At 34.5% G+C, this 72,089-nt stretch overlaps 1 protein-coding gene across 1 annotated transcript; it reads right to left on the minus strand.

Moving 5' to 3' along the window:
* Positions 1-3,299: 3,299 nt before the first annotated feature.
* LOC145285010 (uncharacterized) lies at positions 3,300-46,682 on the minus strand. Its single transcript, XM_080134095.1, has 3 exons — positions 46,085-46,682; positions 17,237-17,410; positions 3,300-3,453 (listed from the first exon to the last, which is right to left on the minus strand). The coding sequence occupies exons 1-3, from the start codon at positions 46,359-46,361 to the stop codon at positions 3,443-3,445; spliced, it is 462 nt and encodes a 153-aa protein (XP_079990221.1). The 5' UTR covers positions 46,362-46,682; the 3' UTR covers positions 3,300-3,442.
* Between the last annotated feature and the right edge of the window lie 25,407 nt (positions 46,683-72,089).

Below are 72,089 nucleotides of genomic sequence, written 5' to 3' on the forward strand. Positions count from 1 at the left end.
ATGAATCTTGCTTTCCTGCCTGTTGGAAAACTGCTTCTGTAGTGCCAGTTTTCAAGAATTCTGGCGAAAGAACTGACCCAGTAAATTATCGCCCCATTAGCCTCCTCCCACTTTTCGCCAAAATATTTGTGACCATAATTATCCAAGTTCTAGTCCATCACCTTACAGATGCTAAACTTCTGACTGACCAACAATATGGATTAAGGCAAGCCCGTTCCACAGCAGACATCCTAACTGTAATCTCAGAACGTATATACCAGTCACTGGACAAAGCGGGGGAGGGTAGAGCGGTAGCTCTAAATATATCTAAGGCTTTTGACAGGGTATTACATGAGGGTCTTCTGAAGAAAATCAGGTCATACGGCATCACTGGTAGAATACTTAACATAATTAGATCCTTCTTAGATAAGAGATACATCCATGTTGTCATTGACGGTCATACATCTAAACAATATGATATGAATGCGGGAGTGCCTCAGGGGTCTATCGTTGGACCTCTATTATTCCTAATATTCATAAATGACCTCCCTGACAAAATTGTCTGTGAGATGGGTATCTATGCTGATGACACCACACTCTATAACAGACACGACAGGATAACAAATGAACACATATCTAAAGAAATGGCAGAAACACTAGAGGAAGACCTCCGATCCGTAGTGGAATGGAGACAAAAATGGATGGTCACATTCAATGCTGCCAAGACTAAACTTGTTTCCTTCAATAATTACAAGAAACCTTCCCTACCGCCAATAGCAATGGCCAATGACGCTTTATCTGAATGTACATCTTTTAAACTCCTCGGCTTAACGTTCACAATTGGAACAATTACATTGAGAACATTGCTAGGACCGCTGCGAAGGTGTGTTCTCTTTACCGTGCTAGAAAGCTATGAACGCCTGAAAGTATCCTATATCTCTCTAAAGCCACCATTCACCCATGTATGGAGTATTGTGCTCATATTTGGGCTGGTGCATCTGCCACTAGTCTCTCGCTCCTAGACAAGGTTCAAAATAGAGTCACCAATCTGATAGGTCCTGAAACTATCAGCTAAACTTCAGCCTCTGTCATATCGACGAAATGTTGCATCCCTCTGACTGTTCTACAAGTACTTTAATAGTGAATGCTCTGACGAACTGCAAGCACTTGTGCCCCTTCGGCGTAAATACCCCCGACAAAGCCGACAAACAGCAAAATCCCACCCCTTCACAATAGAGATCCCTAGATGCAAGAGAGCCTTATACTCCAGCAGTTTCTTCCCCAGAACAGCTAGACTTTGAAATTCCCTTCCGGGTCCCTGCTTTCCCAACTGTACTGATATGCAGAATTTCAAGTGTAACGTGAACCGACATCTTACTGCCCAACTTCCTACACAGTACCCCTGATGCTTATGTCCCTGATAGTAGCCCGCTACAACAAAATGGCAATGTACCTTGTTTGGGGTAAAAATGTAATAAAAAAAATATAATTAAAAAAAACAAAAAATCATACCTGGTCGATATCTTTAAAACCTAAAACAATATCTCACTCCCAGGCTTTTTTTCTTTCTTCAAACGAAACCGGTTTTTCCTTTAGTCTTCAATATATCCAGTGTCTCCCGATTGGCTGGTACGAAAATCCTTCAAAATACCTTCTCCCCTTTTATGTAAGATTATAGTATTTTACAGCTAGCATTAGAAGGCAATACGTAGGAGAATCGAATGAAGAGTTATTATTTCTCACTCACACACGCAGTCTCTCTCTTTCTCTTTCTTTTTCTCTTTCTTTCTCTCTCTCTCCTCTCTCTCTCTCTCTCTTGTAGTAGTAGTAGTAGTAGTAGTAGTAGTAGTGTAGTCGTGTGAAGCGGTCTGTCCTTCTCTTTCGTTCTTATCGCTTTGATGTCTTAATGATCTCTATTGTAGTTTTTATTACACATGACTAGAATATCACCCGCTGTTGCCCGGTATTAAACGTAACGTTAAATTCCATAAAAAATGAAGTACAAATATGGAAAGAAACTGAGATATGTGCGTGCGAGTACTATGTTTTTTCTCAACAGTTCACTTCTTGTAAGTAAAAAAAAATACCCGCGCTAATATTCGAAACCAAACCTAAGTACGATATCTATTAGACCAGCTTGACACAATCTTTAAAAGGTGTTTTTAAACTTCGTAAAACAGTATACAAACAGAAAAAAATCCGATGGCCCACAAATACCATTTTTTTTTCACTTTTGACCTCTTAGCAGCCCTTTTTCCAGATAAAAGCAGATTAAAAATTTTCTACGTGTCTGGATACTCTGCCAAATTTCCAGTCTGTAGATCAAGAATTCATTGAAATTCGTACCATTCAGCAATATTTTTCCCCATCTTTCAGCTGAAAATCATTTCAGTCGTATTAGCCCGTTATCGTCGAGTGGCTTTTGGCCTTCGTTAGTTCAATAGTAAAAATAGGTGTTTATGCAGAATACAGACCGCATTATCGTTGACATATACCGACCAGGTTACATAAACCGCCGGAAAGTTCCGGAACGCGTAGCTAATGAAATCGCAGCAGACGACAATAGACAAACAATGTTTGTTTAATTTTATGGTATTATTTTCATTAAACTGTTAAGTGAAAATACAGAATATAAAAAAGCCCATCCTCCTCATGTGAAGAATGGGTTTCTACGTAATAACGTTATTATTTTACCAGTTGCTAAAGTGCACAAGTACCGTTTTTCATTGAAATTACTATATGATAACTGCTCTCGATATGATAAGTATTAATATAAGATATAGCCTTAATTTTTAACTGTTTGCTATCGTTTTAAATATTGACAATCGTCTTCGGTAAAAAAAAAATAAAAATGAAAAAAAACACGAAGTTGTTGTTCAGCATCTTAAAAATTGGTCAGCGATTTCGGTAATAAAAAATTACACAAACTTTTAATTTGGTACCTTCTAGCGGTTTACGTAACCTGCCTTAATATACCGACGATTACACGGTCGCTTATCTGCATAAGTAAGTAAAGTAAACATATTACCGGGCAACGCCGGATACGGACAGGTAGTTATTGATATTTGCCATCGTATCCATTACCAGTTGCGCCTGCACTCACTTTCATTATAGTCTGTGTCTATTTCTCCATGCGATATCATTTACATATCAGCTCGACTGTTCTTTCTTGCAAATTACAAAAACAGGGCAAGCGTTTCGCATCAGAATTTCTACCGATAACAAAATTTTGCCAAACATTTGGAAATAAAAAAAACACTGAAGATTTTTAACAAGATCATGAAATGCTTAGAAATGAAGAAAAAAAAAAAGAATCGGTCCATGGATTACAAAATTGTTTATTTATGTCATCAATTATGAAGTTATCCATTGAAACTCATGCCAGCTTGAAACTCAAGCAAATATTTCTACGGATTCCTCGTCGCAATGTGACCTTGAAATCAATGGCTGCAATTATGTTCGTCTAACTCTTCACTGAAATAGAAACAAAAACAGAAAATACTTAGAGACTCGAAAATGAAAACGTTAAATATTCTGGCAACAAACAAAAAAAATATCATTCGTGATTATCTCCCCTTCGTTTGTGAAAAACATAAGTTAACAGAAACTTTTTTTTCCAACATAACAAACGAGGGATACTTTTCTTTTTCTAAGTAAAATGATGTCAAATTTATTAAATAACAATTACATTTTTTTCGGGAAATAGTAGAAATTTTCATTTTATTTCCGTAATGAAAATAACTACAAATGTTCTATATGATATCGAATATTATTTTTATTCCAAACTTCTATTAACCAACAAAGTTTAGGTAAAATGCATTGTATATTCTGTTATCAGTCGATGTTATATAATAAATATTTTATCCAAAAAATTCAATTAAAAAATAGTCACCAATGTTAGATAAGATCCAATGTTATTTTTTTATAGAAAATCGCTCCAGCTAATGCATGAAGGCACTTGATGTAAGGTGCAAAATAATACTACATCAAGGTCAAAAACTTGTTAACGATAAGCGTTAGATGGAATAGATTCTGGTCTAGAAAGCGGCAATTCTTCCCTCTTAGTCAGAAACATCGCTCTTAGAATGTGAGGACTAAATGAGAAAATAAGGGAAGCGAGAGTTAGGTAGCTGCTGAACGTAAATCCAAGATCCACTTTCTATTATTCTTATGCTACAATTATCTTGAATAATCTTAGCCCAAATGCTGCTATTGAATCGTTTATAAAATTCACAATCCAATATGATTTAGCTATGCATGTCCCTTCAATAAATTTTCACTAGCAAGCAAAAGAGTGCGTTATTTTGTCTTCCTTTCCAATATAATTAAAATTAGTATCATTTATGACAGCTAAATTTGCTGATAAATCGGCATTAGAAAATATATTAATCGGCCGATTAATATATAATCGACCGATTATCAAAGGTGGATTAATCGGTAATCGGCCAATTAGATAATCGGTACATCCTTAGTAGCAAGATAGTTGTTCACAGTACATTTAAATGTCTATGTGTTCATACAGTCAAGGAAGAAGGAAAGAAATTCCAAAGGCAAGCGGTGTAAGAAAAGAAGCTGTTTGAGTAAACGTGAAACGTAAAGTGAAGGGGTTGGATTTTGCTATTGATCGGGAATATTTTCATTGAAAGGGTACAAATGTCGTAAGTTCATTAGAGCATATTCCATCGGAGTACTTATAAAATAAGTACAGGGATGCCACATTGTCGCCATTAAAGAGAAGCTAAAGTTTGGTAGACAAGACCTATTAGGTTAGAGACTCTTTTTTATGTACCCTGTCGAAGTGGAAGAGACTAATGGTTGGTGCACTAATCGATATGTACATTTTATTGCTCCTGGAATGTGAGAACTAAAGGACAAAATAAGGGAAGCGAGAGTTAGGGAGCTGCTGAAAGTAAAGCCAAGATCCATTTTCTACTCTTCTTATGCTGTAATTATATTGGATATTGCTGCTATTCAATCGTTTATAAAATTCACAATCCAATCACATTTAATAAAATAAATCGTTCAGTAATAAATGTCCAAAGATATTTGTTTGTTGTTTCCCTCTTCGGTAGAAGGTGTGACTTGAATAGGATTTATACTCACCGGGCCTTACCTCCCTCTTACCAGATTTTTATCTCAAAGGTAATGTTTATCAAAACAATCGCAGGAAGGGACAAAGGCGTTCACAGTTCAAATTATTGCAATGATAAGAGAGTAGTATTTCAACCATAGACTGAAGTTTATTTATATTAAACATGGTTTCATTTCAAGAATGATTGCGAATTTTATTATCGGGTCCATGAGCGGCACTTATGGAGTTAATCTTGATTATCATTTTTCAAAAGCTTGAATATTATTATTGAAAGAAAAATCATTATAAAGCTAAATTTTAGCGAGTGTACGGTATTATTAGGTTGTCCCAAAAGTTCGTAAACACTTGCAAAAATTGAAACTTTACGCGCCATGTAATAATAAAAAAAAAAAAATGAATCCTCAAAATAAAGACCATCATTTTCCAAGACTTTCTGCTATTGATCTGCAAGTTTTCGGTTCTGGTCAAAGTACCATTCAACCGGCTTCGAATTAAAGAATTCTTGACACGCTTCCTCAGACGAGTTATATCGACAGCCCATCAAACAGAGTCGCATTGAGCAAAAAAAAAACCGTAATCTTATGGAGCACAGTCAGGAATGTAGGCTGGATATGGCAGAAACTTAACGCCGTCCAGCTCTCCAAGCCAGTCTTTGGTCTTTCTGGCGGTGTGTGGCGGGGCATTGTCCTACTGCATCAAAGCGCGCTTTCGGTTGATCAGAGTCAATTTTTCGTAGACCTGCTTCAGTTGCTTACACTAACGTTCGGCATTGATGGCATGACCATTCGGAACAAACTCAAAATTCACGATTCCAAGTTCCACCAAATGTACAAATGACTTTATTGCTGAATTGATCTTGTATTGGAACCGACGGTGTCTCTTACCTTTTCTGAACCCATCGCTTATCCCGATTGTGCTGGACCAGATAAATCCATTTCTTGTCCAATGTCATAATGCGCTTTCAAAAACGCTCGTCCAATGGATTGCAGAACAATTGAAGGCAATTTCAACTCGTCTGTTGGAGTATGTCCTGGTGAGTTCGTGCGGATCTTCGTGCGGCTTTTTGTGAGCAAAAGTAAGTTGTTCGAGTGTCGGTGACTTGTTGATTTTCAAACTCGAAGCTCATCAGGCAATTTTCGAGCGCTCTATGAAGGTGTAATATCCGATCTGTTTAGCAAGTCTCCATCATTCAATTTTAACGGCCGTTCTGAAAGAGGTTTATCTTCAAGACTCGTACCACTTTGAGATCGCCGCATATGCAATTGTTCCTTCACCTTCGGCAGCACAATTTTTCCCGTGGCTTTCCTGGTTGAAAGATCTCGCTTCCAGCAGTAACAAATCAAAACTCGCAGCTCAGTTTTATCAATTGTCATCGTGAATAGTAAGACGAAGATCACTAGAACAATGTAAACGCAAAAAAAAAATTAATTGTACGAAAATTCAATTTTTCGCACGTGTTTACGAACTTTTGGGACAACGTAATATTAACAAGAAAATATTTTATTTATTTTTTTATGAACCATAATGTTATTAAAAATGTTCCATTATTTTATAACCAAATGTACCGCAAATTAATAAAACCTTAATTACAACATACTGTTTTATAAAATAAGTTAAATAATTTTAATACAAATTTTGAATAACGGTGAAAAAAAATCCATAATAAAGAGTTTTTATCAAACGCAAGAGAGTTTTTTTCTAGTTTTCGAAATTTTTATGTGTTTTTATTTATTTTAGATTTTGTATCGTTGCCGTGTGAAAAAAAAATTCAAAATGGCTGATGTTTCTTACATTGATGTTTCTTAGATTGGTGGACATTTCGACTGATTAATGGAAGGTGTCAGTTTTATTCGTATTTAAATCTCGATTTTCCTGTTGTTAAACATACGACATCGAACCTTCACATAAAGTAAAAAAAAAAAGTCAGACATTTTGAATTTTTGACAAGCTTCAGAAGCAATGATAAAAAATCTAAAGACAAAACACTTTAAAAAGTTCCAAAACTCCAAACTATGAAAATCTTGAAGATTAAATTTTCTTGCTCTTATTTGTAATCGATTTTGTTGTTATTTTTGTTGTTGTTTTCGCCTCTATTTGTCTTGTTAACTATACTTCACAATCGCAATTTTTATAACTCAAATTTGTAAATTACACTTATAAGCATAAAACCGTAAATGATTATTAACAATATTTAGAAATGATTAAAAGTAAATGAATGTAATTGAATGACAAATTTTGCATTCTAGAAGGAAATATACTGTTTTAAAGAACAATTGTGAACAAAATTCAGAAAAAAATATGAAAGAACAATTTTTGTTCAGAATATTTCTTTTATTTCGTTGTTTTCTTTTTATATTTCGCTTTTGTAGATATTTTGAAAGGATAAGAACATTTTGAGAATTAAGTTTATGGAATTAATAAGGAATTTTTACCTTCTATTTTTGCACGAATATTTCTTAATTAAACAAAATATGAATTATTATTATTATTATTATTATTATTATTATTATTATTATTATTATTATTATTATTATTATTATTATTTATGTTCACAAGATTGATGTTGTATCTCCGAAGTTGAGCTGCAATAGTGGACCTAACCCATTGGTCTTGGGTATTGCAGCTACTCTAATTTCTCTATTTTATGTCCAACACTTTCCGAAAGATTCTGGCTGTTCCAAGTAAACAAGTATTTGTAACATTTCTGCTGTTTTTCCCAAATTCAACTTTTTATCCATTTGTCAAAGTCTTTCGTCACCGATCCGAATGCCCCAACTACAAAAGGGACTACCTTTCAATTTCCGAATCCTATCAATCTCAGATTTCAATTCGGAATAATTAGGTCACTTTTCCACTTTCCTCTTCCCGTTGGAATCCTCGATCCTTCCATTCTCCATGACACTCACTTATAGTTTGTGTTGACATGCGCATACAAAAAAGGGGACAGAAAGGTGGGGCACAGGGGGATTAACTTGCAATTATACAGTTTCAGTTTTCATGATTCCATGTGATGTACATTTGCGTTTTATATCCGTAGTATTTTCTATATGCCCAGCTCATTATTAATTTTATTATTATTATTATTATTATTATTATTATTATTATTATTATTATTATTTTTATTATTATTATTAGTATTAGTATTAGTATTATTATTAGTATTATTATTATTATTATAACAACAACAACAACAATAATAATGGTAATAATAACAACAACAATAATAATGGTAATAATAATAATAATGATGATAATAATAATAATAATAATAAAAACAACAACAACAACAACAATAATAATAATAACAATAATAATAATAATAATAATAATAATAATAAGGATGCGAAGAAGAAGTAATAGGAATCTGAGCGTAGCATGGATCGATTATGGAAAGGCTTATGACATGGTTCCTCATTCATGGATACGTGAAACACTATTCATGATGAAGGTTGCTGAGAATGTGGTAGGACTTTTGGAGACAAGTATGGCTCAATGGAAAACGGTGCTGACAGCAAACAGAGAAGAGATGGGGCAGGTTGGCATTAATATTTCAAGGAGATTCGTTATCGCCACTTCTTTTTATAATGATGATGATGCCACTGAGCATCCTCTTGAAGAGAGAAAAGCTGGGGTATAACTTTGGATCTGGTGACAGACGCCTCAACCCTCTACTAGTTATGAATGATTTGAAAATATTCGGTGGAAATGGAAAGACTGGTAGAACTTGTGGGGACATACTCAGAAGACATTGGGATGGAGTTTGGGATTAGTAAATGTGCGGTGCTGGTGATGAAAAGAGGAGTAAAGGCTCATTCGAATGGAATAGTGTTGCCAAATGGAGAGATCATGAAAGAAAGAGAAGATATAGGATATAAGTATTTGGGAGTGTTGGAGGGTGTAGGAATTATGAACAGAGAAATGAAGGAAGAAGTCAGGAAGGAGTATCTTAGAAGAGTGAAAAGTCGAAACTGTATGGAGGAAACCTAATAAAAGCAGTGAATGCATGAGCAATCAGTGTTTTGAGATACAGTGCGGGAATTTTAGAATGATCTGACAAGGATTTGCATGCCATGGCTTTCAAAACAAGAAAAGTTTTAGCAATGTTTGGTATATTTCACATTCGAAGTAGCGTAGCAAGGCTAAATCAAAAGAGGAAAGAAGGTGGGAGAGGATTGAAAAGTGTAAAAGATTGTGTTAGAACCAAGGAGATGTCGTTGAAGGAGCATGTGGTTAGAAGTGAGGAGTGGATGCTTAAGGTTGTGGCCAATGAAGTGGAGGTATGTGAGACCAATGCTGATTATGTGAAACGTCTGGATAGAGAAAGGTCAGAAGAACTGGCAAGGAAGAAAATGCATGGAAGGTTCTTCAATGATATAGCAGAAGTGGCTAATGAGATATCATGGCAATGGCTTAGAGCTGGGTATCTGGCTAAGAGTACTGAAGCTTTTGTTTGTGCACCACAAGAGCAGGCATTAGGAACACGATTGTTAAAAAAAAGTGGGTCTAGGAGAGAAAGTTGCTGCAGAATGCCGGATTTGTGGTAAGACCTTAGAGTCAATTGCGCACCTTGCAGCAGGGTGTAGTGGACTGGCCCAGAGAGAGTACCGCAAAAGACACGATCGCATGGGACTCCGGATATATTGGGAGGTGTGTAAGAGGGTTGGGGTGAAGTGTGCTGGAAAATGGTTTGAGGAGGTGCCTGATGAAGTGAGAACAAGTGAGGATGGAAAGATAGAGGTATCGTGGGACAAAAGTGTCATAACGACCAAGCAATTGGAGCATAATCGTCCGGAGTTGGTCGTCATTGACAAGGTCTCAAAAAAACTAGCAGATTGTGGACTTCTCAGTACCCTGGGACAGGAATGTGAGAGAGAAGGAGAATTAGAAGTGGAGCAATTATGCTCCACTGGCCTTGGAGATAAGGCGTATACACAGAGTTAAAACACAAATAATCCCGGTCGTAGTTGGTACACTAGGAGTAGTATCAAGTCGTCTGGAAGGACAATTAAAAAAGCTACAAATCCCCGATGTTTTATGCGGCCTTCAAACCTCTGCAATTATAGGTACCACCAACATCCTTAGGAAAACCTTCCATCTTTTAAGCTCCTGGTTTGAAGCCGGGATTAAGAGAAATCCTCTGGAAATGAATCCCATCTCTTTCCAGAGAGACGTTCATAAACGAAATCAGAATCAAAGCTGCTTTCAGGAACGCCAACAACCACTGTAAAAGAGTAATAAGACATGCAAGATAGCTATATGCCCAGTCTGTTAAATCCAAAGTAGCTGATCAGAAGTGTGCGTTCTATCCCAACCATTATAAATAGACCTGAGGTCATCTCGACAGCAGGCCAAACTATTTGCCAAGAACTTTGCAGCTAATTCTACCCTATGCGATGAAGGCCATCAACTCCCCATATTTCCTCCTATAACACAGAACACGCTAGGCAACATACGAATATATGTGCATGGGGTCGCCAAGCTAATCAAGAACCTTGATTCCAGTAAAGCAACTGGTCCTGACGGCATCCCAATTATAGTGTTAAAAAAGCTTCAACCAGAACTTGCTCCCATAATTACGAAACTGCTTAAACGTTGCCTTAAGGAAAAGTGCTTCCCAACACTCTGGAAAACCTCATCAGTATGCCCTGTATTTAAGAATTAAGCTTCCTTTCTAGGGCAATTGCTCTTGACATATCAAAGGCCTTCGACAAGGTATGGCATAAAGGCCTACTTCACAATATTTCCAGCTACGATATAACTGGAAATTTTTTCTCTATCATTAAGTCATTTCTCTCTGATAGGCTCATAAGAGTAGTAGTCGATGGACAAAAATCAGAGGCCCGCAGTATTAATGCTGGAGTCACTCAAGTCCATCCTGGGCCCAACTCTCTTCCTGATCTACATCAATGATCTTACAAAACACATACTTAAATCATTCGTTGACATCTATGCTGATGACACGACCATCTACGGCAACACATCAAAGGCTGTAAATGACAAAGTTCTGTCTGATTCTCTCTCCTCTGATCTCGAGGGCGTGGTTCAGTGGGAGAAGACGTGGCTGGTTACCTTTAATGCATCTAAAACCAAACTCCTATCTTTACATCATCAACGCTCTGATCCCCATCTGGCATCAATTGAAATGGATGGCTCTCGTTTAGGAGAAGCCCCATGTTTTGACAAGCTTCTGGGCTTGACCTTTACTCCTGATCTGAAATGGAACACGTACATCAAGTCTGTTTCCAAGGTCGCTGGGAAGATGGTGGGATCGTTCTACCGCTCCAGAAGATATCTCACTACTGATGCAATTCTGTAGCCAAGTACGTTCAAGGATGGAATACTGCTGCCACATCTGGGCAGGAGCTGCTAAAAACAGCCTATCCTGCCTTGACAGAGTACAAAATAGGCTTCGTGGCTTAGTGGGGGGATGCCCTTTTCTCTACCCTGCAACCTCTCTCCCACAGAAGAGACGTTGCGAGTCTATCTTTGTTTTATCGTTATTTCCATGGCAGGTGCTCGTCTGAACTCCAATCTCTAGTCCCCCCTCGCCAATTTTTTACGAAAAATACCCGTCTAGCTGAATCCACTGTCAAAAGTTTCCCCCACTCTTTATCTGTGCCTTAATCAAAACGTAGATTCCATGAACAAAGCTTCTTTCTTAGAACTGCGCACCTGTGGAACTCTGTTCCGTCTGCCTGCTTCCCACCTGACTACAACCTGGATGTCTTCAAGTCCAACGTAAACAAATTCCTGATGAACGTCCCCCTTAAGTAGACACTTTATTAAATCTCCACAGTAACGTACTGTACTTGTAGTAACCCTTATCCCTGAGTGGCTTCCGGGCCTTGATAAGTGGTGACCACCTTGTAAAAAAAAATCAGAATTATTATTATTATTATTAGGAATATACCAATCCTCGATGTTTTAGGCGGCCTTCAGACTTCTGTTATTGTAGGTACCACCAACATCCTTAGGAAAACCCCTTTATCTTTGAAGCCCCTAGTTTGGAGCCGGGATTGAGGGAAATCCTAAGAAAATGAATTCCATCCCTTTCCAGGGAGACGTTGATAACCGAAATCGGAATTATTATTATTATTATTATTATTATTATTATTATTATTATTATTATTATTAATTCACAAGGAGCTTTCACACAGGTCATAAAGGATCTCTCCTTGAAAACAGCCTGTGGTGTTTCCTGGAAACTGAGTGACAACAAGTCTCTCCAGATTTGCCAGTACTCTTCACCTCTTTCGATAACATTTGCAAATGAATTTGCGTTATCGCAGCAGTCGCTTACCATTGATTTCTCGCTGACAGTGGCCATTGTTTTTCACTGGAAGTTGAATGGCAATAAGCCTCCCCAAGGTCTTAGTTCTCTTCGTACTTATACAATGGAGGTCTGGTCAGCGCTCTCTCCTCGGTCTTTCTATCCTCCTTGACTGTTCTTGACTATTTTGCTTCAATCTTTGGGTGGGGCGAAATGGGGGATGAAGAAGATATAGAGAACTTATAGATATGCAGTTTCAATATTTTTAGTGTAACGCTTCTTCATGTTTTTCCTCTGCAGCAGTGTGTCTGGCTCGCGTGTGTGGCTTATGTGTATTAGTCTCCGAATTCAAGGGTTTTCCTTAATATTTCAGTTGTTTTCATTATTGTTATTCGTTGTATTTTTCCAGCCATTCCTCTCATTCCAATTTCTGCCATTCTTTTCTTTTAAGATTTTCAGAAATGTTCCTAGTGCTCCTACTATTATAGGTATTAACTTGATTTTCTTCAACATCCATATCCCTTTTAGCTTTCTGGCTAGCTCTGTGTATTTGCTCCCTTTCTCCTTTTCTTTGATATTCACCCTGTGGTCAGTTGGAACAGCAAAGTCTACGATTTGACAGGACTTTCCTTCTTGTTAATTATTATTATTATTATTATTATTATTATTATTATTATTATTATTATTATTATTATTATTATTCATTAGTCCCGAGCTACGGGAGAGTCTACAATAATTGATTTTTGTTTCCCCTTGGCGCGATCAAAACCTTGTTCTGGGTGAAGGTAGGTTTTACGGAGCACAGTATGCAGGCGTCTGCCTATTTCATCATTATCTTTCGTCTCGATCACTTCCCGCCGACTTTTAATTTCGCGACGCTGTTGTCGTCCGCCCACATCACATGGCCAAATAATCTGGGCCACTCTTCCCTCATACTGCTCTCGATAGAAGCAATGCCGTAGTGCCTTTGGATGTCGGCATTACAGATGTGGTCGAACAGTGTAAGTTCGACAAGATACACCTTGCGGAAGTGGGAGGTTCCGTTAGCCGAAATAATATCAATAATTAGTCCTAATCTCAAAACAGCTGAAACAGAATCCAAGCATTGATACTGTATTAGTCATAAAAACGTCATGTGTAAAAAACATATTTTAAAAAAAGTCCTTTTTAAGGTTTGAAATGAGAAAGTAACTAAAAAGTGGACGCTATAACACGCGTGTCAAACAAATGTCCTTTCTCACGCACTAGGCCGCTCACTTCTCTACTATAAAAATTGCTCGACTGAGCTTCAATCTTTAGTTCTTTCTTTTAAGACATTCACGGCAAGAACTCATTTTTTCGACCACAATAAAGAAAGACTTTCTCCCAGCATGTGCCTAGTTTAGCAGAATTTTCCATTGACATTGCTTTTTGATATGACTTCTCGTCTGTGGATAACTTTATCGCGGAACTACTTCGTTGTTGTATACGACTTGGTTTTCAAATGCAATGTCATCGAATTCTTGGTAGAAACGCTCCAGAAGTAATCAAATACAGTGCATTCCATTGTCGATGTTAATACTCTCATAATGTACCTCATACTTCCTTGAACAATCATTAACCTTTATCTTCGAGTGGCGCTTAGCGTTGCTAAGTGGTGACCCAATTGTTACAAAAAATAAAAATTATCAGTCTCGACTTGTACCATAGAAAATAGATGTGAATAGTTAAGGAGAGTGGAAAGATCGAGAATAGAAAGCACTAATCAGACCTCCACAGGAAAAATGCAGAGAGTACGGGGACCTTTGGGAATGCTTATTGCCACTGAAATCCTAGTAAAGACTAATGATCGTTGCCAACGAAAAATCAATGGTAAGCTGCTACTGCGATAACGTAAAGTCATTTTCAAAGGTTTTCAAAACAGGTGGAGAGTGCTGGAAATCTGGGGAGATGTGTTATTACCCAGATTTCAAGGAACACTACCGGTTACTATCAGTGAGTAATTTCTGATGACCACCTGTGGTGGTGGTAATAATAATAATAATAATAATAATAATAATAATAATAATAATAATAATGAAAACAGCTTGAATATTAAGGAAATCCCTTGAATACGGAGACTAACACATACGAACCACTGCGCAGACCAGACAAACTGCTGCAGAGACAAAACATGAAGCGCTACATGAAACCAAGAAAATTGAAGCTGCATATCTGTAAGTTCTCTAACCCCATCCCCATCGCTCCATTACCACATCACTACCCCCTGCCCTCGCCCCCCCCCAAAGAGTGAGACCGAATAGCCAAGTAGTCAAGGAGGAAGAAAAGACCGAGGAGTGAGCACTGACCAGACCTCCACTGTATAAGTGCGAAGAGAACTGGGATCTTGGGGAGGCTTATTGCGATTCAAATTCTAGTAAAGATCAATGACACGCTGCCAATGAGAAATCAATGGCAAGCAGCTGTTGCGATAATGCAAATTTATTTGCAAATGTTATCGAAAGAGATGGAGTTTACTGGAAAATCAGGGCAGACTTGTTGTCGCCCAGCTTCAAGGGAACACCACACGCTGTATTCAATGAGATCTTTGTGAAAGCTCCTTGTGAGCCAATAATAATATTAATAATTCTGATTTCGTTTATGAACGTCTCTCTGGAAAGCGATGGAATTCATTTCTAGAGGATTTTCCCCAATCCCGGCTTCAAACCAGGGGCTTAAAAGATCAAGTGTTTTCCTAAGGATGTTAATGGTTCTTACAATAGCAGAGGTCTGAACGCTGCCTAAAACATCGGGGATTTGTAGTTTTTTTTAATTGTCCTTCCAGACGACTTGATACTACTCCTAGTGTACCAACTACGACCGGGATTATTTATGTTTTAACCCCGTGTATACGCCTAATCTCCAAGGCCAATGGAGCATAATTGCTCCACTTCTAATTCTCCTTCTCTCTCACATTCCTGTCCCAGGGTACTGAGAAGTCTACAATCTACTAGATTTTAGACTTTGTCAATGACAACCAAATCCGAACGATTATGTTCCAATTGCTTCGTCGTGATGGCACTTTTGTTCCACCATACCTCTACCTTGCCATCCTCACTTGTTCTCACTTCCTCGGGCACCTCCTCAAACCATTTTCCAGCACACTTCACCCCAACCCTCTTACACACTTCCCAATATATCCGGAGTCCCATGCGATCGTGTCTTTTGCGGTACTCTCTCTCTCTCTCTCTCTCTCTCTCTCTCTCTCTCTCTCTCTCTCTCTCTCTCTCTCTCTCTCTCTCTCTGGGCCAGTTCACTACACCCTGCTGCAAGGTGCGCAATTGACTCTGAGGTCTTACCACAAATCCGGCATTCTGCAGCAACTTCCTCTCCTAGACCCACTTTTTTTTAACAATCGTGTTCCTAATGCCTGCTCTTGTGGTGCACAAATAAAAGCTTCAATACTTTTAACCAGATACCCAGCTCTAAAACATTGCCATGATCTTTCATCAGTCACTTCTGCTACATCATGGAAGAACCTTCCATGCATTTTCTTCCTTGCCAGTTCTTCTGACCTTTCTCTATCCAGACGTTTCACATAATCAGCCTTGGTCTCACATACCTCCACTTCATTGGCCACAACCATAAACATCCACTTCTCACTTCGAACCACATGCTCCTTCAACGACATCTCCTTGGTTCTAACATAATCTTTTACACTTTTCAATCCTCTCCCACCGTCTTTCCTCTGTTGATACAGCCTTGCTACGCTACTTTGAATGTGAAATATACCAAACATTGCTAAAACTTTTCTTGTTTTGATATCAACGCCATGCAAATCCTTTTCAGACCATTCTAAAATTCCCGCACTGTATCTCAAAACAGTGATTGCCCATGCATTCACTGCTTTTATTAGGTTTCCTCCATACAATTTCGACTTTGCAATTAGTTTCACTCTTCTAAGATTCCTGACTTTTTCCTTCATTTCTCTGTTCATGATACCTACACCCTCCAACACTCCCAAATACTTATACCCTGTATCTTCTATTTCTTTCATGATTTCTCCATTTGGCAGCACTTTTCCATTCGAATGAGCCTTTACTCCTCTTTTCATCACCAGCACCGCACATTTACTAATCCCAAACTCCATCTCAATGTCTTCTGAGTATGTCCCCACAAGTTCTACCAGTCTCTCCATTTCTTTTTCATTTCTACCGAATATTTTCAAATCATCTATAAACAGTGGATGGTTGAGGCGTCTGTCACCAGATCCAAAGTTATACCCCAGCTTTTCTCTCTTCAAGAGGATGCTCAGTGTCATTATTATCATTACAAAAAGAAGTGGCGATAACGAATATAATAATAATAATAATAATAATAATAATAATAACAAGAATAATAATAATAATAATAATAATAACAATAATGAAAAATTAAATAATTTTGCCTCAGCTATATAATCCATAGGCAAAATAACCAAATAAATGACATATACAAGCAGGCGATACATTTAGTACTCGTGCAGATTGGCTCAGTAGTGCAGCTTCAGACTATGAGGTCCTGATTTCGAATCTTGCTGGCTTCAGCCACGCTGATGAGTCGCGTAACGAAGAACATCCATGGATAATAATATTTTTTGTAAATATATCTGTCGCTCCCCATCTGAGGGCATCATATAAGTAGGAGAAAATTATTTTCAATTAGAATTAAGGTTATGCGTTTTATTCAAAAGTATTGCAGGCAAAATAAACAAATGAATGACATCTATAAAAAGGGTTTACATTTAGTAATAGCTAGGATTAGCTCAGTGACAAAGCTTCAGGCTCTAAACTTTAACGTCCTCATTGTAATAATATGGATATATGTGATTGATAAATACATATAAAGTGAACAAATCTTCTACGTTTGTTATACGTTTATGCTACGTGTTCGCATACCTTGACAGTCGACACGGTCTTTTTGCACGCATCGTTGTTCTTTGAAATGAAAATAAAGGCTGGTTTGGCAGGGCATTGATGGGCTTGACGTCATATTAAAGCAAGGGATATAACGAGAACAATCGTTCGGGTCGACATTCAATCCGTCCGGGTTCGGCTTGCACAAAGGATCGTCTGCAAAATAGTAAAGAAAAGCATTCCGTGGTTATTTTCATGTTTATTTACTCTGTGTATAGAATGGTTTTGTACGGGGCTATAGACTGTAAAATGGAGCGTGTTTTTTTTTGTTTGTTTTTTTGTTGTTTTGTTTTTGTTTTGTTTTTTTTTGTTTTTTTATTTTTTCAAATTTTAAATTGTATTTCTTTTTATGTGAAAACAAACAAAAAAAGATTGGGTTATCTTTTATTTTATTTTTTTTGTTGTTTGTTTGCTTATTTTAAAAGATACAATTTTCAAAAAAAAAATGGGGAAAAACCTGTTTCATTTTACAACTGAGAGCTTCACAGAAAATATTTGTAAACACAGAGTGACTAAGCTTGAAGGTAACCCATTCCATAAGTTTGGGATTAAAAATCACATCCAGAATTTTTTTTAAAAAAAGCGAGAACTCCCCCCTGAAATTTTTCTAAATAAGATAAATAATAGATTTATTAATCTATTAAATACTAGCAGGGGGTACCGTACCTTGGCAGTCATAAAATACGCTTAATATATTTTAATTTATGAAGATTTCGTATTTATTATTACAGCGCCCCAAAAATGTTCAAAAATAGCTACTCTTCAGACGGAAAAATGCACTAAGTATACATATATGAATAAACTCATAATCTCTATTTTAACAGATCAAGCAATTGAGCCTTCTTCTCTATCACTCATATTTACTTTTTATTTTTTTCGATAGCCTTCGAATTTAGTAATCGCCCTATTTTCGTATTTATACATTTTAAATGATATTTCAAACAATTACCGGAAGAAAATAAATTATTTTTAATATCTCGACTATAATATAAAAAAAAACTCTGTGTGCGTGGGACGGGGGGTCTGTGTGTGTGTGTGTGTGTGTGTGTGTGTGTGTGTGTGTGTGTGTGTGTGTGTGTGTGTGTGTGTGTGTGTGTGTGTCGGTGTGTGTGTGTGTGTGTGTGTGTCGGTGTGTGTGTGTCGGTGTGTGTGTGTGTGTGTGTGTGTCGGTGTGTGTCTGGGTGTGTGTCTGGGTGTGTGTAAGTCCATTGCCTATAGACTCCAAAATCGCTAGGCCGATTTTATGAAATTTCACACGAAAGTACTTTATGTGCCTGGTAGTGTTCTTAGACAGGTTTTATATCGGAATGTTTTCGATAAGTATCGATAATAGAAATAATCCGATGAAAGAAAGAACAGGCGATTTGAACAAATGTTAACACCTTACACAGCCTAACATCAGAAGTGCATTTGAGAAGTTTTATTATCACACAAACTGAAAGGCCCGACATATAAAACCAACAGTAGGTTCTTTGATATGACAGGTGTGCGTTCGAAATGAATGTTTCTGTTAAAGCACAATCTCACCATGATACTTGATTTTTTTTCATTTTGAACTTAAATTCAAGTCTCATTCAATATTTAAAATATGTATTTCTCATGACATAGCATTTGTATTATTCGGATTTCCTCTTCGAGGAAAACAGGAAATCCGCTCAAGGCGAATACCACACAAAATTGAAAAATAGAAGTATCAGAATTAACTCATATATATATATATATATATATATATATATATATATATATATATATATATATATATATATATATATATATATATATATATATATATAGTATACTCTTTTCCAGCGTTGCCGGGAAATTCAACTAATGGTGATAAAGAGACTTGAAGCCAAAAAAATAGAATTTTACGAATTAATTCATCAAAATGGGTGAGTTTTATAAAACAATTCAAATAGGAACTTTATTTAAAAGTATAAAATTGAATTGTGTTTTAATCAACAAATGCTGAAGCGGCACATCAAACAGATATCCGAGCGAGGAAAATTAGAGAGAAAACTGGTTCGTTAAAACGTTAACTCAGATTAAGTGCTTTATGCCAAATTGATGGTTTAATAGGATTAAACTTATGCTGTATTAAATACTAATCAGTATAAATTTCTACTAATTCCTTACTGTGAATCAAACGAGCGGCATAATACTTGATTTGCTACACCTTATTGTAACAAAGGCCCATTCAAAATTTCGGCCTGATAGCCCCAGTAGTTTTTCGAGAAAAAATAAAGAGAGTAAATGTGTTATTTTAGTGATTAATCTGTATTAATCCCTAGTTGTGCACGGATGTCATAATACTTAGTTCTCTGCATCATATCATAACAAAGATCCATGCAAAATTTTAATTAGATCGGCTAAGTAATTTCTGAAAAATCTAGAGTAAATGTAGTATTATGATGACTATACCATTTTTATACCTATTCATCCCTAACTGTGCACCAGACGGATACAATAATACTTCTTTTTCTGCGTCATATCATAATTAAAGTCCATGCAAAATTTCAGCTAGATCGGCTCGGTAGTTTCCGAGAAAAAGTAGAACAAACGAATAGATATACAGACCAAGAGAAATATATAGATGAATGAAAGTTCTAAAAACGGTTCAAATCACTGAGCCACCATAGAATAAATAAAGGTCCGAAGTGAGATAACAAATAACCCCATACTGAAAAGGCATCGAAATGTCCTCCACCTATCTCCCCAATTTATAACCCATATTCAATGTTTCACTATTTGAACAGTAAGTTGCTATTAACTCATGATGGCTAAGCAAAATAGATTACAAACAGTTCACAATGAATCTACATTGTTTGCTTCTCTTCCAATTCACAATTACAGTGATCGAAAAATCCCTTAACTCTTTCACGGTTATTTGGCTTCTGTAAAGATTTGTGTAGATCCCACATCATTGCCAAGCCTTTCAAAAACATCCACTCACAAGAAGCTAACCAAATGCACTTGTTGACGCTTTTTAATGTTTCCAATGAACTTGTTATTGAACAGATTCATTATAACCGAGTTGAATATGTCGGTTCGGATATTTCTATTGCATTCTTTCTTTCAGTGTGTCAAGAGAATTGGAAATAAGAAAAAACGAGACTTGTTAATATTTGCTTATTTTTGTAGCCGAGTTTGTCCGTAAAGAAAAGAAATGAACCTATCATTTTCAATTAATCCATTCCATCAAATCAGTGTTAAATTATTTTTATTGCTTCCATTTCGTGGTGATTTTATTTACAATATGTAGCCAATATTAATAGGATCTACGTTATATTTTACAGATCTTAGCTTATATTTAAAAGATCTACTTGATATTAAAAAGATCTTACTTCATATTTAAACGATCCACCTCGAGTTCAAATAATCTTATCTTAAATGATCTTAAATGATCTAGTTTTGGGATAAAAATCCTACCACTTATCAAAATGATCTACCTCGGGTTCAATGGGTCTTATTTTATTTTTAAATGATTTACTTCAGGTTAAATGGATCTAACCTCATATTTAATCAGCCTATTTCGATCTTACCTTATATTAAAATGACCTGCTTTGGAATGAAACAATCTTACCTCATATTAAAACTATCTACCTCGGGATTGGTGAGTCTTATGATTATTTAAAACAAAGTTTGTTTTAAATAATCTACATTGAGTTAAAAGGATTTTATCTCATATTTAAACGATATATCTCGAGTTCAAAGGATCTTACCTTATATTTAAACAATCTACATTGGGATCCAAATGTCATATCTCATATTTAAATGATCTATCTCAGTTTCAATAGGTCTTACCTTATATTAAAATGATCTACAGTGTCGGCAAAAGGAAAGTCCGCACTTGTAATTTTTTCAAAAACTGCAAATTTAAGCTAAATTTAATGTAACTGTTTAAACAAACTATACCTCATTTGATTCATATATATATATATATATATATATATATATATATATATATATATATATATATATATAATTCCAGGCTATATATTTTTATTTTTCAGGGGTAAATCAACCAATGAACTTTTAGCTAGATTAATGCAAGAGTGCTAAATGCAGAACTAGAGCAAGATAAACTTTTTATTTGTTTTACATACACACTTATATTCTTATATAAAACAAATTATATATATATATATATATATATATATATATATATATATATATATATATATATATATATATATTAGTGATGGAACGATTCTAATATTTTTCCCGATTCCGGTACTTTATAAATCTCTAAATATTTAACTCTAGATTTGTTATTTTTCTCCGATTACTGTAAAAAAAAAAAAGAAAAACACATGATAAATGTTCAGATCTTTTCCTAGACGTAAAAATACACTTTTGCTTTTGTGGGGGGGGTCTATAAATTTTAGTTTTACTGGTGGTTTAAAATCAATAAATATTTATTATTTTATCATTACTACCAACCGCGGAAGATTTTCTTTTAAACAAAATCAAATGAGAAAGTCAATTAAAAGAATGGTCTTGACACCGGAAAATACTACCAAATTTTTCCGATTCCGACATTGATTCATATATATATCTTCTGTAATGGATATACAAATAAGCACATACATATATATGCCTTCGTTTCATACCCTCTAGCACACACACGCATATATATATATGCATATATATACATATAACTACTTCATTTACTCACACAAATTTAATATACGAAAGTATAGATTTATGCGTAAACTTTAAGTATTTACTTAAAAAGTGCTCAATACGTAGGTAGAGCTAGTTAGTAATTTATAAAATATATATGGCGATTAAGCTTAATCGCCATATATATTTTATAAATTACTATATATATATATATATATATATATATATATATATATATATATATATATATATATATATATAATATAAAGCTGAATGTCTCTCTCTCTGTGTCTGGTCACGAATAGGCTGCTATATGGTTGACTATTTTAAAAAACTGATAGAAGATATATCGAGACACAGGAATGGGTATGTTTGATCTGGCAGAACGGTGGTTCATTAAAATTGTGGGGTCTGCGATCGCGCCTGGTCCACAAAGTATGGAAATAAAAAATTTAAAAATTAAAAAAAAAACGTTTATAAGTGTTTTTGATATAGATTTCGATAAGAATACTTTGATAAGTATGTTTTAATTTAAATAGGGATGGTATAATAAAATTTTTGGGTCTGCGTTCGCGCCTGGCCTCCATAGAATGGAAATAGGGACAAACTTTAATAAAGACTTTTCATATCTATCTGCGTAAGTATACTTTGGTAATTATGTTTCAGTTTGAAGAAATATGGTATAATAAAATTGTGGGGTGTTCGTCCGCACCTAACCTCCATAGAATGGAAATATGTCACAAAGTTTAACAAGGTTTTTTAATATAGATCCACAGAATATTGTGATAAGTGTTTCAGTGTGAACAGGTATGGCATAATAAATTATGGGGTTTATCTATTTTATTTTTACTTTCAACATATTTTGCTTTGGTTTTGATACTCCCAAATTCGAAGCTATCTCTTTACAACCCTTCCTTTTCATAACCTATCATACTTTCATAAATCAGAGTCCATTTTCTGTAGGCTGTTTTTGAACCCAGTAAACGACGAGTACTTTTGCTAGTATATATATATATATATATATATATATATATATATATATATATATATATATGTTGGATATTTATCGTATCCTTTTTCTCCTTTTTCCCATTTCTTGCTGTCCCGATATCTTTGAATTCCTACAAACTGTCTAAAAATAATTAAATGACTTTTTTATCCAAATATGATAAGTTTCATGTTATTTGTTTCCTGAGATGCATTAACCTGCAAAATTGATTCTTCTACCTTCTCATGAGAAGAATTGCTTTTTGAAAACTCCATGGAACAAGGTTTTTCTTGTCTGAATTGTACTCTTTGTCGAATAATTAAAATTTTGTATACCTTTCTTACAGATTTGTAAAGGTCTTTTTGAAAATAGGAATACATGTTCAATAACAAAATTTTGTATTTATATATATATATATATATATATATATATATATATATATATATATATGCAGAAATATATATATACATATATATATATATATATATATATAGATATATATATATATATATATATATATATATATATACACATATATCTTCGTTGATTTAATTCTTTTTATCCCCTTTTTCATACGTTTTTCCCCCTTCATTCGGTTCAAATAATTTTTAACTACATACTGGTTTTGGAGATTAGATTTTCAGACTTTGTAGTATTTCTTATAAATTAAACGTCAAAAAAAAAGTCCTCAATTTCAATAATTAAAATTATTAAAATCCTACATACATTGACAGAGTTATTGTGTAGGGAAATGTACACACACAGACAGACACACAGATACACAGACACGTTCACTTTTATATATATATATATATATATATATATACATATATATATATATATATATATATATATATATATATATATATATATATATATATATATATAAGTAAATTTTTGGTACAACAAAATGGAAGGAGAAATTTCAGAGGAAACATAATTCAATTTAAATACCAAAAAACAAGAAAGCCTGTGTAGACAAAAGATTCTGAAACATCAGTTGGAGATATTCATTGATTTAAAACCACCTGAACAGTGAGAATTTTTTTTTTTTTTTTCTTCACTGTTCTTCCAACTGAAACCAAAATTCCCCTCTTCCCTCATTCGTTTTCTTAGTTTTTAATTTATCATTCTGACGTTTCCTCTTAGAGGGTCAGACGATAAGGCCTTAAGGAAATTTTAATTTCACCTGCCCATTTCTTGTTTTTTGGTATTTAAATTAAATTATGTTTCCTCTGAAATATATATATATATATATATATATATATATATATATATATATATATATATATATATATATATATATATATATATATATTAACAAACAGAGTAAAAAGTGGCTTCGTAACTGGGTTTGATATTTCGGATACACTGATGATTGTGTAAACATGAAACACTAGGTATAAGACAATAATTATTATTTAATAATAATTATCAAGCCACTTTAAGAATACTTAAGGATGGGCACGGTCTGGTAACTTCCTGTTGTTCGAATACTATCGATTGTTTAATATCTGCGGCCAAATTGTGCGTTTATAAATTAGTAATTTCCTTCATACTCGTGGTAATTTTTTGCTGGCCCGGAAGTAAAGATTTAGCAAATGGAGTCAAAGATGGCTTCGTGGGTTCGAATCCCTTACCGGCAGAAATTTTCGCCTCCTGCACTGATGGTTGCGTAAATATGAGAAACTTGTGTGTGTGTGTGTGTGTGTGTGTGTGTGTGTGTGTGTGTGTGTGTGTGTGTGTGTGTGTGTGTGGTTTTTGTGTCTAAACCCCATAAAACGTTTAGTTTCCTCCTTCGCAGTAACTAGCAAATACATGGAAATGTTAAAATTTTTAACGTGACTATCTGATTATTTTACTGACAGCTTTTTATCTGATGAGAAGTATTAGCATCCTTTGAAACTCCGCGGATCACCTAGCACACCAGCTTTGAAGTATTCAGCTGAATAATACAAACTATTTGTAAACGTCTTCTTTACAGCTCTGTTCTTAATATTAGTTATATATACATATATATATATATATATATATATATATATATATATATATATATATATATATATGGTATGTATATATATATATATATTCGTTTGTGTCTGAAATCATTGATAAACTGAAAAGCAAGCAAGTATAAAATCATCTATTAAGTGAATGTACTTCTATAAATAGTGTATAGGTTTGTGATGTGTTTTTACTAATTCTTTTTAATCCCTTTGCCTTTTTGTATCCCGCTTTCGTCTTCTACTTAATCTTCTGCCCGAACTCTCCTTTATTTCTCTTACATATTGTGTGTGTGTGTGTGTGTGTTTATTTTAGGGAATGGTTGTCACATGACTTCTGGGCGAATCCAGGTCTTTATCTCGATCAAATACGCAGATGACCTTTTCAATTAAAGATGTAAAAAAAAAAAACTTTGCTTCGTTCGAATTGTTTACTCTAGTGTCGTTCTACGTAAAAAGCTGCGCTCTTTATCACAAACTGGTTTCACAGAGAGAGTCCTTTCCTTAAGAGTTGAAATGTAAGATATTTGAAAGGTGACTTAGTCTATTATATAAAGGGAACTCATATTTTTGTCTCTCTGTGTGTCCATCTAATTCTGGTTCTAGTAAACAAACACTAAGATTACTTTTTCTGATTCTTTAGCTGATGATTGGTTATTCGTATTGTTTCGATTCTTAGAACTACTGTTCTCATCTTGGGTGTTATTTTCCAAGGACCCGTGACACAGTGATTAGAGTACTTGAAAAAATCAACTACAAAAGTGATATTCTCCTGAAGGTTGTAAGTGCAATTCTCAGTGTGGCTGAATGAAAACTACAATTGCGAATTACTTACGACTTTTATCCAGTCGTGTCTGACGGAACAAGGATATGCTAACCCCTGAAGTAAATAAAGGCTTCCGTTTGAAATTTCGCCCAAATTCCCGAGTTCGACAGAAACATTCATGAGTTCACTAAAGATACACCTGGAGAAAGTCGGATGTTACATTAACCGAAACATCTGAAAATGACACTCAGGATGAGAACAATAGTCGGGAGAATCCAAATAATGCGAATACACTAGTATTATTTCGCATGGGCTTAGTACGAACTAAAATAATATATGGAGGGTAGAAAAAAAATGATTTTTCATCTTCACTGTTTTCAGTATGTTGTACTTTTTTTCTTCTTTCTTGCTATGTTGTAAAGTTGGGGAAAGAACAGTCAGTTGGTAAAGATCCGCGCGTTGTCTCTCAGCGGTTGTATTTTGAAATATTGAGGATGGAGTTTGGCTCCGAAATATATTTAAATCATAAATTTCAAACCAGTAAAATATTTGTTTATTTTCCTAATATTGCGTTGTTATTTGCCTTTTAAGCGCACCTGGCGTGTATACTATTTTTCAAATCAAATCAACGCTTCTATAACGGAACTCACATCCTGGACGTTAATCTCGTGTAGCCAACGCACGTTCCGGCATTTCAAAATACAACCGCTGATAGACAACGCGCGAGTCTTTACCAACTGTTCTTTCTCCAATTTTACAACATAGCAAGAAAGAAGGAAAAAGTTCGCCTCCGAAATATATTTAAATTATAAATTTAAAGCAAGTAAAATATTTGTTTATGTTTCTAATATTGCGTTGCTATTTGCCTTTCGAGCGCACCTGATGCATATTCTATTTTTCACACACACACATACACACACACACACACATACATATATATATATATATATATATATATATATATATATATATATATATATACATATAATTATTACCATAGTAATTTTTAAATGCTCACAGACACTAATGTTTCATCCTTTCGGGAATCATTAGTGGCAGGGCGTTACGATTACAGCCATCTCTGACTCCATTAGTAAGAAACACACCACACGGCCAACGTTAACGGCGAGAAATTAAGTTGAAAAATTTTATTATTAAATGTCGTGACATCCGTCCAGCGTCATCTGATAATTATAACATCATGATCTACGCATATATATATATATATATATATATATATATATATATATATATATATAAGATAAAGATGCATATAAGATAAAGATGCTAGCTCTTTCAGCATGACGCACATCTCCTTTTAGATCTCAATTTGGTAAAGTTAATTACTATGTAAATGTCTTTTAATGTTTTACTTCGTTAGCTGCAGATGAGCAGGCCAATTCTCATTCCCGAAAAAAAGGGGCACAATAAATATCGAAATATCAGACCAGAAACGTTTGATTATACTTGATATGTTTTGCTATATTTATTTCGAATTTACTTTAATGGAAAACAACGAAAATTAGCGATTAGTAAAAACGTTTTATTTTATATATTTTTAAATGATACTTGGAGATGAGGGCAACTAATGGGTAACCCAGATTTAAGGCACAGCTTGTAAAGGGAGGTTTAGGCAGTTGACAAAAGGTTGACGAAAAGATTTAATATTTGACGTGCCACTGGTTTTGGAGAAGCAGAAAAACCATTAGGGTGACTTACTTTTGTTGTTTCAATTTGAGAGGTGTAAATCGTAAAAATAGAAGGTCAATATCTTATTCAGGTGTGCCATCTAGGAGGCTAATTACGATTTACCTGCACCCGTATTCATAACTTTGCTTAGCAACGCCATAGACACTATAGAACACGATGATCAAAGAAATTCGATTGGGGAACCTGCTGATTCTGATTTTCTTATATATAAGCACTCAACTGTCCAATCAAATATAAGCACTCAACTGTCCAATCAAATATAAGCACTCAACTGTCCAATCAAATATAGGCACTCAACTGTCCAATCAAAATTACGGAATACAAGCATGAAGAATGATGACCGTTTTGGGGCAGCTCTAAATCGAGTTTATAATGTGTACTTTTACATAACGGTAACAAATACGCACGTATTCCCATTGGACATTCTACAAAGATGAATCAAGAATACCAAAATGTGAAACAAGTTGCCCGAAACTATACATACATTCCATGAGCAAAGGTTCTTTTCCTGGGACTGCTCGCCTGTAGAGCACAATATTGCGCGACTGCTTTCCACTTTACTGTAACATCACTATTTTCAAGTCTAACGTGAACAGTTCCTGTAGAGCCGTCCTGTTAAATAAGCAAACACTACCCAAGTTCCACCATTAGCGATAATCACGGTGTTGTCTCACAGACCACGTGACACTCATTAACCCTTGTCTTTGAGTGGCCTTAGGGTCTTGATAAGTAGTGACCCCACTGTTCAGTAAAATGTTTGTGGGATCTGTGTTGCTGAGAGCACTAATGAATAATTTGTGAACATTTGAAAATGGTAACCTTTCGATTGAAACAAGTCAAGTTATACAAAATATTTTTGCTTGTGTCCGAGGGCAAGGATAAATTATAACATTGGATGAGGAAATTTCGGATTGTAATTAGTTAATAAATTATTTGGTTAATAGATTTTTTTTAAATTTACCTTGATCAATAATCTTAAGATCAAATAAAATAGTTGAAAGACGGTCTATATTGTTAAGGTTTAAGTTATCTCCTTTCATGTTTCAATTACATATTCACAAGCAAATGACGCTGCAATTCAGAAAACCATGAAAGTCGCAGATTGAAAGTCCTAAACTTAAGTTTCCCCGCCCCCTTTTAGGCTCATCAGGAGAACGCCTCCAAACTCAAGATCCGAAACCCGATTCATTTTTATGTGAGATGAATACCCTGCCACCTGAACTACCTACAAGTCTAGTGACTAACACAGATGAATCAAACCACGATGAAGTCCGACTGTGGAATATACCTACTTCTTCTCAACAATGGAGGGGAGTAGTCTAATTTAATTAATTGGAATTATTATTGAGATGAGTTTGTATTATTTATCCATTTATTTATTTAACCACCTGACGAAGGCCAGGAGAATATTTGGCCGAAACGTCGTTAAACAACAACTGGAAGATGAGAATAATAGTCCGCAATAAAAAAAATGGATAAATAAGGAGTGTAGTCATCCAACTATTAAGAACCAAAGCTGATGTCTCACAAGTAGAATTTTTCACTCGCAAGGAGTATGTCATTCAACAAGCTAACCAAGCGATCAAATTATTTTTTTTAATGGAAGGTGATAAATAATTATTTCCACAGTTTAACAACGATGTAACTCACTTCGTTTGATTATGGATATAATTATATATCATCTCATATATCTCTATATCTCTATCTATATCTTTATCTATATATATACACATACATATACACATACATATATATATATATATATATATATATATATATATATATATATATATATACACACAGAGTGAGAGATTAGGCGTTTATTAATCTCTTCCTCGTTTCTTTATTGCTGGGTTTTTTTTATTTAATTCTACCGGTTCAGACATGAATTTATATGAATATGCATATTATTGCGAACGTTAGCAAAGCGTATTTTTTCGTCATTGTTTAGGGAAGGTGTATACTGGTTGATAATAGGTTGTGAGACTAACACAAAAATGTGTTTTGTGTTTGTTTTTTGTTTGTTTGTTTGTTTGGCAATCTCCAACCAGATCACTCCCAAAATAAAGATGACGGAAATGAACACGACTGATGTAAATATGGAGTGGAAGTCGCTAAGCATGAAACGAAATACGTAACCATATAAAAATATTCAATTTTTGCATTTCTATTAATATTTTTTCTCAATAATACAAGAAGTGTTAAAACAAGAAAAATAATTAAAGAAATGTAAAAAAAAAGTTGAGTTTTTTTATTTCATGACAATGACAAGTGTTACAATTTTTAAAAAAATAGCTTTATTAAAAGAAATATAAAAACAAGTTTATTATTTTTGTGTTATTGTTTCGTGATAAAACACGAAGTATTTAAAACTAAAATAATATTTGGAAATAAAATATTTCTATATGGTTTTGTATTTCGTTTCACGCTACATGATTTCCACTCCGCATTTGCATCAACCGGATCCATTTCCGCCATCTTTATTTTGGGAGCGCGCTTGTTAAAGATTGCCGTTTTGTTATCATACGTTTGTTAGTTACGATCAGACATAAAAACTTACTAAGGCACAGTGAAACACCCACTTAACTTCCATACTGACAATTATATAAAATGTTTAATAGGGGACAAAAACAAATTCCCTATCCGTATTATTTAAGTAAATGGTTTTCTCGAAATTCGATCCGGTTTTCCTGTAGATTGTATTCAAACGGCGGCAAAAGTCTCACTTCAATGAACTACGTCCATCTGCTTTTAATCCTAATTTCCCATGAGACGATTATACGGCTATTGTCTTCAAAATATGTATGCCTGCTAGCTTAACTGTCTGATTTTTCTATGTCGAACAGTACGTAGGTTTCGTTCGTTTCACTGGCATCTAATGATTTACAGCTGCATTTCCCAACCTTAGTTTACTTGTGGCTCCCTTCAATCCAGTGTGAATTCTTTAAAGTCACTTTATGTCAAATAGTTTTCTTATCGCCTATCTCTCAACTTAATAGTCAAGTTGTGTTGATAGTACTATGGTATCTAAACACCGTGATGTTTAATCAAATAATTTATTTTATTATTCGGACTAGAGTTTTCCTTTTTTTCTTTTTTAGTGTTATTCCCACAACGTTTAGGTCGAAATAAATTTCGATCTTCTTCATTCTACCCCCGTAGATTAAAGGATTTTGTTTGAAATTCCGTAAAGATTCCCGAGTTCAACGGAAAGATTCTCGAGACAAGACAAACCAAAAATGTTACATAGGCGTAAGCGTTGTGAAAATAACACTCAAGATGAGAACAGTAGCACGAATAATCTAAAAAATACGAATTATTAATCAACATCTAAAAAATTCAGAATCATAACAATGGACTTGTTTTAGTTAATTTAATCTCACGGCTTCCCTTTAGAAAGCTGCACACACAAAGTCATGGGAATTGAATAATATTATTATTTGGATCATTCGGGCTACTATTCTCATCTTGAGTGCATTATCACAAAGCTCCAGCCAATAATACCTTCGATCTTCTTCATGCATCCCCCGTATATTAGATAAAGATTTCTTTCGAAATTTTATGCAGATTCTCAAGTTCGACAAAAATATTCCTGAGTTTTACAAAATACACCTGAAGAAGATCGGAAGTTACATGGAATAATATTATTTGTTTCGGAACTTTTTTGGATGAGGATTGGTTATTCGTATTATTTGGATTCAATAGACTACTGTTCTCATCTTTAGTATTATTTGCACAATGTTTTAATCGATGTAACATGGCGGGAGTAGCATGAAGAGGGTCAAAGGTTATTTCGGCTAGAGCTTTGTGATACGACAGTAGCTGTCAGCTGTTCGCTGAAAAAATCAATTGTAAAAGTGATATTCTTCTGAAGGTTGAAGGTTTAATTCTCAGTCGCGGCGACTAAAAAATAAAATTGTGAATTATTTAGGACCTCTTTTCAATCGTGGCTGACGGAACAAGAGCACGCTACCCCGTGAAGTAAATAAAGGGTTCAGTTCGAAATTCTGCCCAAATTCCCGAGTTTGATAGAAGTATTCCCGTGTTTGTTAAGATACACCATAAGAAGATCGTGAGTCACATCGACCGAAATGTGAAAATGGCAATCAAGATGAGAACAGTAGTCCGAAGAATCCAAATAATACGAATAAAATTATTAGGATAAAATATCTTATTTGAATAAACTCGTTTACTTACCCAAAGAGCATACACTCTCTGTTAAATCTGATGGCAAAAATTATGCTTCGCTTGGGTTCGCGCTAATATTTATAGTCATATAAAATAATGTTCCAATTAATGAAGTTAAAAGACAAAACAAGAAAAAAAAGAAAAATCTCGATCTGGAATGTTTAAAACAAAACGTATTAAATGATATAGACAGAAAATAGAAGAAAGAAAGAAACTGTCTATTTATAAAAAATATGACGAACGATTTCTATCCGAATTAATTTTAAACTGAATAGTTCGTCTGACTTGCTATATATTTGCCCTTTTTCCTAAACACTTCAAATGTTTTTTTCTAGCATTTTTTTAATCGCTAACTTGCCTAGCGGGATGGATACATCTATATAGTTATGTACACGTCTTTATTATAGGGTGGAGAAAGAAATATGTATGAAAAAATAAGTAAGTTACGATTTCATGCAATGATTACAGAAAATTAACAATTACAAAAATGGACAGAAAACTGAAAGACATGTTGCTGAAAAACTGTTATAATTTTTAAAAAAATGTTTTAATTTGAAGAAATTCCAACCACAAAATAAATAATTTGCATAGATCAGACGAAAATAATACGATAAAAAAATTAAATATTAACATTTAACTTAATAATAATTGTAATATTTTCATTTTAAATGTCAATTAATCTGTTAGATCCCTTTCTCTTTCTGCGTCTCGAAAAATCAGTTTTCTCTATCGCTCTAAACACCGTCTCACGCCCGAGGCTATTATTATTCTCTATCTCTACAAATCTACTAGCAGACCATGTATCCCTTGTTGATTAGTTGAAGAAACCTATCTTGAATTTCATTGATCTTAAACTTTCTCCTTTCACTGCAACCTCTCTTTCACAGACATTATGTTGATAGTCTCAGTCTTTTCTACAAATACTATTTTGGTATGTGTTCCCCAGAATCATCTAATCTATTTCCTGCTTCCTGTGTTTGACACGTTCGTCTAGAGATCTTCATCAATTCGCTATTTTAATACCTCATTGTAATACAGCTTCCTATTTCAGTAGTTTCTTTCCAAAGACTGCAAGGTTGTGGAACTCTCTTCCTGCTCACTGTTTCCCTTCTATCTAGAGCCTTTGTCTTTTCAAAACTAAGGTCAATAGGTATCTCCTGTCTTTGCAATAATTAGCTTTCGTTCTTGTTAGCTCCTTACATCAAGTGGTTTCATGCCTTGTCTCGAGCGATTTCCATTATATACACAGATATCTCATGCTTCTGTTCAGTCTAGAAAGACAAAGGATACCCCTTAGGGGTAGTAGCGTGTGTAATTGTGAGACAAGAGTTTCGCAATCCCCAACCACACCTCTCCTGAATCGCCACTGTTTGAGTTTAGTGGCAAGGAGAAGACCACGACGACTGGAAACAATGCCGAGATAAGCGGAGAGCACATACAGCACCTGAAAGTCCCAAATTGTCACCCATTTAGTACTGACCAGGTTCAACGTTGCTTACAACATACAATAACAAATAAAAGCAAACCTATTCTTATTTGCTATCTCTACAAATCTACTATCAGACTATGTATGGAGTACAGTTGTCATATTTATCTGTCCAATTTGAGGGGTTTTTATTAGTTGTAGAAACGTATCTGTAATTTGATTGGTCCAACCTTTCTTCTTTTATGCCTCCTCTCTCACACACACATAGGTGATGTTGCTAGTCTCAGTTTTTCCTATAAATACTATTACTGAAAGTGTTCTTCAGAAGTGTGAGACCTATTCCCTGCTTCATTTGTTCTAGCTCGTTTGCCTCGTTAGTCTAGTGGTCTCTATCAATTCGCTGTTTTGACACGTCATTGTAATACGCTTCTTATTCCAGTAGCTTCTTTCCAAGAACTGCAGGCTTGTGGAAATCTTTTACTGTTAACTGTTTCCCTGTCTATAGTATTTGTCTTTTCGACACTAAGATCTGTAAGCATCTTCTGTCATTACAATAATCATATGTTGTTCTTGTCAGCTCCTTAAATTTCTGGAGCGATTTCCATGAAAAATAAATTACAAAATAATCCATTCGTATTATTTGGATTCATCGGATTACTGTTCTCATCTTGAGTATTATTTTCATAACGTTCTGGTCGATATAACCTCCGACCGTCTTCAGGTATATCTTGTGAAACTCGGGAATGTTTCTGTCGAACTCGGGAATTTGGACAAAATTTCAAACGGAACCCTTCATTCACTTCACGGGAGTAGCATGCTCTTGTTCCGTGAGCCATGACTGGATAGAGGGCCTAAATGATTCGCAATTGTATTTTTCGGTCGCTAACACTGAAACTTCAATCTCCAGGAGAATATCACTGTTTACAATTGATTTTTCCAAGTACACTAACCACTGCGCCACGAGTTCTTGCGGACAATTCTAGTACGGATTTTAGGAGCCTTAAACGTTTTTTTTTTATTTCTAATTGTAAATAACACTATTTATTACTAATTATTACTATATATTAACGTAACGATGAGAACAGTAATCCAATGAATAAATAAATAATACGAATAACCAATCCTCATCTAAAAAAATTCAGAAACGTCAAAATGATCCATATTTCGATATTAACGTTTCTGCGGTCTCCTCGTGATATCTCATTTTTCATATTTGCCATGATGGCCTCTCAAGTTATCTTATGATTTCCAAGGTTTTCTTTTTTCTTTTCTTTTTTTTCACATTGAGAATCCTCATTTTAAAGATTCTTATTTATTCGCGGATCTCGACACAAAAACAGTTCCTTTAATATTTTATCATTTGAAAATAGAAACATAGTATTTCGTATTTATTAACCTGATGGGAGACAAAGCCGTACGGTAGAAACGAAATGAGAGACTAACGTTAAGTTAATTTCTTTTACACAGAGTATTGTCAGTTGTTAAATAAATTAAATATCGGTTTGTTTAGTTTTCACGTTCATTAGTCATATAGTAATACTGGATGAATATATTGCTTTATTTATCTGTTTATCTATCTATGTATCTATATCTACTTATCTATCCATCTATTTATATCTTTATCTCTCTCTCTCTCTCTCTCTCTATATATATATATATATATATATATATATATATATATAAAAGTGAAAGTGTCTGTGTATCTGTCTGTGTATCTGTCTGTGTATCTGTGTGTCTGTCTGTGTGTGTACATTTCCCTACGCAATAACTCTGTCAATTTTAAGTCTACAGACTCTAAATTTGATATACAGGGTACTGAGATTTGGAAATGTCGATGTGATCGGTTTTCGGCCAGAAATTTGGCGATTAAGGGGTCAAAGTTCAACTATTTGATATTTGAGAACTCTACCAAACTCCTCCGACAATTTTTGGTCTGTCTAAACACTCGAAATTTTAGATATAGGTCCCTTGGACATGGATCTAACTTAATAACTTGATTTGAGCCCAAAACAATAAATTTTAAGGGGTCATAATAGTTTTGAAAAATTGACCGCTTTTTTTTCTTTTTTTTTTTTGCTCAACATAGACCTCCAAATACCCGGCCAACGCCGGACACTCATGCTAGTATATATATATATATATATATATATATATATATATATATATATATATATATATATATACAGAGAATATTCCGCGTTTCATCCACGCTAGGATATATATAGACATTATATAGGCATACGTCTGACGAATCCTAGCGTGGATGAAACGCAGAATATTCTGTGTAGCTTAATTGTCATATATATTTTTATAACCTACTATATATATATATATATATATATATATATATATATATATATATATATATATATATATATATATATATATATATATATTCGTTAAAGATACCACGTTAATAGGGATAGGTATACAAGTATTTACTAATTTTTGGAAAGTTTTTTTCTTTTATTAGTAACAACATTGCGTACAATTGTTTTAGCCCCCAGAAAATGAAATACTGTTTTTCTAACGCGCTGATGAAGCCCAAGTTTGAGCAAATTATAATTTGATGAACAGTTATATTCTTATATGACAACACCGGGGACTGAAACAATTGCACGCAAAGCCTAAGTTAAATATATTTAAAGGTGCTGTGCGCGGAGTATTGCAGATATATGATAAACTCAATAGGTGTAGTTACCAAAGTCTACATTAATAGAAAAGCTGAAAGATTAATAATTGTGAAATTATTAATCAAGTTTTCTGACCTAGTTTCTGTGTGCGCGAAACAAACTCCTGTGTAAATATTTGGTCTACGGACTTGAACATTGGTATTTGAACCTGTAGAACAAATTCGATTTGGTTTATAGCCAGGAAAAAATAGCTGCTAAGGGGTCAAAATTGAACAATTTGAACTCTGCACGCGTAAGTCGACTTAATTTGTATCCTACACGCATGGGCAAATATAGATTTACATGTATAACTGCGTTCATTTTTTAAGTTTGATACCGCTAGAAAAATAAATGTTTTGCTTTATATTCTAGCTGATGGCAACCAATTTATTTTTTTTTTTAATTTTTGAAGCAACTACTTTATATTAGGTACAATATAATATTCAACAGAGAATTGGTTATGTATTTATAAATACGAAATCTTCATAAATTTACATATATTTACGCGTATTTTACGACCGGGCAACGCTGAGCGGTCTGCTAGTATCAGTATAAATGTATTACTCATATATTCCAAAATGCCGAGAATGTAGTAGAAGGTAAGCGTTTATAGTTAATGAAAGTATTACATCTGTAGTACCTCGATATTTTAAGCCCTTGAAAATCGATAATATAATCGATGATATAAGCGACTATTATTGAATAATTGTTTTATTGGCTCTTAGTGTTTGTTTATTATGATTCTGCTAATCTATTAGTCGTGTAATCGTGAATGTAAGACAAATTAGTTTGACTGGACATTCCGAACGCTTCTGAGATGAAAAAAATATATGCGAAATAATTGGTCTAAATCAATGTCGAATCAGATTTTTATATGACGTTTTTTTTATAAAAAGCTGTACTCGTTATATAATTATTTTATATATAAGTTGCGAGCATTTAGAGACTCTGCGCTAGTGTTATATAGGCAGGTGTATGAATACGTTCTATAACGACGTACATTTTTTTTAATGCAATTTTCACTCCAAACAAGGCACAGTGCCACTTTGAAGTAGGGGACTACTATCGGGGACATAAGTTGCAGGGGTATTATGAAGAGAGGTGAGTAGCAAGATGCCTGTTCACATTACACTTGAACTTCTGCATGTCAGTACAGTTAGGAAAGCAGAATACCTGAAGGGAGTTCCAAAGTCTAGCAGTTTGGGGAAGAAACTATTGAAGTAAAAGGCTTTCTTACACCTAGGGATCTCTACTGTAAATGAGTGGAATTTGGCTGCTTGTCGGGTTTGTCGGGTGCTTGTAGTTCGCCATAGCATGTTGAATAGTCGGGCTTTATATTTTATCTTTATATTCATGTACGTGTAAATGCGTGTGTGTATATATGTTGTATCATTTAGTTGATCGTCTAGTGTGTATATTTTAACAGTTATGCAACAGTTCTTACAGGAACCGATTGACGTGGACGTATCGAAACAGTTGTAGACACGCAGTTCTTTTTAACAGATGTAAATAACACAACACATACCTGAATTATTTACGAACATTTATTTTCATGATTCAGCTGACATCTTAAAAGATTACAACGTCTTTACATCTTGACTGCCTGAGAAAACACCACTCCTTGCGTCATGCAGAGACCAACCTCCCCTTTTATGTCCAGCTAACGACTGACTAAAATCTCCCCAAATCTAAATCTCATCACGTGTCTCAAACCAACAACTGGTGTAACCTCAATCTAGTTATTTGTTTATGCACACAAAAATCATGTTTACATCTATTTTCTATTTTCACATTCCTTTGTAGCGATATTACCATTTCAGCTGTCAATCAAATTGTTTATATTACTAATCATTATAATCGATCCAGCGACCCGCTGTCGCTCGAATCAATTAATAATAATAATAATAATAATAATGATAATAATAATAATAATAATAAGAGCAACAACAATAATGTTTTCACTCTTGGCCCCGCCTGCCACAGTTAACACAGATACTACGCTATGATCACAGCCAAAGGGTCACAACATTACAATTTTACTAAATAGACATTGTTTTTAGTTGACCCAAACGAATGCTTTAACAAATGTAACAGTTTATGACGTCTACAAAAGAATTAAGAGTAGAATGAAAAGTGATTGTAACCCAACGGATTACGGATAGGTCTACCACAACGCCAAGTAAATCTGAGTAAAATGACTGCAAATATTTGATTTCGCAAAACACTGAGAATTATTGGCAATTCTTTTAAGACTCGTAATTTGGTAAATTTTATTTTTCACGATACAAGCATAATCAGCTCATTATATACCTAACGATAAAAGAAAGAGACGTTAATTATTTAATAGCAAACTATTTCCACAAAAGATTATTAAATTATTTGCGTTTGAGTGTAGTAGTTTTGTTTATAACGTCAATCTTTTTGTTTGTTTACACTGATTTTACTGACGTTGAGTTGAACAAGTTTATTTAATTTAACCAAAAAATTCATACAGGGTCGAATGATAAAAGTGTAACCCTAAAGAAAACAGCATCACAACTTTATTTTAAAAGTTTTATTGAATGAATCAATCCGAGTGATTTGATTATGTAGTAGAGCTGACATCTGTTCAATGTAGCTGCCGTCAGCCTCAATCACCGCTTCGATACAGGTCCTGAACTGGAAGCATGCCTTTTCCACAAGCGCCGCGAGAGCTCGGCGAATACTCGGCGGGTGGCGGCGATCAGGCTGGCTCTGGTGCTGTAGGAAGTCATGTTGATGATGTTCTCTACGTATGACCAAACGTAGTAACCCAGCGAGTTCAGGTCGGGGGAGGAGGGGGCGGTGAGAGAAGAGTAAAAAGTCGTAGTACTTCTTCTGAAGCCAAGCCTGGGTCTCTTTGGACTTGTGCGCCGGTGCCGAGACCTGCTCCCACACCCAGAGTCTGCTAGCAGCCACCTTATTGCACCATCGCACCACTACACTCTTCAGCACATTTAGGTACACTTTGGTGTTGCCTTTCAAGTGGACTTTGAAGATGTGAGGTGGCATGATGTGGCTCTCACTTGAAACTGCACTAAAGACCATAATCGTGGCTGGAAACTTTGTTTTCTTCACCCTGAGCACGTCCCTGTTATTCGTGGCAATTCAGCTATGTATGTTGAGGGTGCTGGCACTAGCCCTGTTTTCATAACTTGGATCGGTAGAAGCATGAGATGTACAGCGGCGCAACTCCGATATCGCTCGTTAAACATTGTGTCACTTTCACACATGATAGAGTGTTCTTATCGCTCTTGAAATATGTACACAACTGGCAAACTTTTAGATGGTCTACAACAAAACAAGAAAACTGGTTTTCATCTAACGGAAATGGAATCATGTCTTCTTTTTTATGTCTTTCGACAATTTTATCGCTCTACCCTGTAATTGTGCAGAGGCATGGTTACCGAGCATTGCTTGAGGTCATAAATAACAACATAGAAATAGTAATATTATTTCGATTATTCAGACAACTGTTCTCATCTTGAGTGTTATTTTCACAACGTTTTCACCAATCTTTTTCAGATCTATCTTGTCGAACCTGGGAATCTTTCTGTTAGAGTCGGGAATCTACACGGAATTGCGAATCAAACTCTTTATTTAATCCACATGAACAGTATGCTCTTGTTCCGTTAGACATGAAAGGGTAGAAATCTTAAGTAATTTGCAATTGTATTTTTAGACTCGCCCTCAATTAGGATTGAACATTCAACCTCCAGAAACGTGTCATTTACAACTGAAAATTACCTACTTCCTTACCCGGATCATTGTGAACAAAAGTTCATTGTAAAGAGTTGTTTAAAATATCTCTTTCTATAAATATATCTCTCTCTATCTCTCTCTCTTTCTCTCTCTCTCTCTCTCTATCTATCTATCTATCTATCTATTTTTCTCTTCTCCTTACCTCTACCTTACACCAAACTACCTTGGTATCTAACACTTTCAACTGTTTCAATATAAGAGAAAATAAAAAGAAAACAAGAAACAAAAAGAAAACGGGCTGATCGATTGGCCTAATTTCAATGCTGTATTGAAACTTATTTTTACGCCGCATGAACTGATTTTTGTAGCTATTTGGCTCCAAAAGGGTGAATATTATGTTTTTCTCTTCCCTGCAACCTCTTTCTCACAGAAGAGATGTTGCGAGTTTGTCTCTGCTTTATTGTTATTTTCATGGCAAGTGCTCGGCTGAGCTCCAATCTATGGTCCCCCCTCGCCAAACTTTCACAAGAGACACCCGTCTAGCAGAAAACACCATCACTAATTTCCCACACTCTTTATCTGTGCCGAAACCTAAACGTAGATTCCATGAGCAAAGCTTCTTTCTTAGAACTGCACGCCTATGGAATTGTCTTTCGTTTTCCTGCTTTCCAGTTGACTACAATATGGCTGTCTTCAAGTCTAACGTAAACAAGTTTTTGATGAGCCGTTTTATATAAGTTAACAAATTTACCGAATTTTCATTACTAACGATTACTATATTGTCCAATTTTCTACTGTACACTCTTTAACCCTTATCCTCGAGTGGCCTCTTGGCCTTGATAAGTGGTGATGCCTATGTAAAAAAACATATTATTTTTACAGTACTCTTTTAACCATAAACAGGCCTGGGCAACACTAATGTAGATGATGAGAGAGCGAAAGTAAAGAGAAACGTTTATAAAAACGATGTTTTATAAAACTTTTTACAATTAGCTCTTCTATGTTGTCATCTACAGGGTGTCTCAAAAAATGTAATCACACTTTAACCCTTGCTAACATTCTGTCTTTTTGTGTTGCAGGTGTGAGGTGTGAACCACAGCATTGCAGGAAATCAACTTAGCTTGGAAGAGAGTAAGTTTGTCCTGAAATGTTATTGGAAGACAGAAAACGTCATTGAAGTGCAAAGACGATTCAGAAGGGAATTTGCAAGACCACCACCAACGCGCCGGACCATTACTCGCATCAAAGATAAATTTGAAGCAGATGGAACCGTCCAGAACGTCAACAAGAAACGTTCTGAACGACCTCAGACATCCACGAGCCCTGGGAAAGAAGAGCAGGTGCAGGAAACACTCTTTCGATCACCACAGAAATCACTTCGACAAATTGCTCGGGAAACCCACATCTCAAAAGTAGCGTCCATCGCATCATGAAGCGTCTGCACTGGATATGCTACATTCCAACACTAATTTATGCTCTCAACGAAGACGATCCTGACCGTAACAGTGTGGTGTGGGATATAAGCACTGCACATCATAGGGCCATTTTTTATTAACGGAACTGTCATTGGTGAGAGATACCTTAACTTGCTTCAGGAGTTAGTTGGTCCACAAATTTCGAACATGATTCTTTAATCACATTTATCTTCTGTATTCGAAGCTATTCCATTTCACTGTATGTTCATAAATAAAGGATTTCTCGTCATTCGAAGTGTGGGTACATTTTTTAGACACCCTGTATTTGCACTTTTCTATCTACATTATTTTTTTGTCTAATTTGGTTTTAAAATAACATGGACTGCTGATATCACTGTGCAACAATCAAAAAAGTACAGAACACCTGTGGACATTTTTATATACACGATGACATGAAACATCCATTTTCTTTTTATCGAATTTGCAAAATTATCACTTTCGAGAATTTGGTGCAAATCTTAGTGATTTAAGTGATTAATATGACGAGAGATTCCATCAGTATATTTTAGTGGATGGAGAAACGTTTTAAAGGAAACAGGAAACCTGGCAAGTTGAAAGCCTACTGCTAGAATAGAAAATGGAGGATAACACTCGACACAAGGGGGTTAATAGGACAAATGTTGTTTAAACTGACAATTTTGTGTTCTTCATCTATCACCAATGATAATAAAATATGATTTATAGTAAATAAAACGATGCTTAATTTAGAGAAATAAAGGTGTGATATCAGAATAGTTTTCTTACGCCGAAATAGGCATTATGCAACATGTACTTGTTTTTAACCTGAAATATGTTGCACTGTGTATTTAAATAATTTTAACACATCAAATCCATTGCCCAAGTTGCTGGAAAAATGGTGGGATCCTTCTACCGCTCCATCACTCTTGATGCAATTCTCTACCTATATAAAAGCCAGGTACGGCCAACGATAGAGTACTGTTACCACATCTGGGCAGGAGCTGCTAGAAGCAGCTTATCTTGCTTTGACAGAGTGCAAAATAGACTTCGTAGCTTAGTGGAGATGGCCTTTTCTCTTTCCTGCAACCTCTTTCCCACAGAAGAGACGTTGCGAGCCTGTTTCTGCTTTATCGTTATTTTCATGGCAAGTGCTCGTCTGAACTTCAATCTATCGTCCGCTCTCGCCAAACTTTCACGAAAAACACTCGTTTAGCCAAAACCACTATCAATAATTTCCTACACTCTTTATTTGTGCCTAAACCTAAACGTACATTCCATGAACAAAGCTTCTTAGAACTGCACGCATGTGGAACTCTCTTTCGATTGCCTACTTTCCAGCCGACTACAATCTGATTGTCTTCAAGGTCAACGTAAACAAGTTCTTGATGAACCGTCCCCTAAATAATCCAATTTACAAAATTCCCACTACTTATGTTTACTACGCTAAAATCACATTGACTACTGTATGCCCGTATAATAGCTTACCCGTTCCTAAATACCATCGGATAATTTGCCCTTCCCATTATACTACCATGGATTTGTTAATAAAATTCACAAACGTTTTTGCAATCCAATCTGATTTGGTATAAATAAACGTCAGACTGAGCCAGACATGTCAACCAAATTTTAGTCATGAATCTTCAACAATCTTTGTTTTATCGCTTTTTAATGATATGGTGATTTGCACATCAATAAGAGTTCACATGCTCCAAAGTATTATCTGTGACGTTTATCACAAAGGTAGCATCTATTGAAACAATACAAACAATCTCCAGACGATTATTTGAATTGAAGAGAGTCATCAGAGCCCAAATTAGTCTCATAAATATAGTTTTAAACAGGTCTACTTTTAACGCAGGGGTTCAAAAATTGGCGCATGCGTATCATGATAATTCCGGTATAAGCGGAAGTCCTTTTGTATCTAATATGATTGGATCGTTGAAAAGAATGTAAATTTTATTGATTTCATATGGGGTTACAATTCATTTTGTGCACCTAAAATGTTTCCATGCAAGAATAAATTGAATGTTTTACGTTTCCGCTAAATTAAAGAGATTGATTAGAGAATAGATACAATTTCGAATTTTGATACCAATAAACTAGGAAAAACACTGAAAAAAAGAGGATGTTTTGCTCCGAAGAAGACATTTTTAAATGTCGAAAATATCAGCTTATATATAATAATAGTGATTATATTCGTGGTAAAACTGCATCATTTTAGGTTTTAAATTTCTATTTTAAATATATTTTATATAATTTTATTTACCTCTTCTCGAGGAGATGAGAGATAATGTCATGTATGTTTTTGAAAAGCCAGCGCATTAGGATTAGTTAGCTCTGGGCTATAAAAAAATGCCTGAGCCGCGTCATCGGCATTTTATGCGATTAGTAATAAAACTAACTCAATCTTAAGGAGAAGGTTAAGTGAAAGAGAATGGATCTCCTGAGATTGAATAGGGTTATACCCCAGACTTGCAGAACATGTTGTATAATATACAAGAGAACTCGATTAAGGACACATAACATAAATTCGCTACTTTTTACTTTATAAATACAGTCATGATCAAAAGTTTGGAGACTGTTAGATATCTCATATTTTCTCCTTAAGATTATCTAAATGTCTTTATGTTTAATACTTTGGCTAATAGCTGTAGATTTTATCCCTTGCATTAAAATTGTGTCTTTGGCTTATTCCTGCATAAAGTGAGATTGGCTAAATTGTCTTTATTATTAAGTCACACTGAGATATCAACATAATGAACAGTCAGAATGAACATAATAAACTCATAAACATGAGATTTCATCAACATTTTGTCATTATTCTTAAACATTTTGCTTAATTTTCTTCATCTTTTTCCACGTTGAAAAATGATCTCATCAGAAGAAAAGCGCTAAACTATCATTGCTATGCATCAAAGTGAATTGAAATGGAAAAGTATTGTAGCCAATGCCATTGCAACAAGGAGTACCATCTTCAGAATCATCAAACAGTTTAAAGAAAGAGGTGATACTCGCGCAAAAAAAAATTCTCTGGACGACCAAGATCGTCTTTTGATAAGGTCTAAACTTAAGGATCAGACTTCATCCAGTGCCACATTGGTGTGAGTCTAGCTGTTGTATCTTGAAATGTTTGACACACACACACACACACACACACACACACACACACATATATATATATATATATATATATATATATAATTATATATATATATATATATATATATATATATATATATATATATATATATATAAAAGTGGTGGCGGGTGTCTATATGAATAGACATTCCGACGAGTTATTTACGGGCGTCGATTCCATGGTCGAGTGGGAGAACTGCCGACTGTCAACACGGCGATTATAGGTTCAATCATTGGCTTGAGAGAGATGCTAGTCTAGCGGCACTGATGAGTTGTGATACAACGAAACAGGACTGTATGTCGATGACTACAAATATATATAATATTTTATTTACCATTTCTCTTTAGAGTATGGTTTTGAAAAGCCAGCTCACTAGCATTGACTTCTTGTCCATAAAATGCTTGAGCCACCCCATAGGTATTTGCGTCTCATGTGATCAACAAATAAACTAATCCTTTTTTCAATAAGAAGATAAAGTAATGGAGAACCGCTCTTCTAAGACTGAACATATTTTCTAGTATACAGGAGTGAAAAGCTCAATTAAGTATACAGAAAATCTGTCAATCTTTGATTTTGAGGTTAAAGTCACTTTGTTCACCAGATTGGTAATTAAAAGATCTAGTAAACGATATGGTTCGCAACAAAAAAAATATCTTTTCTTTTAGCTATCTTTTAAAACATCTCAAGTATGGATCAGAATGTTATCTATATATCTATAAAAATGAGAATGTTTATGAGGACAGTTCTCAGCCTATACACTCAACGAATTGTTTATCTACAGACTTGAAATTTTGTACACACCGTATTCAGACATAAGAGGTCAAAAGTGATCAGATTATTATGCTTGTCAACTATTTCACGAATGCGCATGAGTGAATGGCAGATTCCTTATGTTAAGAATAAGTGTGAAAACATTTTTGAAAAACGTGTCAAATTGGCATAATGGGTATCGTACTTGACTCAGTTTGTCTTTAGGTTTTGATTTCGATCTCAGCTCGATTATTTTCCTTTTTATTTACAAAAAGTGAATTGTTTGAAGGAAAAAAAACATAATATTTGCATGCACATGTCTCAGTTTCTGGGTGAACTAAAATATAATGTTCATGCATATTTTATGACCGGGCAACGCCGGGGTAAGGGACTTGCTAGTTCTATATATTTTCAGATATACTTGACTGAATTCACTTCCGGAATGCCATGGTCATATCCTTAAGTATAAATCTTATTTTAAAATAATTTTCAAGGCATTTCATCCATATTACTTTGAAATCATTTTTTCTTGGAAATATGAATTTATGCAACTAGCAGGGAGACCCGAAGTTGCCCATGATTGAATGATGTTCAACGAATACTACACCCTCCAATATTTCTGTTATCATCGAAACCGGTGTAATAGCCCATTGTTCAATAAAATCGATTAATTACTTGCTCTGGTAAGGGACCCAATGCGGTGTACGAGAAGGAAGCTTCAGATGGTTCCCACAGTAATTTAGTTCACAATATATTGTAGTCTACATTGCACTGTTGATTTTATAAAAAAAATATATATAATGACCTGAATTAAAGTTTAAAATGCAAAAGTTAAGTATCGTGCTTCAATTGTGATCTAAAAAGAAAAATTGTTTTCGAATGAGCCCCTGTTTATTTTATATGCTGTTTATTTTATATGGTGGAGCTTTCTTCTTGTGCGGGGATAACACTTTTTAAAAGCATTTATGGTGGTAGGGTGTATAATGTGTTAACTTTAGTGAAAATCGCCTGTTCTGTTTTCTATCGGATTGTTTCGATTATCGATCTTTATCGAAAACATTCCGATATAAAACCTATCTAAGAACACTGTCTGAGAGATGTCTATAATATGGTTGTCTTCAAGTCCAACGGGAACAAGTTTCTGATGAGCCGTTCCACTTAAGTTAACAAATTTACCGAACTTCCATTACTATTGATTACTATATTGTCCTTTTGACTACTCTACACTTTTTAACCCTTATCCTTGAGTGGCCGATCGGCCTTGATAAGTGGTGACCCCTATGTAAAAAAAAGTAAGTCTAAGTCCATAAAACACAAACTCAGACACACACACAGACAAAGTTCCTTTTATGTAATAGCAGACATATTTTTTACGAGATTGGTTTTCAAAAAGAGAGAAAAGTACTTACTATAGAAACCGCCTGCAAGGGAAGTTTTTTTGCAGTCATCGTTCGGCCCATCTTTGTAGACACAGGTGCTGTATGCGCTGGAAAAAACAAGCCCTTGACCACAGGTCATTGTAGCTAAACGTTTTCTGTTGACGCAAACATCATACATGCTGCAGTTGGTAGGGAGACGGGCTAAATAAATTCCAGCTTTCTCCTGAATTTCTTCGCAAACTTTATCTGCATCTTGAGAATAGACTACGGCTACAAGAAGCAGAAAGAATGTGTTAACACGGATCATTGTTGAAACTTCCTTTCACTTTTTTTTCTTGATTTACAAATTGGAGCTGATTCAAAATGATCAGTTGAAAAGATCGCTACGTAGGTCAGATATTGCAGAGTCGATTCTTGGTACTTCGGTAAACCGGTAGAATCTGTTCACGATGCCGGTAACAGTCTTTATAGCCACGTAAGACACACCTTAATGACCTAATGACGCACTAAAAAAATCCCCATTAATATTTCAAGTTGAAACAAGCAGAGCCAAAAACAAACAAAAACTTCAGCTTGACTGTATAACAAAAAGGAATCGCTCACCGTTAAGCACCGGAGGTTCTCGACTGACCAACAATTGCAAGCAAATATTGCAAGCTAAGTAAAAAAAAAAAAAAGAAAGATGTTTAGTTTCTCCATGTCGAGTACATATGGTGACAATTGAAAGAAATTATTTAGCCGTTTTGTTTCGATATTTGCTAACGGCTTACATCATAGAAAGCTTTAGAAATGACTTTGATTGAGTTCACTTTGTGATATCTTCACGATGCCGTGATAAAAACAACAAAACAAAAATGGCCGCAAAGTTTTATTTAGAATTCGATAAGGTGTAACTGTTATAACAAGGAATCTTATGATCATCATAGTTATTACAATCGTTGTGATCATTATCATCATCATTATCAGCGTTATCATCATCATCATCATCATCATCATCATCATCATCATTATTATTATTATTATTATTATTATTATTATTATTATTATTATTATTATTATTATTAGTGATTTGGAATAGTTAACAAGAAAACAAGCAGATGATTATAAGGACAGGAATCGGATACGTTCTAAAAGTGTGACTTTTTGTCATATATTAATATATATTACTATGATAATTTTTTAAATACCTACACTACACTGCTGCCAAAAACCTTAAACGTGAGAAATATCGTTGAAATTCGAACATTTATTTTTAAATGTCGAGACGTCTGTCCATAGTGATCTAATGATTATAACATCATGAGTTGCGCATGTAAGCTTAAATGACCAGCTTTCATTTAAACTTTAAAGTGCTTAACAATAAGAACCGCATTCTTAAAAGGGGGCTGACATAATTATTACTCTAATAATTTTTAATTCTTAAGAACAAAAGTCTAAGATTGTAAAAATATATTTTACATAAATTTATTCTCGGGTAGGATATTCAAATAAGATAAATTAAAATTTCCTTAATCCGTGGATTTTCAAAGAAATGTGTTCTTCCTTAATAATGTTAACTGAATCCTCTCCTTCAATAATGAATTCTCGTCTCCTTATGTGTCAAAAGAATTGTCATCACAGTCGTCGTTTACCATTCGTCTTATTTTTTTTTACATAGGCATCACCCCTTATCAAGGCCAAGGGGCCACTCGAGAATAAGAGTACACAGTAGAAATTGGACAATATAGTAACCGTTAGTAATGGAGATTCGGTAAATTTGCTAACTTATATAAAACGGCTCATCAAAGACTTGTTTACGTTAGATTTGAAGACAACTATATTGTAGTCAGCTGGAAAGCAGAAAAACGGAAGGCAATTTCATAGGCGTGCAGTTCTAAGAAAGAAGCTTTGCTCGTGGAATCTACGTTTAGGTTTAGGCACAAATGTCTAAATGTCGTCCTCGTTATATATGCCGTCCCTGATATGTACCTGTTAATAAACACCGATTTGCACGGCCCACTACACAACCGTCGACCATTGGACTCTTACAAGGGTCCGTAAAGAACTTGGTTTAACTCAGAAATTAATAAATAAATAAATAAAAATAAGTCACAATGTAAATTAATACGGTCCTTAAAACACACGAAAAATGCTAGGGGGTATCACACACGCACACATAAAACACTCACCTAATGTCGAGAAAAAAAAACAATTAATAGGAATAAAAGTCCAAATAAAAATAAATGATTTGAAAAGAAAGTAGAAGCAAAGACAATAAATAAAAACATACACTCACACACGAGAAAATGTATTTAAACAAACAAAAAAAAACAGAAGAAAAAGTAAACATAAAATCAACAAGACTGCATTTAGCGTAAATTCAATTATGACATATGACATTCCTATGCTATGAAAGTTACGTTAAAAAGCGTCATTGTTTCGAAAATGGTAACAAAAGTCTGGATTTGTTTTAGGTCATCTGCCAATCAAAATGCAGCAGTATCAAACTGACTCAAAATGTACTTTTAACAGCGTGTTGTTATGGTTGAGAATTAATGCACTTTTATTGTCAAAAGAAAATGCAAAGAGGAAAAGCATTTTTTGTGGTTGATATTGAATTTTTCCCCCGTTTGTTTTTTTTGGGTCTTAGGGGGAGGGGGTGAAAAAAAAAGGGCAATATTGAATGCTGAGTTTATATCGATGTCCTGTGATGACGTAAAAGTTTTGGGTTCCAGAGTTTTTAACAGAACTTTTTTAGTTTTATTTCTTCAGAAAAAAAGGAAGTGAAGAGAAAATATTATATCGAACTTTTGATATCTATATATATATCTATATCTGATGTCTATATATATATATATATATATATATATATATCTGATGTCTATATATATCTATATCTGATGTCTATATATATATATCGAACTTTTGATGTCTATAAGATCATATTTTGAAATGTGTTATTAAATATTTGTTAATGCATGCAAAAATGGTTAATTTAGCCATGTATTTTGTTGGAGAAAATTTTCGGTATGTCTGAACAAATATTGTGAAAAAAAATTTAATTTGGATGTATAATGTATTGTCTATTGTTCTCAGGAACTAAATGGCGGTAATTAAGTAGATAGAAATTAAAACGGAAAAAGAAAGAAATTTAACAAAGAAGAAAAAATATGTTATAAAAAAATTAAAAACAAAACGATTACTGTGGCTAGCCTAGAAATCATTTAGAATTTTTTAAATTGGACAAGAGTAACATTTACGTAAATGGGTATTTATGTGAGTTTCGGGAAGTGATAAGCCAAAAATATAATTTGTTTGTTTTTTACCTGCATATGTTTTTCAAAAAGAAAAGTTACAGGTTTTAGCACGATTATAGGGTGCACGATATTGTGTGCTTTAGGCTGCAAATATCGGTTTCGAGTCGAGGTAATTCTCGACACAATAAATTAAAAATGCAGATATTGGAAGACACGAGAGATCTTCAGGTACATTGGTGACGAAGACGTCAGTACAAGGGCAAATCACTCAGATTGATGAGAAGGGAAAAGTAAAATATGCTATAAATAGGTAACAAGAATAAAGATGTAACAAGATTCCTTATAATATATTTTTGGAGGTGTATGAATGTGGGATAAGCCTCTTTTAGAAACTTGGACGCTCTGATGGAGAAGAAAGGAAAATCGCATAAAGTCATCGTCATAGCTAGGGATTCAGTATGCAGTAGGATTTGACGCGGGGGAAGTGGGTTATTCAGTTAAGGGTGATATTTCCGATTTCTTTTTGCGGACTTCTAAGAGTCCAAGCTGGGAGATCCAAGTGAATTATTTTTTATAAAAGGTACCTTGCATATTTAGAAGCCAACCACAATATAAAAAAAACTTAAGTAAATGAGCTTTGCTGTACATCCCAAAAGAAGTAAAATAGGTAGGAAATGAAACAAAGCTCTAATTAATAGTAACACACACCTGCCTTGATAGAGTTCAAAATCGACACCGTAATCTATTAGGTGATGCCCTCTTCTCTTCTCTGCAACCTCTTTCCCACAGAAGAGACGTTGCGAACCTGTCGCTGCTTTATCGTTATTTTCATGGCAAGTGTTCGACTAAGCTCCAATCTATGGTTCCCCGCTTGCCAATCTTTCACAAAACCACTTGTCTAGTCAAAATCACTATCAGTAAATTCCCTCACTCACTATCGGTGCCTAGACCTAAATGTGGATTCCATGAACAATGCTCCTTTCCTAGAACTACCCGCCGGTGGAACTCTATTCCGTTGGTCTGCTTTCCAGCTAACTACGATATTGTCGTCTTCAAGCTCAACGTAAACAAGCTCTTATGGAACTGTCCTCATAAATAATCTAATTATACTAAATTTCAACCGCAAACGATTACTACACTACTGTCTCAATGACTATCATACAGACATTAACCCTTATCCTAGAGTGACCTCCGTGATGTGGCGATCCCTTTGTAAAAAAATAAATATATATATATTTATATATATATATATATATATATATATATATAGATAGATATTATAAAATCACAATACTATCAATTTAACTCCAAGTTCAACAGACATACTCCATATAGTCATTTGTCTGTTTAAGGAATGTCTAAGTAATACCAAACCCGAAAGTTTAGTACCAATATTGGCCACTTTACATACTATCTATCCAACACTACCACAATTAAACGTCCTGTCACAACACACAAGAAAATACTACAGTCAACCACGAACAGAAAATCGTAACAATTAACAATAATCCCATATACAAACAATAACTGTGCACCAAGTTTATAAACCTTATAAGAACCACGAGTATTTATTAAGAGGCGACGACCAACATTAATAGAAAGGCTTTTTAATATAAAATGAATTACTAACGTATTAAATGTTTTCCACAATTAAGCTAAAGTTAAATATGCTAGCAAATAAAAACAATAATTTCGTCCACGAATAAAAAAAATTTACAAACAATAGATAAAAAAAATACATTAATAAATAACATTCAATTACATCATATTTTTCTCCGTGAAAAAATCATGAAACTCCTTAGATAGTAACAACAATATAGTGAGAGAAAATTAACAACTCCTGAAGACGATCATACCGATTAAAAGTTCTCAAAAAGAACTCTCGGATCAATACTCTATGAATTACCACTGTAGACACGAAAACTAGCCTGTCAAATATATATATATATATATATATATATATATATCTCCCCTCTTTGGTAGAGCACTCTCGTAAATTATCTTACTCGCTACTTAATTTAGCTGAAATAATGCGAAGCTCGCGATTTGTTTACAAAAAAACGTTTGAGCCCTCTACGAGTAGCGGACGGATGTTTATTTAAATAATCATTCGGACAGGTTAATTTCGGCCACCGATTCCGTAGTCATGGGGTAGGACTGCCGACTGTCATCACGACGGTTCTAGGTTCCATCCTCGGCTTGGGAGAGGTGTTAGTCTAGCGGCACTGATGAGTTGTGAAACAACGAAACAGGTCTGTATGTCGATGACTAAAATATATTTTATATATATATATATATATATATATATATATATATATATATATATATATATATATATATATATATATTGTAAATCCGAGTTGGGTATATTGTCAAGGATAGGAATATCTTTGTAAGAAAGCTCATTGCAAGTAAGGAGCAAAAATAAATAGAATTCAAAAAACTTAAAGGATAATTATATATATATATATATATATATGTGTATATGTGTGTGTGTGTGTGTGAGAGAGAAAGAAGGGGGGATAAATAGATAGATAGAGGGAGAAATAGAAGGGGATACAGACAGAGAAAGAAAGGGTAAGATTCCAGTAACCTTTTCTTTATTATTTTCTAGCAAGATAATTATTTGGCGGAACGTTTCGCTCACACTTTCTCTAACATACAGAATATATATCCTGTTTTGTATGAATTAACTCATGAGAAGAAAGGCAAATAAAAATACCGTTTAAAACACTAGGACGTAAAGTAAAAACAAACAAGAATGCTTCGTTTTGTTTTTATTTTTGGTGATGGTGAATGTAGTAGTAGTAGTAGTAGTAGTAGTAGTAGTAGTATTGGTGGTGGTGGTGGTGGTAGTAGTAGTAGTAGTAGTAGTAGTAGTAGTAGTGTCCAGATAGACACGATTTTTTAAATTCTGAAAATTTACTTTGAAATAATGTTTCAAATTTTTTAAAAATCATTACAAATAATTGTTAAAAATAAGTTGCTTTGAATAAATGGTAACCTTTCACACTACATACATCGGCAGAAACGTTGTGAGAATAACACGATGAGAGCAGTAGTCCGAATTAAACAAATAATACCAGAAATAATAAGTTTTCAATCTTTACATCATTGTAACTTTTAATACGATGAAAGTTTGACAGAATTTAAGTTTGGATATATGGCCAACCAGCAACGTTTTTTTTTCTTTTTCTTTTTTTTTAATATTGTTAGTTTGAAAAACGACTTTATACCCCTCTAAACACATTTCAACCTTTCAGGCTATATATTTCAACCGATAAAATGGTAGTTTATCGATAATCCTATTTTTATTAAACACTTCTTTTTAATTTAAATAAAATAACATGACTGAATGTTTCGAGGAAGTCGTTGATTAGTATTTATGGTCTCACGGCATTACATGTAGCCAATGCTAGGATGTATTACGACCGGTTGCTGAGTCAATCGTTTTACGTCACAATATGTTTAAAAGAGTCGCAAAACTTTTTATGTTGACGTGACTTAGTCAGAAATTTTTGTAAGTGGTCGTTCCTGTCGGCGAATCCAAAGCAAGAAAATCTCACTTTGAGCAATAAAAAGTATTATTGGAACACAGGTTATAACCATAACAAATCTGAAAAGCTGTGTTGCCTGCGAGAAGAAAAAAAAACTGTTGTTGTTGTTGTTGTTTTTGTTGTTGTCGATGATGGTGATGATGATGATGATGATGATGATGATGATGATGATGATGTGTCTTATTTGGGGGAATTGAAATATTTTTCATGCGTTTGATAAATTTCTGCTTTTCATCGGTCTCTCTCTCTCTCTCTCTCTCTCTCTCTCTATCTATCTATCTATCTCTCTATATCTCTCTTTCTATATCTATCTTTCTAACTATCTATCTCAGCATTTCTCTTACTCAGACTGACCGACTGTCTTCTAGTTAGCTCTATAAATGTAATTTCTTTTAAGAACTTTAATATGCACACGCACACACACACACATAAACATACACATACACGTACACACGTGCACACAACAGATACTTTCTCTCTTCTCTTTTTTACTTTCTCTGTCTCTCCCTATTTAACTTTCACTACCTTTTTCTGATTGTTAATCTGCTCTTCCTCCCTCTTTCTCACTACCCCCTTTACTTTCTATTTCTCTGGCAATCCCCTCTTATCTCTCTTTCTCTTTCATATTTTCTCTCTAGTTCTCTTCCTCTGTTTCTCAATCTGTTACCGCTTCTATCAGTCTTGTTATTCGCTAGCCAATCACAAACCGTGTTACATTTTTTGCTCTCTTAAAATTGGGTGAACAATTAGAGGTCCTAATGCATCCCATAATGCAGACTTCATACGAAGCCATAATATGTTAGTTGGATCATATTTTAAGAATAATATTAGTACATTTATCAGACATGGAAGCTGCACCCTCGTGACATTTTTTTTTTAATTTTCCGACAAATATATTTCTTTGTAGTTCTACTGAGTTCAAATAAACGAGAGTCTAGTTGTCAATTCATTTTTAAAGTGACCTTTCAAGATTGCCATTTGACCTTTCCAGATTATCATTTAAACTTTATAACAATTTTTTTTCAACTGTTATCAAATTTCAATTCTAACATTACTTTGCAATTAAAACTGGATAACTCTGCTTGTCACTCATATACAAAGAATATAATCTTTGAAGTTAATCGTTCATGAAAATAAAATTTGACGATATTTGTCGCATAAAATAGTGTGTTGAACAATAATTTATTTATTTTTTTATTATTTTATTCCATTTTCACCCCAAACAAGGCACAGTGCCACTTTGATGTAGGAGGCTACTATCGGGGATATAATTTGTAGGGGTGCTATGTAGGGAGTTCAACAACAAAATGTCTTTTTACATTACATTTAAATTCTGCATGCCAGTACAGTCAGGGAAGCAAGAAGCCGGAAGCAGTCCTAGGAAAGAAACTATTAGAGTATACGGCTTTTTTACATCTATCGATCTCTACTGTGTAGGGGTGGGGGTTTTTTTCTGCTTGGCCGGTGTGTCGGGTGTATTTCCGTCGAGAGGGGCACAAGCCTAGCTGATAGTACAGGATATATAAGGTTGACGACTCTCTTTTGAAATCTGTTTAAAAGTGAGAGACTAGTAGTAGATGCACCGGCCCAAATGTAGCAACAATTCTCCATAGATGGGAGAATGGTGGCCTTGTAGAGGTAAAGGATACTCTCAGGCGTAAGTAACATTCTAACACGGCCCGCCTTATTTACAGCAGCCTTGGCAATGCCCTCAATGTATCTATTCCTACTCATGTTCCCCGTAAATGTTAACTCGAGGAGTTTGAACGAAGTACTTTCAGGTAATGTATCATTAGCCATGGCTATTAGTGGTTAAGAAGGTTTCTTGTAGTTATTAATAGAAGGAAGCTTAGTCTTGGCAGCATTGAATGTTACTATCCACTTTTATGTCCATTCCAGAACAGACTGGAGATATTCCTCTAGTGTTTTTGCCATTGCCTTGGATATGTGTTCATTCTTTTTCCCCTCATGTCTGTTATAGAGCGTAGTGTCATCACCAAATATACCCATCTCAGAGACAATTTTATCAGGAAGGTCACTTATGAATATGAGGAATAATAACGATCCAAACATCGCCCCGCTGAGGTACGCCCGAATTTATATAATATTTTTTGACATCCGACCATCGAGAACAACCCGGATTCTTCTCTTATTTAAGATGGATTTAATTATGTTAAATATTAGTCCAATAATACCATAGGATTTTATTTTCATGAGAAGACCATCGTGCCATACTCTATAAAAGGCTTGAATTATATCTAGGGCTACTGCCCTAGCTTTCCCTGCTTTGTCCAGTGGATGGTATATATATGCAGAGATTGCAGTTAGGATATCTTCAGTACAATTGGCCTTCCGAAACCCATATTTTTATTCGAACAGAAATCTAGAAGCTGTGAGGTGGTGGACTCGAGATGGATTAATTATTGACTCAAATATTTTAGCGATAATAGGGAGGAGTGTAATGGGGCGATAACTTAATGGGTCAGTTCTTTCGGCAGAATTCTTGTAAACTGGTACCACAAACATAGTTTTCCGGCAGTTAGGAAAGCAATATTCGTTAAGGCGTTTGTTGAAAAGTTTGGAGAGAATAGGAGCAACCTCAGCGGAGCATATTTTTTTATAGTACAGGAGGGATGAGATCAGATCCACATGCTTTTGAGGTATCTAGTTTTTTTTTGGGGGGGGTATCATGTACTTGAGAAGGGGTGGTCATCTAGTATGGTTTCTGTCCGCAGAAGTAAATCGGGGAGGGAGTGGTTTGCTGGGTCCAAAGTAGAGTTGGAGGGAAACTGACGCGCAAGCAGATTAGCTTTTTTGTTTTCCGAGACAACAACTTCAAGACTGATAGGTAGTGGGAGAATTGTTGATTGCTCATTGTTGACAACACTGTTATAGATTTTTCAGAAGTCACGAGTTCCTAATTTCTGCGCTTCAATGCGTTTTCTGGTCGTTTCGGTATATTCTCTCTTGGCTGTGGCTATTTCTTTCTTACAATTACTTCTCGTTTCTATATACTTTCGTCTATTTGTACGGGATTTATGTGGGATAAGTCTGCGGTATGCATGCTGCCTTTGAGCAATGGCAGCTGCGCAAGTAGAAGTAAACCATTGGGGAGAGTGCTACAGAACTTACGTATGGGAATATGTGCTTCGATTTCCGCTTTGAGCTATTCAGTGGTCTCATTTGCACACTGTTCAGCAGGAAGAAAAAAGATATTTCCTCATGGAGCATCTCTCATATGACCTTGGTGGCATCCCATCAGCTTTATTTTAATATCTTATCGTTTTGAGCAGTGGCTCTTCAACTTGGGGTCGATAGTTTAAGGTGATGTTTATCATTATCACTGCGTGATCAGCATTCCTAAGAGGGCAATGGATATTTGTTACACAATCCTCAGGAAATGTGATCAGAAATAACTCCAGAAGTGAGGCTTGCTGGTCCTCACGATTTGGGAGACAGGTCAGGTACGTTATTATCTGTGTCAAGGAATGGGATATAGAAAAGTTATGTGTGGTGCTACCGACTGTGCTAGTGTAGTTAGAAAAACCAAGCCAATTACTCTGATGGGCATATATAAATAAATACATGTATTTGGGTGCTAGTGTCTAGGGAGAGTGCTACATCTATGCTCTCAGGGATGTGACTGATTAGAGTATAGTCTTGGGTCCAGGGAGAGCGATAAAGAAAATATAATTAGCTAACGCTATGTTTTAAATATTAGTCTAAATCACATGAGAGCCTGGTCATCTTATTCTAGTTTAGATTCTATAGTCATGGGGAGGGTGTTACGAATATAGACTCTATGTTCGTGCATGTGTCTGTCAGAGTCCTTTAAAAAAAAGTGGAAGATGACCAGACATGTTAAAGTGGTTAGAGGGGATGAACGAGTGCAATTAATTTCACTTAACACTAGGATATCCGGCGAGTTTGCTAGGAGAAATGATTCTACCGCGTCTAAGTTAGTTCTAAGTCCACAAATGTTTGTAAATGCAAGCCTTAAGAGCGGAGGCAAAGCGTTGTTCGAGATTGCGTTTAGTTTAATCGTTAGTTTGGATTGATCTGTTATTTTTTACCTGATTATTCCATAATTTATTTAACTCAATACTTAATTTTGAATGTTAAACGAGCAAACATCTCGCCATGTAACACTAGCATCTAACCAATAAAATTGGATATGTATTGTCCGTCAGGCTTTCTTTATTTTTGACAAGCTGGAAGGCCTATTTTACAGATAAAGACTGCAAACAGTAGAAGCGTATCTGCATAATTTTTACAATACATGTTAAGTTGTAGCCACTGATGACTAATTTAACATGCTGTTCTCTATGACACCAGCAGATGAATGTATTCTACACATCGTGCTGTTCATTCACCTTCCTGTCACACACTAGCCTCTTTGATTGGTGCGATCGAATCTGAACCACCAGTGTAAGAATCTGCTTGTAACTACATATTATGTATGTGCAAAAAAAATTTCCAAATTAAAATTTCATCTCGAAAAGGAAAAGTTGTTTTTGAAAATCTTTATTCATAACAATAGCGATCTTTTCTCTCTATAACTTGATTTCATATGTTAATGAGCTTATAAATCCTTCGCTTTCCTTTAGGTTTTGATCTGAAATATGAATCTAACGTATGTTCAATCTCCTCTCATGTTGTTAGTCTAAAGCCATTTAAATAGTTTTCTAATCCTTGAAATAAATGGTAATCCGAGGGAGTTAGGCCACGAGACTATACAGGATGATACAAAATTCCCAAAACCAAATTTTCCATAGATTTTTGGTCAGTAGTGCTATATGAGGACGAGCATTATCATGATGGAAGATGACTTCATTTCTGTAGATTAAAAACGATTGTTTTCGGGTCAACACATGTGAGAATATTACAGAAAAATACGAATGATGCTTTGATAATCTAAAAGAAAAAAATTATAAATTAATCATGGCCGTGTATAATAAAATATACATAAAATAAATATACATAAACTATATATAAAATATGCATAAAATATATTATAGTAGTTTAAATGCTCCTTCTACAAACCGGCAAAAAGAATTTTCTCGTATTACGTACTGAGCTTTTCATCGTTATATGGGAAATAAAGAAAAACAGCGAAGATCAGAATTGTTCCACGTATTTATAGAACCTGATTATTGAATCTTATTTATATAATCGTATCTCATATTTCATTTAATTTACTTTATATCTGCTATTATATAAATAAAACCGTGTGTGTATGTCTCTCTGTGTATGAGCTCGTTCCCTATAGACTCTAAAACGGCTGGGCCAGTATTTTTTTAATTTCACACAAATGTACTTTATGTGTCTGGCAGTGTTCTTAGATAGATTTAACACCTTATACAGCCTAACATCACAAATGCATTTGAGAAGTTTTATTGACACACAAGCCGAAAGGTCCTACATATAAAATCAACGGTGGGTTCTTGATATGACAGAAGCAGACACAAAAACGGCTGGGTCGATTTTTTTTTTTAATTTTACACTTTAATCTCACATAATTTTAAAATGTAATTTATGTGCCTAGCAGTGTTTTTAGATAGCTTCTGTATGGGAATATATTCGATAAGTATCGATAATCAATAATCACAAAAATCTGATGAAAGAAAAAACATACAGCCTAAAAAATATACGGCCTAACATCACAAGTGCATTTGAGAAGTTTTATTACCACGCAAGCAGAAAGGCTCTACATATAAAATCAACGGTGGGTTCTTTGACGTACGTTCGAAATGAATGTTTCTGTTTAGCGCACAGTTGAACCATGATACTTGACATGTGCATTTTAATCTTTAATTCAAGCCATTACATAAAAATAAATAATTTTATAAAATAAGCAGCATAGTGCAATGTAAACTACACTGTATTGTTGACTAAGTCAGTACGGGGAGGCAGTTAATCGATTTTGACTTAAAAATGGGCGATTTCACCGATGTCGATGACAATAAAATATAAGAGTGTGAAATATTCGTTTATTCTCATTAAATCCCGGGCAACGTCGAATCTCCCAGCTAGCAAATATTTAATTTTATAATTGGAGATCAGATGATCGGATGTATATTTCCTTTGTATTATTTGGTCTATTGGCTTCCTGAGACGAAATGCACCTACATCGATTTTCTGTTTTTGTTTTCTATTCTCTTTTGTAAAACTTAATTATGTTCTGCAAAAACAAAAATAAAAGCAACAGCCCCCTTCCCCTTTCCCTCTCCTTTCTTTTTCCTTCCCTACTTTCCAACCCCGTCGGTGGGGCATTACAAAATACACCGACTGTCCCCCTGCATAGAATAAAAGCCTCTCAATGGAGGCACCTGTTGGCCGTGGGTGGCAACCCGTAATACCTAGGAAAAGGATCCTAGTGGCTGAGCAACTGATATCTAGGGAAATTAAAGGTATCAGTTGCAACACTCCACTTTGGCCTCGTACAAGACTAGACGGGCGGTTGGAGGGGCCCGGTGCGATCAATCGGCTAGTTACGTCAAGCCCTAACACATCTACTTTTCTATCAATTTCTTCCAAACTGTAACAAATACAGTTCTACCCTGTACCACTGTAAACATTACACATATTTTCCCCTCTTTTCCATGTGTTAGAAGGCAGTGGCTGGGGTCAAATGTGCCAAATGAATAAAGTCATGACGTAGTTGTATAGTGCCGGAAGTTACTATAAATTACTTGGATTGTGTAACCTAAGGGTTATGGATGCCCATGACTCCCATTTGGGACATGTATACTGTTTTATGTAACCCTGTCATGACAAGGCGAATGGATTTCCTTCTTAACATGCCCCAATATTGGACTCCGAGATGGGTGGGGAGCATAAACAATGGATTTTAAAATATACATATATGGCCAATTACAAAAATTCCAAGCGCTTACACATTGGCTCGGGTAGTTCAGATAATGAACTACACCAAGCATTCTCAAAATTTATTGTATTCGAATCCACCGAAGAAACCAATATAACGGACTTATCACCGTTTATTATACACAAAATTTTATCGGCATATATTACCCCCAAAAATGCAAAAACTTTTTAAAAAATAAAACCCTACTGGTGGAAGTGGAAAAAGAAAAACATACCATTTTTCTCCTATGAATGAAAACTTTCCACAACATAAATATCTAGACTTATCCACACAAGAATCTGAATACATTCAAAGTTATAGTAAAATCGAAAGACCTCTCAATGCGCACTACCAAAGAGATAACAAAAGAACTTAAAACCAAGAAGTAACAAACGTTAAAAGAATTACAATAAAAAAGAGAATCCGCCTATACTTACGAACACTTACATTGTGGCCTGTCTCCCGTGCTCAGGTCAAGCAACTGACATTTGACTTCCTTCATAAACTGTGGCTCGTGATGTCTAGTCAACAGAGAGATCTTCACATTAAATTCTAGAACGACTCTGTGTAGAATTCTGCTGAAAGCAAAAAGCGAAGATTTAATACACTAGAAAGAAAACAGACGAATCTATCTACTAAAATTAATTTCACAAAAATTACAGTTCTTTTTTACATATACACACATTCAGTTATTAAGACATTTTAAGTTCACAAATCTCTCTGGTGGAGAGGGGGGTCAGGCGTCGGGAGCTGTTCTTCTCTCGAGATTTCGCCGCAAAAAATTCCAATCTGCCAAAACAAGCTAGGTGCTTGTTTTTATATTCAGGGACGGGATGGTCGGACGATCCATCCAACCAATCAGCGATATGTTTCCCGGGGATTTCCAGATCTAAATTGTGTGTGTGCAGTTCAGCCATAGTCTAGAGTTTTGTAAATCTGAGACCAAAATGAAATCAATTTCACACGACCTCGGGGATCAATACCCATCATTCAGAAAGTCTCTGTCTGAAAACAGGTGTCCTCGGTTAGCCAGTACAATTTTCGTTCAACAATAAAATATATATCTGGCTTTAACAATAAAAGAAATATAAATCTATATATTTTACTTCAAGTATTTTTTATATTTGCCGTTGTCCGGGATTCAATTAGACAATCTTAGCATATTTACCCGATCTTTCTCAGGTCTCAGGGGAGGGGGGGTCTCCACCTCCCTAATGGGGAGTAAACCGCTCCCTCAAGTCGATCATGTTACAATATTATGCAGTTCGATAGACCCACTATCCCGAAAAGAAATCAAAATTGGGTTCAACGTTGAAAAAGTTGAACCCATTATCCCAAACCCACTTCGGTGCTTTAAATGCCAGAAGTTTAGGCACCATGAGGATGCATGTAGTGGACGAGCAGTATGCGGCAAATGTGGCCAGAGAGATCCGGACCACACTGTCAATGACTGCAAACTCGATTGCAAATGTGCAAATTGTGGAGAAAACCATCCTGCTTATGCTAGAGCATGCAGAATCTGGAAGAAAGAAAAGGAAGTAGTTTTAATAAAACATACCAAAAACATTTCCTTTCTCGAAGCCAGGAAAATAGTAGATGGATACTTGAAGGAAAAGGCGTACTCTCAAGTCACCTCAAGTTGTATATCATCCAACATCACTAACCAAAACTCCAAATACGAAATACGAATAAACAAATTGTTACAATTGGGACCAAACGACTAGCCCAAATTTATAAATGAAATCAGACCAATCATATCATCAAAATTAATCATCCCATTAAATCATCAACTTAATGTTATCAATAAAATAAATTCTCAACCAAAATCAGAACATCCAAAAAAAACAAAATCGATCAAAAGAAAGACCACAAAAATCGCCAGTACGTCGTGCAGATGCTGAAAAAGAGGAAACTAAGGAAAAACAAAATCAGTCAAAAGAAAGACCACACAGGTCACCAATACGTCTTCCCCATGGTGAAAAAACACACTTGAAAAACAAACAAAAGATACATCTACCAAAAAAAAAATAATATAAAGAAATTACCGCAAACAAAAGCCACTACTACTACAAACAGATTTACGGAATTAGAAGACATGGAAACTGAAGTTATTCCTCAAACCAATAAAAAAAATCATCATGAGTTACAAGATAAGCCAATGGAATTGCCGTGGATTGAAGGAAAATTACAATGAAATTTTATTGTTGCAAACCAAATTTAATCCTTTGGTTATTTGTCTCCAAGAAATCTTCCTTAAGAATGAGGACAATTTGAATATAAAACACTTTCAACAATATAACTACGTTCATAATAAAAGACTTAGAGAAAACATAATCGATTACCTTATATAAATTGGTATATATACAAAAATATAGATTTTCATATGCATGTGAATAAGCAAGACAATTTAATACAAATCGATAATACAAACAATACAAACAAATCCTTTGCACATACATAAGTATAATTAAATAAAATTTTACTTTCTTATACAAATTAACGCAAACGTAACTACACCTTAGTAGTAAATAGCTGAATCCACTGTGAAAAATTTCCCCCACTCTATATCTGTGCCTAAATCAAAACGCGGATTCCATGAACAAAGCTTCTTTCTTAGAACTGCACGCCTGTGGAACTCTGTTCCGTCTGCCTGCTTCCCACCGGACTACAACTTGGATGTCTTCAAGTCCAATGTTAACAAATTCCTAATGAACCGCCCCCTTAAGTAAACACTTCATCAAATCTCCACACTAACGTAATGTACTTGCAATAACCCTTATCCCTGAGTGGCTTCCGGACCTTGATAAGTGGTGATCACTGTGTAAAAAAAAAAATATTTACTAATACAAATTTAACACACGTAATGCAAATTTATTTTAAATATTTTTACGCAAATATAACACTTTTATACAAATTTACACAAACGCAACTACACCTAAGTAGTAAATATTTATCATTACAAATTTACACACACATAACGCAAATTCATTTTAAATATTTTTATCTATTTACTTGCAAATGTACTCGCATTTTAATACATTTTATGCATTTTTTTTTTTTTTTTGTAATAAAATGTTTACGAATCTAATCGAATCTTAGGGCAGACTATAATTCTATATAGCTATAAATATATTTATTCAAATAATTTTGTTTAAAAAAGGACATTAAATATTAAACCACGCTTCAGCATAAGGGTGGACTTGTCGTTAAACACACACACACAAAAGTATTATTTGGGCTATTGAAACAATTATTTTCATCTTGGATGCTCGTGTTGGCAAGTGGCGCAACAGATAAAGGTGTTAAGTACAAACAGTTCTGAGTGACAGTATTCTGAGAGTTAAATGCCCAATTCCTCCTGCAAGAGATACATACGGCTAACATAATAATTACTTAATTAAAACATTTGCCCAGACATGACGGATGGAATAACAACAAATTACCCTCATGGGTTATATATATATATATAACTACTTCATTTATTCGCATAAATTTAATATATGAAAGTATAGATTTATGCGTAAACTTTAAGTATTTACTTCAAAAGTGCTCAATACGTAGGTAGAGCTAGTTAGTAATTTATAAAATATATATGGCGATTACGCTACACTGAATACACTGTTCCTATAGTTGGATGAAACGCAGAATATTCAGTGTAGCGTAATCGCCATATATATTTTATAAATTACTTACTATATATATATATATATATATATATATATATATATATATATATATATATATATTACAAGGTAGTAGTACAATTAATTTTACAAACTAAAAAATAACATATATATTAGGTTTCTGATATCTATAAAATAATCAACTAGATGTAAAAGCACAATAAAACTAAATAATGATGAGAGTTTATTATAAGAATATAAGTTTAATAAATTATGTTGACAAACACTTTAGCAAGAGTTTAAAATATATTTATTACTCGGAAAGGAAACACATATATGGGTGAGAGTCCTATATGTGTGTGTTTCCTTTTCGAGTAATAAATATACTTGAAACTTATTAAAGTGTTTCTCAACATAATTTATTATTAAACCTATATATATATATATATATATATATATATATATATATATATATATATATATATATATAATGCATCTAAAACCAAACTCCTATCCTTACATCATCAACGCTCTGATCCCCATCTGGCATCAATTGGGATGGATGGCTCTCGTCTGGGAGAGGCCTCGTTTTTTGACAAGCTTCTAAGTTTGAACTTTACTCCTGATCTGAAATGGAACACGTACATCAAATCTGTTGCCAAGGTCGCTGGAAAGATGGTGGGATCCTTCTACCACTCCAGAAGATATCTCACTACTAATGCAATTCTCTATCTATATAAAAGCCAAGTACGTCCAAGGATGGAATACTGTTGCCATATATGGGCAGGAGCTGCTAAAAACAGCCTTGACAGAGTACAAAATAGACTTCGTGGCTTAGTGGGGGATGCCCTTTTCTCTACCCTGCAACCTCTCTCCCACAGAAGAGACGTTGCGAGCCTATCCTTGTTTTATCGCTATTTTCATGGCAGGTGCTCGTCTGAACTCCAATCTCTGGTTCCCCCTCGCCAATCTTTCACGAAAAACACCCGTCTAGCCGAATCCACTGTGAAAAATTTCCCCCATTCTTCATCTGTGCCTAAATCAAAACGTGGATTCCATGAACAAAGCTTCTTTCTTAGAACTGCACGCCTGTGGAACTCTGTTCCGTTTGCCTGCTTCCCACCGGACTACAACTTGGATGTCTTCAAGTCCAATGTTAACAAATTCCTAATGAACCGCCCCCTTAAGTAAACACTTCATCAAATCTCCACACTAACGTAATGTACTTGCAATAACCCTTATCCCTTAATGGCTTCCGGGCCTTGATAAGTGGTGACCACTGTGTAAAAAAAAAAAATATATATATATATAACTACTTCATTTACTCACATAAATTAATATACGAAAGTATGAATTTATGCGTAAACTTTAAGTATTTACTTCAATAGTGCTCAATACGTAGGTAGAGCTAGTTAGTAAGTTATAAAATATATATGGCGTTTAAACTACACTGAATAATCCGCATTTCATCCACTCTAGGATTCTTCAGGCTTCAGAATCCTAGAGTTGATGAAACGCGGAATAGTCAGTGTAGCTTAATCGCCATATATATTTTATAACTTACTATATATATATATATATATATATATATATATATATATATATATATATATATATATATTTATATAAAATATGTGTATCAATTGGCTTCCTAGATGTACATCCAATGAAACTCGCGTGATTATTAAAGAATGCTCAACGCAAGACAGAGGTTACATATGTGCATACATGTTTCAGTGGAATCTCAATTCAATGATAACACTTCATTAGACCAAAAAAAAATCGATTAAATTTACCACGCACGTATATGAATACACACACACACACACGCACATATATAAATAAATATATCTATAGAAGGAATGATACTAGTATAGTAAAACTGAGTTATATCGATCTTTCTTTTTTTTTTTTTTTTGTCTGACGAAGTCTTCTCTTTGAATTGGGATTCAACTGAAACATGTATGCACATATGTAACCAATAACGTTTGTATAATAAACAAACTATATATATATATATATATATATATATATATATATATATATATATATATATATATATATATATATAGTAGTAAGTTATAAAAAGATATGGCAATTAAGCTACACAGAATATTCCGCGTTCCATTCTCGCGAGAATTCGTCAGGCTTATGCAAAGAGTTTGGTTACCTTGTGTCAGCAATGCTATTGAATTTTTAGTTAGCCAATCAGCTTCCTAGTTTCCACCGAGCCCATCTTAAGACGGAAACTAGGAAGCTGGTTGGCTAACTCAAAATTCAATAGCATGTCCGTATATAAAAACACGAGGTAACCACAACTATTTGAATAAGCCTTACGAATTCTCACGAGAATGAAACGCGGAATATTCTGTGCCGCTTAATTGCCACATATATTTTTATAACTTACTACCTAGCTCTATTGAGCACTGTTGAAGTAAATACTGAAAATTTACACATAAAATTATATTTACATATATTAATTTATGTGATAAAATTAAGTAGTCATATATATATATATATATATATATATATATATATATATATATATATATGATTAGTTTTTTTTGGAAAAAGAATTCCAGCAGAGTGCTCAATTAAAAGGAAAATCCAAATTTTAAGAGCGTACTTATATTTTGTGTACAGAAAGTTGTTAGTTGAGACAGGTCATTGGTACCGTCGGTTTCAAGCCCGATCATAAGGCCCGTTTAAGGTATCCTTATCAAGCTCTCTTCAGCCAATATTCGTCTCTTTCGGAGACGAATATTGGCTGAAGAGAGCTTGATAAGGATACCTTAAACGGGCCTTATTATCGGGCTTGAAACCGACGGTACCAATGACCTGTCTCAACTAACAACTTTCTGTACACAAAATATATATATATATATATATATATATATATATATAAACAAAGCGTCAGCGTTGACAGTTACTTGAAACGTCAAGGCAAGAAACTATAAGTCATCACGTGGTGTTTACTTTATACAAAGCTATTGAAAGCCGTTCGTTTTTGTTGGGTTTTTTTTATTCAGAATACATTTTTTTTATTCTTGTAATATTTCATCCGTGTTTTTTATGAATGGTGTTTGTCCAAATATTTCTCATCTTACGTTTTGAGAAGAAAAATTCACACAATGAATTATATGCGTTTTCTTCATAATTTCTATTTTTTTTTTTTTTTTTTGCACGAGAATATTAGAAGTTTGACGTAAGTGAAAATAAAACAAAATTATTTGTGAAGGAAAGAAACTTTTACAATTGAAAATTTCAATGGAAAAATACATTTCAAGTAACTTTACTTATTTCCTGTGAATATATTAATATATTTTTTTTTAAATATTGCCTATCAACATTTATTAAGAATTAAATTATCTTTAGATTTACGGTACTGACACGCACACACGCGTATGGATAAATATATCTATAATAGGAATAATACTAGTATTATTTTTTATTGCCTTAAAAGAAGAATAAATTGTGTATTTATTTATTTGCGGGCTGTTATCCTTATCTTCATAGTTGTAGTTGTTTCACTAGATTTCGGCCAACCCATCCCCTCATTCGGGACCCGTGGCGTAGTAGACAGAGGCGTTGAGTCTCTATGGCTCCCGGTGAGCATTGTCTGAAGATACCGGTTTCAATCCTACCCAAAGCAGGCCAGAGTATGAACATACTAGAAGCTTCTAAACATTTTACCATGATAAACCGTCATAAGATTATTGAGAAATCAAATGAATTTAATACGTATTGTAAACTTTTGCGTTGCTAATTATTGAGTTTTCTCTTCGCGTTTTGTTAAATTATTATTTTTATTATTTTTCCCATTGTTCCTATCTTAGTTTCAATACATTTTCTATGTTTATAAAAAGTTTCGTTATCATTTGGAAGCTAGAAATACAAAAACTGACAGTTTCAAATGTGTATTGTAAACTTTTGAAAGGCACTATATATATATATATATATATATATATATATATATATATATATATATATATATATATATATACTAGCAAAAGTACCCGTCGTTGACTGGGTTCAAAAACAGCCTACAGAAAATGGACTCTGATTTATGAAAGTATGATAGGTTATGAAAAGGAAGGGTTGTAAAGAGATAGCTTCGAATTTGGGAGTATCAAAACCAAAGTAAAATATGTTGAAAGTAAAAATAAAATAGATAAACCCCATAATTTATTATGCCATACCTGTTCACACTGAAACACATCACAATATTCTGTGGATCTATATTAAAAAAAAAACCTTGTTAAACTTTGTGACATATTTCCATTCTTTGGAGGTCAGGCGCGAACGAACACGACATAATTTTATTATACCATATTTCTTCAAACTGAAACATAATTATCAAAGTATACTTACGTAGATAGATATGAAAAGTCTTTATTACATTTTGTGCCTATTTCCATTGTATGGAGGCCAGACTTGGGCGCAGACCCCACAATGTTATTATACCATCCCTATTTAAGATAAAACATACTTATCAAAGTATTCTTATGTACATCTATATCAAAAACACTTGTAAACGTTTTTTTTTTACTTTCATACTTTGTGGACCAGGCGCGAACGTAGACCCCACAATTTTAATGAACCACTGTTCTGTCAGATCAAACATACCCATTCCTGTGTCTCGATACATCTTCTATCATTATATGTAATCAGTTTTTTAAAATAGTCAACCATATAAGAGCCTATTCGTGACCACACACACACACACACACACACACACACATACACACAGACATTCAGCTTTATATTATATATTATATATATATATGTGTGTATATATATATATATATATATATATATATATATATATATATAACTTTAGGTATTGTTACGACAATAACAAACAAAGCTACTGCTTCAACTGATGATCTTTATCTGTAAACCTAAACTTCCGATTTTAAAGAGATATGCATTTAAAATGAAAGCAAACAAAAACAGCGAGTTTTTTTATTTTATTTTATTTTAATTAAAGACCGAGTCACGTGATTTACAACTCTAATAAAAGAAAGGGGTGTGGAGTAATTAAGATGGATATATTTGGAGTAGTGAGTGAGGGAATGGTTGCAATAGCTAGACAAATACATTGGTTGGTACCAGAATAAAGAAATAGACAGGAGAGAAGAAAGGGCGGAAAGAGACGGGAGAAAAAGCTTCGATGAATTAATTAGTTGGTTTGGTTGTTTTATTTTACAGCAGACTCTTTTCGGGTTATTTAACGCCGAATCCAGTTATTTTAGATATAGTATTTATGTTGCATTCAGTTCTTCTGTAGAAGGTCTTTATTCTTCGAGCTCTTTGAACTTTCAATCGCTAGTTTGTAGTGTTTGGTTTGACTAGGTTGTTTTATAGTAAATTTTATCGTTTTTGTTCCCTGCCCTGCAGAACATGAATGAGTTTTGCAATGGGAGTGGAAAAAGTGTTACAGTATTAATGTTTGGTACATTTTAAGTTAGAAAACCAGTCAGGAAATGGGGGAGTTAGAAAGAGAGAGGGAAAATGGGAAGAAAGAAAAGAAGGAAAAGGTGGGAGGGAATTTGGGGGTTGGGTTGCAGAACATTATTAATTTTTGCAAAAATAAACTAGAAAAACAAAAAGCGTCACTGTTAGGTGCATTTCGCCTCAGGAAGCCAGTATTTTCAGACAGCCTGATCTGGTAGCACTAGGAGATGAATTAGCACTAACGTGTAGTGATAAACAAAGAAATATGGCGAGAGAGTTAAGGAAATGAAAAATAGATTAGACGACCCATCGTTAAGGTGATGGGTGATTTGATCACTAGACATTATGTTTTTTTGTTTGTTTGTTTTTTTACATAGGCATCACCACATTATCAAGGCCAAGAGGCCACTTGAGGATAAGGGTTAAAGAGTGTACAGTAGAAATTGGACAATATAGTAATCAATTCGGTAAATTTGTTAACTTATATGGAACGGCTCATCAAGAACTTGTTTACGTTAGATTTGAAGACAACCATATTGTAGTCAGCCGGAAAGCAGGAAAACGGAAGACAACTCCACACGCGTGCAGTTCTAAGAAAGAAGCTTTGTTCATGGAATCTACGTTTAGGTTTAGGCACAGATAAAGAGTGGGGGGAATTATTGATAGTGTTTTCAACTAGACGAGTGTTTCTTGTGAAAGTTTGGCGAGGGGGGGACCATAGACTGAAGCTCAGTCGAACACTTTCCATGAAAATAACGATACATCAGAGACAAACTCGCAACATCTCTTCTGTAAGATAGATATCGCAGGGAAGAGAAAGGGATATCTCCTACGAGGCTACGAAGTCTATTTTGAACTCTATCAAGGCAGGGCAAGTCCTTTCTAGCAGCTCCTGCCCAGATGTGGCAACAGTATTCCATCCTTGGACGTACCTGGCTCTTATATAGATAGAGAATTGCACCAGCAGTGAGATATCTACTGGATCGATAGAAAGATCCCACCATTTTTCCAGCGGCCTTGGCAACAGATTTGATGTACGTGTTCCATTTAAGATCAGGAGTAACGGTCAAGCCCAGAAGCTTGTCAAAACTTGAGGCCTCCTCAAGACGAGAGTCATTCATTTCAATTGATGCCAGATGTGGATCAGTGTTGATGATGTAAAGAGAGAAGCTTGGTTTTAGATGCATTAAAAGTAACCAACCACTCCTTTCCCCATTAAATTCATTGAAAAATTATGTAAATAATTTTTAATTTAAAATATATTTTATTAATTCGGATATACATTTTATAGGTTCAATTAATAAAAGGGAAGGATTTAGAACACGTATAAAACATTAATGAATTTAAGCAAAATATAAAATAGAGGGTTACCAAATAATTTTTTTAAAATATTAAAAAATATTAATGAATTAATATTGACTTATTATAACCAAGAGGTATTTTAATATTTTTAACATAACGTATTTATTACAACAGTCTCGTTTTCGATTTAACTATTATCGTTTATATTTGACATAACTGCTATCCAACAGCAGCAGAAGCATAAATAAGAACAGTCGGGAAACATTTTAAAGTGAACCATGGTTTAGTAATAGTCTAATCTTTCATGAACTGGCCTGGGTGCCCGGCGTTGCCTAGGTGTTTGGAGCTGTGTGCTAAGCAAAAAAAAAAGTTGTAGTAGACAGGCAGGCTCGAACTCGTGACGCGAAGGTGGAAAAGAAAGTGTAGGTGTGTGTAAGGATGTTGACTGAGCAAAAAAAAAGGGGGGAGGGGGATTGCGAGCGCAAAAAAAAAAAAATAGGAGTCGTAAGCAGGCTCGAACCCGTAAGGCGCCAAAGGAAAAAGAGGTGAAAAAAAACTGTCTTACCGATGTGCCTACCGTTGAAATAACGCCTTTTAAGCGACGTTGTGAAAATCCATCGCCTCTGCCGAAAGTTTTGGTCAGACATACAAACATACATACAAACATACATACATACATTTAAATAGACAGGTGAAATTTATATTATAGATGTATACTTGGGTTATAAAATAAATTGTGTCCGTAATTATAATTTTGTTTAATTTCTCATTCCAATTAAATTCTTGAAAGTGTATAATTTCTATTATTATTAAAATATTTGAATAAGAAAGGTAAATTTGTCAGTTTTTCTGTCAACATAATAATGCAATTTGCAATACCTTCTAATTCATTTGAGCTGAATAAAAAAATAGGAGTCATTACTTTTGGAACGCCCCTTGTAAAGTTATTTCGTCGGATTTCGAAAGTTAAGTCAAACTATCGTTCTCCGTATATGCCTAGTGGCCCCAAAATGTTTTTCATATCGGAGACAGCGTCACAAATGAATAAGGACAGGCAATAGACAGGGGAAACAAAATTGAAAGAAAAAAAAAGAGAAGGCAACCGAAAATGCATTCTTTCTCATGCATTTGATTAAATAAAGGTAGACAGTACTCTTCTTTTTCTCCTTTTCTCACTCTAGGCACTGCCAAACGATTGTGAAGAACGGGGCGCATAATTTCATGACGTCAGACTTGTGTACCTATATGAAGTATGGAGCAGCAAAAACGACGAAATGATTTTTTTTTTATCTTTGTTTATCTCCTTCAAACTGCAATTAATAATTAATCTTTGTTATAATTTTGTTAGGTTTTAAGATTTACACAGTTTAATGATTAATAATATTATAAACATTTGTACATTAAATATGAAATACGATTTTACTAAATATGTACGACTGTTCATTTACTAAATATGTACGATTGTTCATATCGTCGACAAAAAAGAAAATGGTGTAGTTCGTTTCGACGAGAATTGAATTGGGTTGATTCAGAGCAGACGATATTGCGTTGCTGATTTTGATCTAACTATTGATGATAGATCGAATAAATAAAACAATGTTAATATCTTTTTTAAGTCAAGAAAAATGTAGTTACAGTAAATTTTTTGTTGTTAATATCTGTCGTTGTTGTTAGATAATCAATAGATTTTGACATGCTTATTTTACTTTTCATGTTCAATCGATTAGATCCGCTCTCATTCATCGATAATACACAGAAATGGATTGTTTTAACAATCAAAAAGAATTTCTAGATTTGTTTTGTTTGATTTTTTTCTAGTCATCCAAAACTTCATGTTAATAAATGACAAAAGATTATCGAAGATTCTAACTTATTATCGCCATTTATTTGCTTCCTCACAAGATCAAAATGTGACACAACGTCGTTTTTTTTTATGTGAGTTAAAACCATCTCCTTAAAAGTAAGTACACAGGAAGGCAAATTAACTTAAGTGTA

Source organism: Euprymna scolopes, chromosome 9 (assembly GCF_053919585.1).
Source record: "Euprymna scolopes isolate OS-2025 chromosome 9, ASM5391958v1, whole genome shotgun sequence".
Taxonomy (NCBI): domain Eukaryota; kingdom Metazoa; phylum Mollusca; class Cephalopoda; order Sepiida; family Sepiolidae; genus Euprymna; species Euprymna scolopes.

Coding starts and splice junctions, on each gene's coding strand:
- LOC145285010 (XM_080134095.1), bottom strand. CDS start 46,361: ATGATCCGTGTTAACACATTCTTTCTGCTTCTTGTAGCCGTAGTCTAT. Junction 17,411..46,084: donor CCTTGCAGGCGGTTTCTATA/GTAAGTACTTTT, acceptor ACTATTTTGCAG/ACGATCCTTTGTGCAAGCCG.